Here is a 72,089-nt window from a genome sequence, read left to right as displayed (position 1 = left end):
AAGAGACTCCTTAAGTCATCGGTCGAGGCAGCTGACGCAGAGGGCCGGCACGGGGCCCCGCAGCCACCCGAGCCTGGCTCCAAGGCCTCCCTCGCTCCGCCCCTACGGTGATGCAGGTTACCTGCCGCTCTGGGGGTATTTGTGGATGTACCTCATCGGTCCAGCTCTGTGTGCCAGCTTCTGGGGAGCAGGGTCCTTACCGCACAGGCCTTTGGACTCCACAGATCCGCTGTGCTGTCTCTAGTTCAGTGTCTGGAGCCGCTGAGCAGATGGTTAATGCTCTAGAAGGACGCCAGCCCTTCTCTCCCATGCAACGTGCTCCTCTCTCTCGCAGACAGAATTTCAGTCCCCTCGTCTCTAGTCTCTGCCTCTGTCAGAACACCTCGCACGTGTCATCCTTCTCACACCTGCCCTGGAGCTGTGCCGGACTCCTGCTGCATGCGTACTGACATTGAACCTTGTCCTTTGCTAAGCCCGGGAGTTCGATGGCCCAGATGTGCCACGCCTCTGCTGTGCGCATCACTGCCCGCACCCCCTACTAGTGAAGCGCCCCCATGCTGGTCATTCCCAGCTTAGTGCATTTTGGGTAGATACATGAGTAAGACGGTGAGATCGACAGAACCAAGAAGCAGCTGCCTCTGCGCTCCATGACGGTGCGGGCTGTTTGGAGGAAAGGGGCTCAGGGATACAGGCGTGTTTTCAGCCCCTTGTTCTGTGCTAGCACCGTGAGAGCCGGGTGCACCCATCCCATCCGTTAGTCCTTATCGTAACTCTAGGGGATAGTTATTTTAATCTTCACTTAATAAATGAGGAAATCGATGCTTGAAAGATCCATAGTGCACCCTGGGTCATCCTTAGAGACGGGACCAGGTTTTCAATGCACCTCTGGCTCCGAAATCCACACTTCCCTCCCGCGCAAGGCTTTGTTGATGTACGCACCGTAGAGAAGGGCGACCTCATAAATCTCCTGGAGGTATTGAATTGTGTACTGCACTGCGTCGGTGCTGATGGGGTCGGAGGGCAGTGGGCGAGGCAGGCTTGGGGAGCCCTGTGTTACTCATGGCGAAATGAGCCCTACCTCTCCAGTTGGCCGGAAAAGAAAGGAGCGCTCACCACGATCCAGTGTGAGATCAATGAGGACGAGTCATGTCAAATTAGCCCCATTCATCTTGGGACGATAGCAGGGAGTGTTCCTAGACATATAGGCCAGTCTGGGAAATGACAGAAACACCATATGGCTAACTTTTCAGGGAGCTTAGCAAGTTCCCAGACACATAAAGAAGTAGAGATTGGTGATGACTTCCAGAACTTCCTATAATTGTACCCTAAATGAAATTGATTAATAGGTTGAAAGGGTATTGATGAGCGGGTTGAAGTACTGGGGGCAGCGTCTATTCTTAGCCAGCTGTTGCTCGACACTTTGATAGATAGCTTGGAGGAGATACCAGAGGGTGCATCTGCTGCCTGCTCCGTATAGGAGTTGGCGCCTTTGGTATTCCCTGTTCCTTGGACGTCTCTCCTTTTGGGGGCCCTTGACCAAATTTCCTCGCTTCTTTTTTTTTTCTCTAATTTTTTTAAAAGTTCGTTTATTTATTTTGAGAGAGTGAGCACAAGTGGGGGAGGGGCAGAGAGGAAAGACAGAATCCCAAGCAGGCTCAGGGCCGTCAGCGCAGAGCCTGATGCGGGGCTCGATCCCGCAAACTGTGAGATTACGACGTGAGCCGAGATCAAGAGTCGGATGCCTAACCGACTGAGCCACCCAGACTCCCCCAAATTTCCTCATTTCTTTGGTCACTGGCTTTTTCTTAGTTTCCTTTATGCATTCTTTATTTTTGCCTATTCTTGTTGTAGAAATGTTTTTAATGTTTATTTTTGAGAGAGAGAGAGAGAGCAGGGGAGGGGCTGTCAGCACAGAGCCCGACACGGGGTTGGAACCCACGAGTTGTGAGATGGTGACCTGAGCTGAAGTCGGATGCTTAACCCACTGAGACACCCAGGCGCCCCATCCTTTGCCTATTAGATAACCCAGACTCTCGAGATTCTTTGTGGGACACCCTCACCTGTCACTCATGGAGATGCCACCTCCTTACCTGGACCCACTTTGCATCTTTCAAAATGACAGCTCATGCTTTCAGACCCAACCGTGCTGACTATCTCTGCTTTCCTGTCCCATGCACACTTCACATTCCAGCAAGTTCATTCCTCTGTCTTTCCCCCACAAACGTGGTCCTCTTCTTTCAGTCAGTGGATGGAGCCCCTCTAGGTCATTTGTCCTCCCCCAAAATTCCAGCTGTGACCTCTGGTTTCCCTCTCTGCTCTCACCGTCACTCACAACGCCTGTTGTTTGTAAATTTCCTAAACGTGCCTATCCGTCCCCATCTCCTCCGCTGTCGCTGTAATTCCTGCCAGCGTCACGCCTCCGTGAGACTCTGGCGAGTTTCCCACGTGAGGACCCTGTGACTACCGTTCCTCATCTGGTCTTGCGGAACGTGCTCAGGGGTGCAGCCAGCGTGGTCTTTCCAAAGTACCGATCAGGTCAGGGCACTGGCCCAATGACATCAAGTCGGCCGTTTCTGCACCTCTCATCCCCGGTTTGTGACGGCACCTCCTCTGCCTGTGCGTTTTCCACCTGTTCACCCTTCAGTCTCATCCCTCCGGACTCCAGTGCCCCGGACTCAACCCTCCAGGCACAGTGAATTTCATTTACCACTCGAGTAGGACGTGCTTGCTCATTTTCAGGACACCGTACACGTGGTTCCTTGTGCCTGAAATATTCTTCCCGCCAGGGAGGTAGTTCCTGCTCACTTTTCCTTTCTCATCTTAAGTTTGCTTTCCTTCAAAAACCTTCTCTGATGCTCCATGCCCGAGTTAGCTGTTCTTTTTATGTGCTCACCCAACTATCACTTTTTTTTTTTTATGTTTTTATTTATTTTTGAGACAGAGACAGAGCATGAGCGGGGGAGGGGCAGAGAGAGAGAGGGAGACACAGAATCCGAAGCAGACTCCAGGCTCTGAGCTGTCAGCGCAGAGCCAGACACGGGGCTCGAACTCACCAACTGCGAGATCATGACCTGAGCCGAAGTCGGACGCTCAGCCGACTGAGCCACCCAGACGCCCCTCACCCAGCCATCACTTATACGGAGATAGAGTGACCTAAAAACACTGCTATCTAAAGACGGGTAGAAAAAATGTTACTCTTTGGGCTCAAGTGCTCAAAGGACATACTGAGCTTAGGCAGAGTTGGATGTGTTTTGTTAACAAATAACACACATGACATGAAACTGGTGGGAAATCTACCTGACAGAATCTTCCACGGGTGAAGGTGACGCACTCCCCAGAGACCCTCCTTGTGCTCCTAGGCGACCTTCACGTGGTCTTTTTGACCGATTGCACATCTCTAACACCCGCCTAAGCGTTTGACAGATATCTACTAGAGCAAACGAGCACTCCACCCAGTATTTAACTGTGCTCGTTTGTGACATGCTTACGACTTTGATTCCTACAACTTTCCTCTGAAGAGTTTTTTGCTGTTGTTTAATTACATGAATCGCAAGGGATGTGACCCTGGAATTGGGGAAGAAAATTAAAAATAATTTCTAAAAAGATGGCAAACGAAACTGACAGCTCATTTATCAAACCAACCCTATTGCCTACTCCTGGCCGGTAGGTGAAAAAAATCCATGCATCAAATTTGTAACTGAGAGCTGAATTTGCAGCAGTGAGGTTCCATGTCTTTAATTTGTGAAGGTATTACTAGGCTATTGCTTATTTTCTTCTCGAGATATTCTTTTGAATCTTGCCAGGGTGTTCATTAGTCTGCTTGGATAACATTTAGAAAAACACGTGTATAAAATCAGATGGCAATGAAACACAGACTAGTTGTAAACATCTTGTAATAACAAAAACAACACTGGCACATTGTAGGCTCTCAACGTGTTTTTGAATTAAAGGGAATAAAGTTCATATTTTTATTTATTTTAACTTCAGAGCACTCTCGTTTTGTTGTTTTTGGTTGCACGTATTTCTAATTTGTTTTCATTTGTTTTCTCTTTTAAAAAGTTTATTTGCATTTGAGAGAGATAGAGAGCAAACAGGGAAGAACAGGGAGAGGGAGACAGAATCCCAGGCAGGCTCTGTGCCATCAGAGCCCAATGTGGGGCTCGAACTCATGACATGACCTGAGCTGAGATCAAGAGTCAGATGCTTAACTGACTGAGCCACCCAGGTGCCCCAAATTTGCTTTCATTTCTCATTTCAATGTCATGTCAATGTATCGTAACTGCTTTCCTTTATATTATGACAATGGTCATGATAGATATTGCCTGAAAAATATAAAATCATATATTAGGAAAAAATGATGTTGAAAGTTTAAAGAGAATAGTCGTTTCATCCAATTCAGCCAGGGAACTCCTGAGAGTGAGGTTTGTTGTTGTTGTTGTTTGTTTGTTTATTTGTTTGTTTCTGACGGAGAAGGAGAGCATGAGCAGGAGAGGGGCTTTGATGGGCTGGGCCAGAAAAATACACATCTGAATAATGCCACAAGCAAACAGTATTCACGTGTCTTGTGCTTTTTGCTCATTTATGGAAACACATCCATTTGTTGACAGGGGTTCAAGAAGTAATTTACAGCTTTAACAAGTACAGTTGATGCTTGAGCAACGTGGAGGTTAGAGGCATCTACCCACAGCCAGCTGAAAATCCGCGCGTAACTTTTGACTTCCTGAACTTCATAACCTACTGTTGGCCAGAAGCCTTACCGAAAACATAAACAGTCAATTAACACATACTTTGTGTGCTACGTGTAATGCACACTGTATTCTAATAATGAAGTGAGCTAGTTAAAAGAAAATGCCATCAAGAAAATCATAACAAAGTGAAAATACGTTTACCGTATAGCACTGTGTTTCTTGAAACAAAAAAATTCCACGAGTGGACCCACGCAGTTCAAACCTGTGGTTTTCAAGGGTCAACTATAATTCTGACTTCACAGAAATAAGAAGAAATCAACTTCAGATTTCAGGACAAAGCTAGTTATTTTGCTTGTAAGGCCTGCATGTCTGAAATGTTTTGGGGTTGATGACAAGCGTTAATATCTTGATATTTGCATTACTGCAAGCGCTTTATTAGGTAGACATGGGCCTTTTAATGAAACACTTACCAAATTTGGGATCTTTTTTGGTCCTTATTATTTTTTTCCATTGTTTGTTTCTGCTCCATCTCTCTTCTCTACTTCTGTGATTCCGAGTGTATGCATACTATGTATGCCCAACAGATCTCTGAGGCTCTGTTCATGCTTCTTCAATCATTTTCTCCATTTCTTCCAAGTAATTCCTACTTCTCTACCATCCAGTTCACTGAATCTTCTGCCGTTTCTCATGTTATTAAGCCACACCCATAAAAATGTCAACTTAGCTGTATGGTCAGCTCTAGAATTTGCGTTTTTAATGCAAATTCATTTGTTTTTGAAGCAGTTTTAGGGACAGAGTAGAACTGAGGGGGGAGATGGAATGATTCTCATATGCGTCTTGCTCTCAAGCATACATTGCCTGCCCCTTATCAACTTCTCCCACCAGTGGTTCATTTGTTACAAATGACACGTCATAACCACCCAAAGTCCACAGTTTACATATGGTTCACTCTTGGTGTTGTGCGTTCTATGGATTTGGACAAATGTATAACAGCCTGTGTTCATATGGTATGGTATGATTCTGGTATCATAGGGAACATTTTAGCTGCCTTAAAAATCCTCTGTACCCACGTGTCCATATCTCCCCTCATCCCACTGGCAACCAATGTCTTCTCACCGTCATCGTTTTGTCTTTTCCAGAGTGTCATAGAGTTGGAATCATACAATATAAAGTCTTTCCAGACTGGCTTCTTTCACTGAGAAATATGCATTGAAGCTTCTTCCATGTTTTTTCATGGCTTGATTGCTCATTTCTTTTAAGTGCTGAATAATACTCCATTGTCTGCGTGGACCAACGTTTAGTTATCCACTCACCTACTAAAGGACACCTTGCTTGCTTCCAAGTTTTGCCAATGATGACAAAAGCTGTGCTAAGCACGTGTGTGCAGGTTTTTCTGTGGAGATCATATTTCTTCATAGTTCCATTTCTCTAATGAGAATACTTCAAATCCCTGAGTACTTTTGTGATAGTTGCTTTCAAATTTTGTCTGCTGATTGCAGCGTCTAGGTCATCTGGGGGTGATTTTTTTTTACTGCTTTTTTGCTTCAATTTTGGTCAGTTTGCCCATTTCCTCATGTATCTGGTGATTTTTATTGAATTCCAGACATAATAATATGTCATAAAGAGCATGGATTCTGTTTTATTCCTCTGAAGAGTATTGATTCTCTTTCTTGTAGCGGCTAACTTGCCTGGATTCAAACGTCCGACTCTGTCTCCCCACAGTGGGCAGGAGCTGAACTCTTTGCTGTATTCTGTAAGCTCCCTGCTGCTGTTTTCTCCTGCGGACACTGGGGTCTCTGTGCACACGTGGTTTTGGAGTCAGGGTTTACCCCTCTGCATCCCTTTCCCTCCCAGGATTTCCTCCCAACTTTTCAGCTGCTCTGATTCCACTTTTCTGGTCATTATGAATGCCTTAGCCTTTTAAAAACTACTTTGCCTACATCTTCTGTCTTCGGCAAAAGGGTAGTCTGACCATGCAAATCATCCATGACTTCCTTTTTGTTAAATTTTGATGATTCTGAATGATTCTGTAATTTACATAGGGCATGTTGGTGATTGGTCAATGTTCATGATGAGGCATATTTTATATGCAGAACTAACAGAGGTCAAGGGTGTTAGAGTGGAGAGGAACTGGGGTGCAAAATGACTGATCTGGTATTTTTAAAAATAGGGTCTTAAACTGGTAAATCCCAAGCTATTTAAAGTGTTTATTCATGAAGTGATCTTTAAAAAATTTATTGAACATATAATTTATAAAAACTTATGTAAAATTTGCTTGGATAAACATTTGGATTGCTTGGATAAACAGATATGGAAGACTGTTCTCAAGGAATTGAAAACCCGGAAAAAACAGGAGGATTTGTCCTAGGTTGTGGAAGTAAACAAAGCTGGAAAACAGAAAGGACAGGGTCCTAATTCTTTGCTTGAGAGCAACATTTAACCCTGGACTGGCATGTGTCCCGTGGTCCGGTCTAAATGAAAGTTGCCAATAGTTAAGCAGCAAAATCCCAGACAGCTAAATTCTTGGGGGGAGAAACAGAAAGGGGCATAGATAAATGGTTGAAACAGGAAATCCTGTAGGAATTATAATTTCTGTATAACATGGAACTCTTTATAAGGAATACTCAATTAGAAAGTTCTACTCTGCTTTATAAAGCACCAGAAATTTCCACGCTGGTAGATGGGAACAGGATAAATATTTGGAATTGAAGATAAGCCCCATAGTCTCCAGAAGGCAAACATCCCAGAAAAGCAAAGTTCTTAAGATGTGCACATAAGGTGTGATCTCTGAGCAGTTATGTGGCCAGAAAGGCTGATAATTCTCTCTCTACAAAAAAAGAAACCATGCATGCTGATGAGGTGGCCTGGGACACGGCAGGGTGAGGCAGAGCTAGTCATGAAGGAAGTGTGAAATTAGGCCAACCTGGGTCAGAAATTTCCCCTAGGACATAGACTGAAGGTTTCATCAAGTCTCTGGGAGTGGAGATTTGGCATTTATACAAGAACCATGATGGATAGATAGAGAGATAGAGAGAGAGATAGAATTGGATAGTGGTAAAGGTAGAGATACATAGATAAATAGATGTAGGTAGACCGGTAGAGATAGACATGTTGACATCCGGACACACAAGTAGGAAATGGGGCTTTCAGTTCACTGCTCAGAATAGCACATTTAGTTCTCTTTTTCACTTGGGTGGTCCATGTTTCTCACTTCTTTCGCTGCCTTTTACAGAAGAACCTTTCTAGAGTTGACTTCGGAAGTAGATAGAACTCAAAGAAAAATCGTTCCACGATTTGGACCCCAGAATGGACAAGCCAACCTGGCAGTCCTGTACAGAGGACCGGTTAAATAAGCAGGTCATCATTGAAACGAATTATTAGAAAATGAAGAACGGAGGGATTTTTGTTTACAAATTTTTATAAATTCAGTTTCAGTCACAAGAGACTACGTTCAGTTTTGATGGTAGCTTTGTCTTTATGCTGTGCAATACTACATCTTGTTCAGAAGGCAGTGGATCTCCAACAAAAAACTTAAAATGAGAATAAGCCCTGAGACCTTTGTGTGAGAGCGAACAACTTGAAGAAGGAAGAAATTCTATGTGGTTACACAATGCAAATACACAAACAGATTCTAAGCTCTGTGAACTTGTGCATTTAGTATGTGCACGTGCATGGTGAGTTGCATGTAGGAGTGGAAAGAATTTTTCCTGAAATGAATGCTTTCTTGGAAGCCATGCTAATAAACGTCTTTCCATCTGGTTACCAGCCAAGCATTAAAGTTCTCTGGGTTGAGGTGTCCGTAATTACCTTCACGGTTTCTGTTGGAATGTTCCTCCATCCCTAACACTAGCCTCTCCTTTGGTTCTGGCACACCAGCTTCTGCTAGACCATGGGTTGGTTTACAGAACTCCCATTTTAGAATTATTTAGTATTGAGTAAAGTAAAAACAATCAGAGGAAGTTAAAAGTTGCAGTTGAAGTTAAAAGTCCCATTTTCAATCGAATAATCTAGTGTAACAAACTTTTATTGATGTATGACATACAGAAAAGTGCACAGATCACACCCATATAGCTCAACGGATTTTCGCACAGTGATTACATCTGTGTATGACAACCTAAGTCAAGAAACAAAATATGGTCAGCACCACAGATAACCCCCCTGTGCTTTTCTCTATCGTTATCACCACTCCAAAGGTGATTGTTGTTCTGAATTCTAAAACCGTAGATGAGTTTTGCTGCTTTTGAACTTTACATAAAGGGAACGATACAAGATGACCATTTCTTTATTCACGTTCCTTTACTCCGTGTTAGGAGATTCATCCATGCTATGGCAAATAGCTACAGTCCATTTTCTTTGCTACACAGTATTTCCTTTCAGGGACATGGCAAATTGGTTTACTCATTCCCTTGTTGATGGATTCTGATGTTTGGTTATCATAAACAATACCGCCACGGACATTCTTGTGCGGGTCTTCGAGTGCACAAAAGCTTGCAGTTCTGTGTGTACCCAGCAATATAATTTCTGTGTCCTAGGGTATTAATATGTTCAATCTTGATAGATACTGCTGGATGGTTTCCCAAAGTGAAGGGTAAACAAGCACTCGCACCAACAATGTGTGTGTTCCAGCTACTCCGCATCCTGCCAACTCTTGCTATTGGGGATCTTTTTAATTTTAGGGCCTTTGGTGGTTATACAGTAGCAATTTGTTATATATTTTTTCAGTTTATTTATTTATTTTAATAGAGGGGGCGGTGGCAGAGAAAGCGAGAGTGAGAGCGAGAGCGAGAGCGAGAGAGAGAATGCCAAGCAGGCTCTGTGCGGTCGGCGTTGAGCCTGACGCGGGGCTCGATCCCATGAACCATGAGATCATGACCTGAACCAAATCAGGAGTCAGGCGTTCAACCGACTGAGCCACCGAAGCACCCCTGTTATTCTTTTAATCTGCATTTCTTTGGCAACCAAGTGGCTAAGGACATTTTGTATATTTATGGCCAGATTAGATATCTGATTTTGAGAAGTGTTTTTGTCTGTTTTTCTGTTCGGTTGTCTGTTTTCTGACCGGTTTTTAAAAGTTTTTTAATGCAATGTTTACGGGTGTCCACGAGGCCAGGGATTCAGTGTAGCTGCACATCAGAACTCGCCCAAGCCCTCCATCGTTCCTGAAGGCTCACTGGAAGTTCTACAGAATGGCCAGTTAAACCTATTTCTACCAGTTTGGGTGTGTTTCGTGGTGGGACCAGGCCCAAGGGGAGGTGAGAATGCTCACTTCTTGCCTTCGCTTCTTGCTTTAAACAAAGGGCAACATGTTCGTGTTCACCTGGGTACTCAGTTAAGACTGTCTGTCCCAATGATCACATCAGGACCAAATAACCCTTTGAAAGTAGTCACCAGTTGGCAATATTCACCTAATGTTCTGCAGGAGTGCTCAAGCAGCAAGGAAATAAAGAGTCTTTCGTGTTCCACAGAGAGCTGGGGAGTCCCAGAAGGTAAAGGACACCTGGATGCCAACTTTCTCCTGACCGATGGTGGCCTCAGCTTTGCCCAGACACTTCCAGAGGCAGAATGTTCCAACCTGTATTTTTCAAGGCAAACGGACCCATTATCGATCAGCTCTAATTATGAGAAAATTCTGAGCTACATATGTAGGAAATGTGGCTCCCTGGTGCTGCCACCCACAGACCTTCGCTCTGCCCCCTGGAAGTACAAGGTTTAGGACACCCTTTCCCCCTTCCCGTGAGTACCTGAGACAGCCATCTTGTCACTATGTCCTCCCAATTTTTCCTTTAGACTCAAAATAAAAACTAACCTTTTTGGAATAAACATCTTTAAGCAGATAGAAAAAAAAAAGCACCATGGTCAAAGAATACACCAAGATTGAAGATGAGGAATTTATTGAGGACATTTTCTTGTTCACTAACATCCATCATTTTCCCCTTTGTTTATTTTTCCTCTTACTAAACAGTGATTACCAAGTGGCTCCCGGTAGGCTCATTAAAATCCTTAACTTCCTTTATTACAGGTAAGGCCCCTTATTTGTAGACCAGTTTCCTTCCTGCCTGCCTATGCCCGTTGTTACCCTTTTTGGATTATTGTTAACGGAATAATTTTGCGGTGGGGATCTTTTCAGTGGGCGACCCTGGTGAATAGCAAAGCGCTGCTCGAGTTTTCCTTCTGTGTGTGTTGTTCATATTTCAAGGTAATTTGCCGAACTGCCATAACGTGTCTTTGCTCATTTACACGAGGAGCCGTCGCTCGTAATTCTGTTTCCTGAAATTCAAGAACTTTCGTAGAGCTTTTCCAGACACATACCACTGACCTTCGAGGGAAGACGCGGGGGAAATCCTAAACAGAGAGATTTGTTGATTCCTGATAACACAGAACGCTCTGGCGCTTTGGAGCTGTTCTTTTTTTAGTCTCGACAGGGACGATTTGTAAGCGTTTATTCGTTCTACGGCCGATAAATACAGATGAAGTTCCTGCTTCAGTCGGGCCCGGGCTTTCAAGTGTTGAGGACACCACGGTGAGAACTGCCCTTGCCACGTGGACCTGCTGGCTGGGGAGCCTGGTACGAAATACGGGTTTGGAGCTCATACACTGTGCCCAGTAGAAGGCGCTCAGGCCACGGTCGCCGTCTCCCAGTGCTGCCCACTACTGTCACTTCCGCTTCCGCTGCTCTCCCGGTAGGCTACTACCACCCCTACGGCTGCCGTAACTTCCGGTGCTGCTGGTACTACGATTACGACTGTAACTACTTCTGCTCCTACCGCTGTTACTACCACTACTGCTACAACAATCGCCCCTACTATTCGTGTGGTCGCCCCGCAAGGCAACTACGCTCACCAGTCCGCCCCTGTTTCGGTGCTGCCATCGGATGACCGCGTGGCCTCGGACGCATCACGTCATCCCCTGGGACGTTTCTCTCACCTGTAACAGGAGAAGGGGACACGCGTTTCCGCCCGCAAGGTGACAACGGTCACGTCACCAAAACATGAAGTGGAGGAAATTAGTACGCAGATATTTGGGAGAATGATAGTTTTAAAAAGTTGGCTTATGGAAAAATTTCCCTGTATGTGTTCATGTGGACTAACGGGTTAATAAAAGTATGAACCAAATTTATCTGGCTGCAAACAGTGTTTTGTTGTTGTTGTTGTTGTCGTTTCTCTGTGTTAACAGAACCAATTTCTCAGAAAAAAAAATTCTCTTTCCGGGTAACAGATTTTTTTCCCTTTGGTATTGAACTCTGATTTCCAAAGAACTTACCAGCCTTAATGTTCTAGGACTCTATTGTGCCTTTTTTTTTTTTTTTTTTTTTTTTTTTACTTTAGAGAGCGAGAGTGAAAGCGAGCAAAGGAGAGGGGCAGACGAAGAGAGAGAGAGAATCTTACACAGGTTCCACAGTCAGCATGGAGCCTGATGAGGGGCTCGATCCCACAACCCTGAGATCACGACCTGAGCCAAAATCAAGAGCCAAACGCTCATATGACTGAGCCACTCAGGTAGATGCCCCAATTCTATTGTGTCTTAAAATCTCCTGGGGTGGAGGTGCCTTGGTGGCTTAGTCGGTTAAGGGAACGACTTTGGCTCAGGTCATGATCTCGTGGTTTGTGGGTTCGAGCCTCGAGTTGGGCTCTGTGCTGACAGCTTGGAGCTTGGAGCCTACTTCAGATGCTGTGTCTCCCTCTCTCTGCCCCTTCCCTGCTCACACTCTCTCTCTCTCTCTCTCAAAAAATAAACAAACGTAAAAAAAAAAAAAAACCTCCTGTGGTGATCATGCATCCCACTGTGTTCAAATAAGCTAATTATTAATCATGCTCTCTTTAAACGTCTTCCCACCCTGAATGACAAAGGACAGGGTCACCTCACGGAACACGGTGGTCCTAACTCATTCTTGTGGGGATGGCTTTTGCATATTGCCTCACTTGCTCACAGAGTTCCTTAACACAAAATACTCATTGGGTATTGAGTAATAGAACATTCTCCTTCCCCTGACACCATCTCCTCTCCACTGATTAAGCCCAGTTTCCTTTGTGTGATTCTGTTTAGATAGGGAACGATGCACGGGGCTACCTTTCATTAGCTTGAGGCAGAGCGGTCGGTATTTAGTGACCCCTTGGCCCCGTGATAGTTGCTATGACACATAAAATAAATATGAGGCATGATCTTTGCCTTAAAGGAGCTCAAAACCTAACACTGTTTGGGGAAGCATGCATTTGGCAAAGCATTTTAAAATGTCATAAATTTATTAAATAGCAAACATTCCCATAATGATTAAAAAGACAAGCCAATTATATTTACCTTCTCTGCTTTCATTTTCTCAAACACACGCAGCAATAATCCGAACAGGGACATATGATCTGGATCGTGTTACTTGCTCCTACGCTTCCATATTTCATTTGCAACGTTGATTTGATATTATTAGTTTTCCATTCTTTTCGGCTCCCATATTGCCCCTGGTTTCGCGTGGCAATGGTGGAGACTGGCCTCAGAGGGAATTTCAGCCTAGAACAATAAGGGACGTTTAGTTTTGGGGTGTATTTCTTGGACAAGTAGAGGAAGCAATAGCCGGGAAACCAGACTGGCTTTGATTTCTAAGAACTAGGCTTTCCCGAGAAAATAGTAAAGATCTGGGGGGACTAAAGACTAAGATTTGAATATCAAAAGCCAAGCTTAGAACACTCTGCGTAGAATATAGAAGAAATGCTTTAAAGGAAAAGGGACAATGATTACATTATAATCATTTTCCTCCCCTCCGGGAGACAGATTCAAAAGTAGGTTTATGTGTGAGGGTTGGAGGGAAGGTGGCGGAAACAGGGGGAGCCCAAGAAAGTCTTCACTACTCCCTCGTTATCCACTAACCCCGGGGAGAACAGAGCCGGGCACATTCTTTGTGGGGACAGAAGAGGCTGAACGTCACAACACACTTCCCAGGCCAGAGCTGAGGAAGACTGACGTTCTTTTAGAGAAACCACATGTTCAGAATAACCTGGAACTTGGGGTGTCTGATCCAGACGGCAAATGAGCAAGTCTCGAGGGAGCTTTCTAACTGGCCGGCTGGTGGCGGGGATGCCATTCTGCTGTCCCCAGCGTGGGGCAAGGAATGCACCTGGCAGTTCTGAACGTCCCTTTCCTCCAAAGGAGGGTGAAAACCATGCTTGGGAAACCCAGCAGACGGGGGTGGCCTGGGGTCAGGACAAGGACAAAGAACACGTGCCATTGCTGAACACCCAGGGGCCGGGAGGGCCAAACTGAACCTCCCTAGGCTCAAGGTTAGCAGGGGGAGGTGGAGGGGAGCTGGGAAGGAGGGACACAGATCCGGGGAAGCCCGCCCCATGCAGGGGCCACATCCCTCCCTCCAAGAAGCGGGGTGGGAGGTGGAGGGAAGGACGAGAAGAGGGAGGGGGTTTTGAGTGGACTCTACATGCACAAAAGACTTGGGCTAAACTGCCAAGCGGTTGAATTTTGAATTGACAGTTTTAAATGAAAATGTCCACCATCCTCCTCAAAGAAGAGCTGGGTAAATGAAGCATCGCTGAGTAGTGACTGTAGATGCAGAAACTGTTCACTGACAGCTGAGGAGTTTGGGAACGACAGTCGACGTTTAGAGGAGAGGAACTTTGCCTCCATGAATGAGAATAAACGCTTCTTTCACCTTAAAGCAGGTTTCATATGTATTATAAACAATGGTCTGACCTGCTCTGGCCTCTTGCTAAGAAGGAAGATTTTGTTTTAAGTTTATTTATTTATTTTGAGAGAGATAGAGTGAGTGCAACCTGGAGGGGCAGAGAGAGAGAGGGAGAGAGAAAAAATCCCAGCGGGCTCTGCACTGTCAGCAGGAAGCCCGACGTGGAGCTCGAACTCACAAACTGTGAGATCATGACCTGAGCGGAAACCAAGAGTTGGAGGCTTAACCGATGAGACACCCCAGCGCCCCACAAGATGTTTTGTTTCTTCTTTTTTAATGTTTAGATTTTTCTCGTGTTTTAGCTTGGTAAAGTCTTTCCTTATAAACTGATTAGGAGTTGACTTATTTGGTGGGTTTTTAAATTTTTTTAAAATTTATTTTATATAGAAAGAGGGGTCGAGTTGGGGGGAGAGGGACAGAGGGAGAGAGAGGGGATCTCCAGCAGGCCCCATGCTCAGCATAGAGCCCGATACAGGGCTCGATCCCATGACCCTGGGATCCTGACCTGAGCTGAAACCAAGCGTCAAATGCTCAACCGACTGAGCCACCCAGGTGCCCCGGGAGGTGACTTATTTTGAACCCTGTGGGTGAAATGAAAGCTTCTGGTATTTCCTGTGCTCTCCATTTCTGATTTCTACCTCTCAGTTTGAGCACACACCTTCTCTGTTACCTGAGGCCAACCCTCATTCCCCACACGGGCCCACCTTTCTGCCTCCCCACACATCACCTGGACTTTGGAACCTGTCAAAACCACCATCCTTCAGCGTGTCATCCAGGCATTGGAGGGTAATTAGGGCTACGAGTTATAAATTTCAATTAACTGATACACCCGAAGTCATAACTGGCTTTAAGAACTAGGTGTTCCCTTGGAAAGCAAGTATAAATTGGATTTTTTATAAATTAAATCACTTAAATTATACTAAAGTGGTCTGAAGAAAGCATCTAATTGTGACTTATTTTGAAAAAGTGACAAATTGCCTTATGGATTGGTTAATTACCATTTATTCATTCGAGTAATTTGCGTATGCATATGTTTGGGCACTGTGCTAGGTACTTAATTTATCTTGGCTGAAAATACATTTTGTTAAACATGGAATTTGCTTACTCTGGTTGCTGTCTTCTGTGTAGTGACAGTAGGGTCCTTTCTAAAGGTTGTCCAGAAAGAAAATGTACAAACATATATTCTAAGGAAGATGGTAATTTTCCCTCTGAGTATCATAAGAGCCTCCCTTCATTATTTTCAGATGTATTTCACCTCCATTTCAGAGACCCTTGCATTGTTGCAGGCGGTGCGAACACGGTCAAGTTACTTGTGGGACCAGACGCTGATCACACTTCACGGAGCCAGCTTCCACAGGCCAGAAGGTGCTCTGAGGGGAACATTCCTTCAGTAGCAAGAATCTGAAAGCTGGAAACGAACAACGGCATTCTGGCCTCTCGTAAATTTCAGCCACGTAAACTATTGATGATGAAGCCACGGCAATTTTGTTTTCTCATTTAGGTTATCAGTTAGGCACCTACTGTCTGCTAAATGCTCTCAGGTGCTGTAGATGTACAGATTTATCCGCGAAGAAGCCAGGTGTGACAAACACATCATTCACTGAAATACCCCATTTGTGTTTTCATTCGACAACTCTTTATTCGTGCTTCGTATGTGTTTGGAGACGAGCATGTCCCTAGCAGCTACCTGCCCAGAGCTGGGTGAGGGGGACTGGGGAGCAGCTCACTCCCGAGGCAGAGCGGGTCCTGTGAAGAGCTGGTAGACAGAGTGTTTCTAGAAGAATCTATTTGAGTTGAGCCTTGATATTGGGGGAAGGAGTACTACAAGTTTCAGAATGGAGGCATGGAGGGTGAACGTTGAGGATGAGGGCAAATTATGTGCACTGAAGCCGGGGCTCAAATAGAGTTCCTGTCCAGGAATTTTAGACATAGGCAAATAGACAGGGGATTTGTGTTTTGTTTTGTTTTCCTGTACAGGTTGTCTTAAAAGAAATCTTGAATGTACCTCTAGCAGATTAAGCTTTTTTTTTTTTAATGTTTATTTATTTTTGAGACAGATAGAGACAGGGCGCCAGCAGGGAAGGGGCAGAGAGAGAGGGAGACACAGAATCCGAAGCAGGACCCAGGCTCTGAGCCGTCAGCGCAGAGCCCGATGCGGGGCTCAAACTCACAGCTGGCGAGATCATGACCTGAGCCGAAGTTGGATGCTGAATCGACTGAGCCACCCAGGCGTCCCTAGCATAGTAAGCTTTTATTTGTTATTCATTATTTGATATGCCCCACTTCTATTTATTTAAGAGAGGTATCCATTTGTTTACATGGACAATTTTGGCAGATGCTGCTAACTGTCTAACCCTGGGCACTGGGAACTTAGAATAAAGACTACATTTCCCAGACTCCTTTGCACTACGGGTGGCCATGTGACTAAGCTTTGGCCAATCGGTCTGGGTCTTCCAGAATGAGGCATAATGGGAGCTCATCAGGGAAGTGTTCCCCCTGGGTGCTTCTTCGTCCTCTTTCACGTTTGGAATATGGATGTGATGGCTGGACCCAGGGCGGACGTCCACTAGCCCAGTAGGTAGAGTTCTTATTGTCCCCAATACTTTAGGGATCCACGAAAAATAAGTCCTTTTATTTTACTTTTTTTTTTTAAAGTTTCTTTATTTATTTTGAGAAAGACAGAGGGAGTGGGGACAGAGAGAGAGAGGGAGAGAAGAGAACCCCAAGCAGGCTCCACAATTAACGTGGAGCTGGTTTGGGGCTCAAACCCATGAGCCATGAGGTCATGACCTGAGCTGAAACCAGGAGTCAGATGCTCAACTGACTGAACCCCCAGGCCCCCCTTAAGTCCTTTTAAAATCAGAATAAAGAGTGCCTGGGTGGCTCAATCACTTAAGCATCCGACTTCGGCTCAGGTCATGATCTCACAGTCCATGGGTTCGAGCCCCGCATCGGGCTCCGTGCTGACAGCTCAGAGCCTGGAGCCTGCTTCCGATTCTGTGGCTCTGTCTCTCTGACCCTCCCCTGCTCATGCTCTCTCTCTCTCTCTCTGTCAAAAATAAATAAACATTAAAAAAATTTTTTTTTAAATCACAAGAAAGAAAAGTAAACTTTTAAGTTGAAGAAAATGTTTTAATATGATGTTCATATAGCTGCCTTCATACCAACTGTGGTCATCAAGTAGAATTTTTAATAATTTTTGAAGGATCCACGAAAGCCAAAGTGCCCAGGGCCAGCAGAAGGCATGACAGAGCTCGGGTTGGAGCCGCAGCTCCAGAAGGACTGAGCAAGAGACAGCGGCCCCCAAGGCACCGGGGCTGCCCCCCAGCGTGGCTGCCCACCCCGGGCGTGCAGACAGTTCTCACCACCAGCCGCTGCGTGACTGCTAGGTGCTAACTGCAGACAAGCAAAGTGGAAGCTTCCAGAGTGTATACACTGATGCCTCTCACAGGATCTGCTAAAGAGCTTTGTTTCGGAAGACTGGGTCAGCTGGATGTTGGACTCAAAAAACAAAAACTCTCAAACGGCTCCCAGCATTAAATAAACAAACCAACCCGAAACTCTTTGTCTCTCTGGTGTAAGGTTAGTGGGCTCAGTGACATTGCTTCTGAAGACAGATCGATTCCGACCAGCTTTCTGGAGGTTTCGGACTGTCATGTCACTTCAAAAATCACCAGACACAGGAAACTGCCTCTGTCTTTATTCACAGGTTTCTCAGGGAATAGGAAGTGGTTTTCTCTTGAACAAGCCCTGGGGTCCGCTCCTGATCTGCCAAGGCTGAGGTCCTGTGCCGCCCCGGGGCCCCCACCTCTGGCCCAAGTGGACAAACCCCTGGTGTAACACTTAACAAGTAACAAAACTCATTCAAACTGACTTCTTCCAAAGCAGACGACTTCCAGCTCCTTTTGAGCTCATTCAAATGCACGATGTGGTTTTGCATTAATGCATATGCTGACTCCCTGAGTTCAAGACTCCCTGGTTCCTTGGTTTGGACCCGAATGAGGTGATGAGTCAAAGACCTGGGGCCAAACCCCTTGAAATGTTTACATTTTTAGTGGAAGGGAAGCATGACTCGGAGGTGTTACTTCTCCGAGGTGCTCTGTGCTCCTTGGCGCCCTGTGATTTATCTAAATAATCTTAAAAAGGGCTGAGAAAAGGCTCAGTAGGTAATAACAAATCAGTGAACACATCAGGAATAACAGAACATTTCTCTCTCTGTCTCTCTCTCTCTTCTTCTCCGTGTACCATCAACCGGACTGGGCCGGGTTGAACCTGTCTCGCATTCATTTATAAGAGCTGTTTTTTATGCCGCATTGATTTTCAGCAGCTCGGTAAAAGCTGGCTAAAATATTAGCTTGTACATTAGATGCAACATCTTGGCTTCCAGCCTTGATCACAAGTCCGAGAGAGAAGAAAGTCAGGTTGCTTAGATGAAAGAGGTGAGTCTGAGCGAGGGAGTCCGGTTACTGTGGAGAAAAATGAAAGAAAAGGAAAAAAGTAGGTCTCAAATGGAGATGGGGCAAAGCGGAAAAATGATCCCTCATTTGGGAAAGAAAACAAAGGGACAGAATTAGAGTCATCTAGAGGTGTAAATTGTGAGGCCAAATGGGCCAGAGGACCAGAGGTTCTCTGGCGTGCACCCCAAGGTGGGACAGAGTGCAGGGAACCGACTGGGGCGGGGGGTGGGGGGGGCCTGCCCGGGACCCCCAACATCTGGTCAGAATTTAGCGCCAGCCTGGCTCTGGTGAGCTGTTGCCGGTTTCGTGCCTCCGTAGAACAAACAGAGCTTCCGTTCTTTTCGTCGTCCTTCTCCTCCTCCTCCACCCCTCTTAATGCTCACCGGCGACATGATGGTGAAAAAGACCTTGAAACCTACCTGTTCTGGTGTGGCTCTTTCAGCTTTATTGATATATGTTGAAATGTTACTTTTATTATATCCTAAGGTAGTAGGAGATCCTAAATTATATCTGTTATGTCTATGCAGCTGTTACATAATTGTTACATGCCCCATCACGCTTTATTATCAGACAGTTGACAGCTTTGGGAGCCGTTCCTGGAACGTATTCAGAAAAAAAAAAAAAAAGAAAGAGAGACAGAGAGAGAGAGAGAGAGAGAAGAAATAATGTCATTAATAGTTTGATGGTAAGAGGCTCAACATGACTTCAAAACAAACTTTGCACCACTATTTTATTTTTTAAACCGGAGCTTAAACATCCCCGAGTCTGGGGCAGCTGGATAATTTTGTGCATTTACAGCGAAGGTTCTCCGAATGCTGCGTTACGGTTCTTCTTTCCCACTGGTGAATTATGTACACTTATGTGCCAGTTAAAACTCTCAGATGGCTCCATGGAGGCACGGATTGCACGAAGTTAGGCTGCCTTCAGTGCCTTTCAGGTGGCCTCAGCTAATCTATTGCATGAGCTATGTTTGGTTCCCTTTCCGAAGCAAAAAGAAAAGTAAAAACCGAATGCCAAAAACAACAGCAAAGAAGCCATATCCTTCCCAGGGGTGTGCTGAAATGTTTCTGATTGTAATAACCAGATTTTTTAAAATATATTAATTCATCCTTTCTTTGTGCTTTCACATTACTTCATGCGGATCTCTATCATTGAACTTAATCACTTCATTTACTTGAAAAAGTTTTCTGTCCTCCTTTCCCTATGTGTTTTGTGAGTTCTTGGGGGTGAAGAGTGATGTCCCAGAGCCGTCATGGTGAAGGGCACCCACAGCACAGGCTCTGGGAGACCCACAGCCAAACAGCAGCTGATCCATATAATGACTGTGTGCCTTTGGGCAAGTTATTAACCTCTCTGAGCAATCTGTCCTTTTAAGTGCAAAATCAGACAAGTGCTTACCACCTTCGTCTATGGAAGATTTGATAATGGATGTAAAATTCATATCCCAGAGCCTGAGACAAAGCAGGGCCTTAAGAGTCGTTGGCTGAGTTGAATTCAACTAAAGGCACAGTTTGCTTTATTTGGACACAAGCTATTGCCAATTAAGTGATTCTGGCGACACCAGGATGAAATACGGAAAATTAAGACCTTTTCCCTGGAAGTAATGTTTCATGCTGCATGTTAGAAACCTTCCCTATTTCATTCTTTTAAGACATTCTCTTGGAAGCCTAGCTCATCTGCGGTGTCAAGGACCTAGCTTAATTTTGGGAGCCACAGTTTCCTTGCACCATAATTATATGTCTTTTAAGGAACATTTCATGAGGTGTCCTTGTAGCCCAAATATTCAGCTTTTATTAACTCGGGGAAGTGGAAGAAGAGGCTATTTTACTTTGGGAAATGGGATTGGACACAGCGAGCCACGAAGATTGGACATGATGAAGTTATCTCTTAGAAGAAAACGGCCTCTTTGCCTCCAGGCCAAAAGGGGACTCACAAGGCAGACACACTTCGCTTCAGCAAGATTGTGAGGGGGGTGCGTTTGGTGGGGGGGGCCGGGGGGGTGGTTGCCAAGGACATGCCGTTAGCACAGGGGGTGCTCTCTTGAAATGCCTTTGGAAATAAGCAGGGGCACTTTGGACCTGCGGTTGCCTTTGTCCAAGCTCAGCAGGTCGCTGTGACCTGGTAGGAAACAGCCTGAGAGCTTGCCTACTTGTCAGCTTTCGAGACTACTGAGCCACGTGGTGCCAGGGGCAGCCAACTTCGAGGGGAAGGAAGAGCTTTCCCATAACACACTGAATGTGGCGCAGGAGACGGAGGCCAGATCTGCCTCTGCAGGGTCGCAGAACCTGTTTTTGTGGCCCCCAGTTTTAGAAAGCCTTGGTAAGTTCTAGAAGGTAACCGCTGACCCTTCATGTCCTTCGTGTGAGGACTACTCACCTGTTCACATACCAGGATTCACTTAGTGCGTCTTCGACAGTGGCCCTTAACATTGGGAAGGTGGTCTTCTGTGGTCTTTTCCTTTCTGTTGTGGTTCCTTTAGCAGGGAGTGGCTTCTCTGCGTTTGGAGTTGGGGACCTGTCAGGATCGGTTATGTACCAGCATCAGTTATCTCCATCAGGATCAGTGTTCTCCATTGTTCTCCCCTCTGGCACCTCTTCTCCAGCCAATTCTCTCCTAAAAACTACCCGAAAAGGGACGTTCTTCCATGATGGGATTTAAGATCCTGTCAGCCTTCCCTCTCGTCTTCAAAGCAGAATTACCCAGAAGGCTCATTTACGAGAAATAGGTAATGCGTGTGGCCCAAATCTGGGTATGCTTCCCGCTCCTGAAAGATCCCAAATCCACAGTTTTCATGTACTCACTTGCTATGAGTATATAATTAAATACAAAATTCTTGGTGGTGGTCACATCTGGTCTCTCAGCAGCCCCAGAAATGCTTCAAAACCAGACACTAACAAAGCCATGCAAGAGAAAAGAAAATTTTATAATAAGCCAGAAAAAAAACGCACACACAAAAGAAAAAATATAAAAGAAAAAAAAATGGGTAAACAACATGTTGAAAAGACAGGACGTCTTTCCAGAAAAGCCAATCAATGAAGAAAAAGAATTCATTAGGGAAAGGTTGACTTACACCAAGAAAAAAATCATGGCTAAAGAATTAAGCTGACAAAAAGCCAATTAAAAAAGAAACCCTAAAACAATGAAAGCGTGAAGTTGCTTTATATTACACGGAATGCAGAGTTGAAATTTCTTCCGTTGGGAGAAAGGCCTCCTTTGCACCAAAGACCGACCGAATGTCAACCCCAGGGCTGTCTGTGCTCCCGGCTTGCCCAGTGCCCCTGTGGAAATGTGCGCCCTGACGGGGAGGGACTGTGGTGTTTATATGATGTACTCAAAATAGAAGTCCATAGCTGAGAGAATGGGAGAGAAAAGTTGCTTTTTTTTTTTTTAATGTTTATTTATTTGTGAGAAAGAGCGATCATGAGTGGGGGAGGGGCAGAGGGAGAAGGAGAGAGAGAATCGTAAGCAGACTCCATGTTCAGCGCAGACCCCGATGCGGGGCTTGATCCCAGGACCCTAGGACCATGACCTGAGTCGAAATCAAGATCTGGATGCTCAACCGACTCAGCCACCCGGATACCCCAGAAAGGTTGCTTTTTGAAGACAGTTCTTATTCTTGCATCTCTAGCTTCACTTGCTGCCCCGAAGCCTGGATCTCTTGGGCACCCGGTCCAGAATCAAGAAGTCTATGGAGAGTCCAGGTTTCTGGATTTCTCCCAGAGCTGCATGGAGCCGCACGTTTAAGCGCTCTGGCTCCCTGCAAACAAGCTGCCCCCAGGGCCATTAGCTACCATCACCGTCAGCTATGGTTTCCTGAGCCAGGCCAGGGGTTGCTGGCTGGTAGGTGACAATGGGGGTGGCGGTCCTACAGCAACCTGGTCCCTTCCTCTCTTTCTGGTTGCCATCGGTAAGGCAATGGACACTATCAAGTCACTTTCAGGCCCTTTGGCACTGCTCTAGTTTATAAAAAATTGATGGCAGTGGCAGAAGAAAGATGTTAGAGGGAAACTGAGGAGGAAAGAAGGCAACGAAGGGAGGCTTATCCCTTCACTTCTTCCTTCTCTGGCTGTTACCCCTTCCGGAACTCGGGGCTCACTGCTGTTGGCAGAGGAGGTTGTGTTGGGGAACGTGTGGAGGGATTCCCTATGCTTGGGGGGGTTTAGCAAGAGTCTCGGTTTAGGATCAGAATTTGAGGAATGAGTCGATGCACAGACTCAGTGAGCTGATTATGGTTGAGTAATATGTGATTTTCAAGGTTCCTCATTCAGTTGGCAAGACCTACACTGCTCTTGCCTTAGGTATTGAGTGAGAGCAGAGAATGAGACAGACGAGGGCTGGGTGGGGAAAGAGTAAAGCAATCGGTAAGGAAATAAATCAACGTAATGCCAATATTAGGTCATCAGAGGACCTGTAAGAGAACACAAGGTGTCTGCGACGCGGGAGAAGGTGCATTGGTGACCACTTCCGTTTGTGTGACGTGGGAAGCCTCACAGAGGGGACGTGTGAGACGTGATAGTGTGAAAGCAAATAATAAGAAGGATCCAGCAGTGAGAGGAGGAGGGAGCTGTAGCTAAGACTTTGGCAGGAACTAGTTTGTTGTGCTCAACCTAAGGAAGGCAGGCCAGCCCAGCTGGAGCGCTTGGGCCAAGGCAGAGGGAGGTATGGAATGAGATCAAAAGATGGGCAGAATCTGTTCATGTGGGGCTCTGTCATGAACATAGATTTGCAGGGACGCCTGGGCGGGGGGCCTCCGTCGGTTGAGCGTCCGACTTGGGCTCAGGTCATGATCTCACAGTCCGTGAGTTTGAGCCCCACATCAGGCTCTGTGCTGACAGCTCGGAGTCTGGAGCTGCTTTGGATTCTGTGTCTCCCTCTCTCTCTGCCCCTCCCCTGCTCACGCTCTGTCTCTCTGTCTCTGTCTCTCTCTCTCAATTACTTATTTTTGAGAAAAAAATAGATTTGCAGATGATCAATAATTAAAGCTATGACCAAAGATTTATAAAGTGCTAGCAATATTGAGCAATGACTGTCCTGTGCAATACTGGCACATTATTTCCATTGTCTAGGATGGCCTTTTAGACATTGTAATTCTTGCAGAGCGGAGGGAAAACTAGATTCCGAGAGGCTCAGCAGCCTGTGGCTGGCCAGCCAGCTATTAAGTGGCAAGTCTGGATTCAGCTGTAGGCCCATCTGACATAGAGGCTTAGCTCGGACCTCCACAGAGGGGACCCTTCATTCACCTGCAGAGCCACTTTAATGCCCTCCTCCTCACAGGGATTCTAGTTCAGTGGGTGCGAGGTGCGGCCCAGAGATGCCTGCACTTTCTGGAATTTTCTCAGGGCATCCCAAAGCCAGCTGAGATCATCACAGAACTGTGGTTGTGTTCTTGCTGTTTTCCAGAAAACTTTAAATAATGGATCAATCAGTTAAGCAAACACAGGGATGAACTCACCCCCTCCTGTCTGAGAGGAGCCTGCGTGGCCTCTTCCACTGCAGAGGCCGATGTGTCCTCCCTCGCCATGGAACCCCCACAGCCACAAGGGGCTGGATTCAGGGACCCTTGTCTCTTGCCTATTCTGACCTTTTTTTGCCTTTCCTGAGACTGTCAGTCAACACAAAGACTCACAGAAGCTCAGAAAGGGAATGCCAGACTTTTCAGTAATGAAATATTTTTCTACAGAAGCATGGATGCGGTACAGCTCAAGCGACATGATGGATGGAAGGTTCTCTGCAAAGGATGCCCAATATTTCCCTGGACCCATCACATATGCTGCTAGAAAGGCAAAGCTTAGATCTCAGCAGTAATTTTTCTTTTTCCAGTTCCTTCTCTTATCTTTAATTGCTCGGTCAATGTGTGGTCTCTGTTATACGAATGAAGAGCAGCCATACGTTTCTAACAATGGGTATTTAGCACTAAGTTTGGAAACGGATGGCTGACCTATAGCTATCTATAATCAGAGATTCTTCTATGAGATCATGGAAAATGCTAAGCAGGTGTAGAAGAGCTCTCTCTGGAAGGAACCTTTAAGAGCCTGTCTGATAAAGAGGCTTCGCTCAGAAGCCCCTGAGGATGGCTTTTCTCACTGGTTTGAAGGGCTTTATTGGTATTTGTGATATAAATAGAACAGGAAGTTCCATATACATTTTCATTTTTATTCGGAAATATTTTTGAGCTTCCACTGTGTGTCACATAGTCTCCTACATGTTGCGGTGGGGACAGAGGTGATTCAGATGTGAATCCTCTTGTTAGCAAGGGTGATGGTGCGGGAGGGGGAAGAGAGATAGATTCACTGACTATAAAGCAAGGTAGAAAGCGGTGCCAGGGAATGTAGAGACAGGGACCATGGTGACAAGCAGAATTTGTGACAGCCACACAAAGGAGATCATGTCTAAGCTGTGTCTTGAACAATGTGTATCCATAGACGTCAAGACTTTGCTTGTTCAGAATCAGACTCCTAACCCTGCCTTTCTTCCTGCCCCCAAGAGCTCCCCATGTCACTCAGCGGTGCCTCGGTCCTTCCCAGAGCTCTGGCCATTATCCTTGGCGTTATTTTCAACCCCTCTTTTCCCTTATATGCCATGTCTGATCCATCAACAAATTGTACCTGTCGTATCTTCAAATATGTCCTGATGAGGCTTAGAGAAATTTCTTGTCCAAATGATGTGTCAGCGATGAAGCCAGAATTTGAATCCCCAGTCTCATGCTCCAAGTCCATTCTCTGTTTTCTCTGCCATGGAAAGGATGGATGTGGGAAGTTTATTTCGTGTGCACAGGCTGATACCTTGAGCAGGTGTCCTTGAGACGTTAGACTCAGAGTCAGGTTGGAATCTGATAATGGAGGGCTTGACGTTCTAGGTTGAACAATTTGATTTTAGCCCACAAACATGGAGATGTTCCCTATTTTGAGGGTGGAAGAAGGGTGGAAATTAGCCCCTACTTCAGGAAGACTTGTCTGGCCAGAGGGTGAGACGTCTGGAAGACCAGAATGCCTTATGGCGGTGTCTGTGACATGGCCTGGACAGAAGCACAGGGACTCAGAGCCATTGCATTGCAGCTGGAGAGGAAGCAAGGAAATCAGGCATTGCAGGGGTCCGTTGACTATAATTTGACAGTTTATTAGCTTTGGAGTCAAGGAAGGAAGGCACGAAGAATGATCTTTTTTCCACTTTCTTGAAGTATAATTTACACACCATAACACGCACTGAGATTGACATGTTGAATCTATGCGTGTAAAAAGATGGTGATGTCATTAACAGGACTTTATGTTGGAAGGAGAGGAGAAGTTTTGTTGATTTTGAGCTGGTTGTGGGTCACATTGCCAAGGTTAGATGATATGGGAATGAAGAGGCTGTGGCTCCAGTGACAGATTTGGTGGTCACCTCATGGACTTCCCTTTCATATCAGCGCTATTTTGGACTCAGTAGTCTAAAATTCCTCCTTCAAAAACCACCTAGACGATCTTGGTTATATATAAAATATAAAAACTATCGTAATTACAGAGTTGGGCTCACAGTGAAATCCTATGAATGAAGCAGGACCACGCACGTAAGACCGGGTATAAGTATCGCTCAAGCGGTTATGCCGAGAGTAGAAGGTTCCAGTTTTCAAAGCGTTCCTACCAGGGAAGGAACCACTGGGGAGCTTATGTTTCTTGTTGTTAGTCCTGAATAGAAAAAAAAAAATTCCTGTAAGGTTTTTTTATCACAGTAGTGGCCTCATACTACTTTTGAGGTTGAAATGTATACTCTATATATAGTGAAGGGGCCCACAAGCCAAACAATGATTTAAAAAAGTAATCCTAGGCTTACAATACTTCCAGGGCAACTGGTGAAATTAAACACAAGAGAGCTGTAGTTATATACCTCCATCCAAGGTCACACAAGAGTCCCTCAGATAAGAGTCCTGCTGAATACGTGCTCATAAAGGAAAGAAACCAATGTGAACAGCACTCAGAGAGATGGTGTGGTGTTGAGGGAAGGGATAGAATAGCAGAGTCGAGTAGACTGAAGGGCCCAGAAGCAGACACACAGACACACACACAAGCAAGAACTAAGAAACAGCGTTATAAATCAGTGGGCAAAGGATGTAACTCACCAGTCAAGAACAATTGGTTGTCACTGTTGTTGTTACCGTGAAATTTCAAACATCGGGATTATGTTTGTACCTTCCCCCGTGCACCAACAATCACCTGAAGGTAGTGAATTAAAGACCTACAATGGAGCAGCGAAACTTCTAGCAGATCACATGAGAATGTATTCCTGATCTTATGTTAGAAAACAATTTCCTAAATAAGATCCACAAAGCACAAACTTATGGGGAAAGACTGATAAATGGACAATATTAAAATTAAGACCTCTCTACAAGAAGACATGGGTTCCAACAATTGGAAAGACCGGAAGAAGATATATTTTTTAAAGTATATGTATTTATTTTGAGGGAAAGAGAGAGAAAGAATCCGCACTGCCAGTGCAGAGCTCTGGGCTCGAACCCCCAAACCGTGAGATCTCACGCCTGAGCCAAAACCAAGAGTTGGAAGCTTAAGAGACTGAGCCACCCAGGTATCCCTGGAAGAAGATATATTTGCAAATGCATATATCCTAAAGAGCATTATTATCCAGAATATATTAAGAAATTCAACAAGTCAACAAAAAAGACAAAAGAAGTAGTTAAAAGTTAAGCAAACTACATAAACAGGAAATTTTAAAAGAGAAACCCTAAATGGTCAATAACGTACGGAAGAATGTTCAACCATTTGATTTAGTACAGATTAAAATAACAATGAGATGTGATTAGAGACCCGGCTCTGACCATGGCTAGTATGGGGTACAAATGCAGAGACAAGGCACCCTCACATACTGCTGATGAGAATGTCAGTGGTTGGGTCACATTTGGAAGGCAATTCAACAAAAGTAGTAATACCGAACACACGCACACCCTGCGATCCACAACGTCCCTTCTGGGGATACAGACCCTAGCATCTAGGACCTAGAAAGACTTGTACGTGCACTTGATGAGTCATGGAAGCAACTGATGCCGAGAGACAGGAAAAAAGCATTAAAGATGGGTCCTTGCAGAACCTCCAGGCAGCAAGGAGCAGGAAGGAGCCGGAGGAAAACCATCTGGAGAGACTGGAGAAGAGCTAAGAAGAAGGGGTCAGTGCTGTCAAACACAACGTATCTCAAGAAAGAGGGTTGGTTGGTTGTACTACCCAATGCTACTAGGCTTGAGGAGGATGACGTCTTCAAGAGGGCTGTTCATTTCGTTCCTTGGGAGATCATCAAGGAAAATCCTGAAAGGGCTTTAAATGGCGTGATGAGGAGTGTACTACAAGGGGTTAACCCAGTGCGTTGAGATGGGCCTGAAGCCTGGAGGGGTAGTCTGAAAAAGGCGACAGGCTGACGAAGGCTGGATAGGCTATTCCATAAGCCTGGGTGTGAGAGGAAAGAGGAAAATAAGTTATTCCCGGCTGGATGTGGCAGGATCAAGGAAAGACTGTTTTCTTCTGGAGACGTGAGACTTGAGCTGTTTGCAGAGAGGTGAGGAGAATCAAGATGCCATTGGCAAAGAAAACGATGGAGTGGGTTCCTTACCTGTACGATTTCACTTCTACTGAGAAAAGGACAAAACAAGGGCCTTGTGTGTCCTTGTAACTGGAATTTACTTGTGTGCACCAGAAAGTAAGGAACCTTGGCAGAAAGGAACACCACAGGGTGTGCAAGTGCTTAATAATTATGATTTGAGGACCAGTCACATTTGAAAAATGCCTTGTTTGAGGTGCCTGGGTGGCTCAGTAGGTTAAGCGTCCGACTTTGGCTCAGGTCACGATCACATGGTTCCTGGGTTAAAGCCGCATGTCGAGCTCGGTGCTGACAGCTGAGAGCCTGGACCCGGCTTCAGATTCTGTGTCTCTGAATCTCTGTCCCTCCCCCGCACTCTGTCTCTCTCTGTCTCTCAAAAATAAATAAATGTAAAAAAAAAAAGGTTTTTTTTTTGAAAAATGTTTGTTTCAAGACTTTTCTTTTGGTTTTCTGTTTCTTTTTGGCCAGGCAAGGAAAGAGTTTTGCCAGAAGCTGGGTGGGCTCTTTCCTGTCTTTTCTTCATGAATGTCTGGCAAGAGTTCAGGTTCACTGTGTGTAAGGTATTATAGGAAGCTACGATATACCTTTTTTTCATAGCAAGCGTTTCGTTTATTTGTTTGTTTTAAAATCTCTTTTTCTCTTGCGCGGTCGGGAGAAAGTCTGGGGGAAAATTCCGATTGTATTTTCTTTCCCCGACATTTCAAAAGACTATAAATACACTCTGGTGGTCTTTCTTTTGGGGTGCACAGACCTGGTGCACTCAGCCCCCCCTTGGCTTCCTGTGTCGTGACTACTTCCTTCCTCTGGGCCAAACTGTGCCCCCCAGATACTGTGTGGGTCACCTGGCCCAGCCTTGGCTGGCCACATGGGGGATCTGCGGACACTGAACCCAGCACTCGTGACATAAAGCAGCCAAGGGGAACCCCGAGGGCTCAACTCAAGGCTTCAGTCTGAAATTGTATTGCCGCAACAGCTTCCGGCTGATACGCAGAAGTCTGGAAGAAAGCCTGTTCCTGGAATCCCAAGGGGGAAAGTCGGGGCACAGGGGTGGTAACATGATACCATGTACTCTTACGGTCTCCCTTCTGTCTGTGTGTGCCTCTCCTCATATCCTAGACTGTAAAAGTATCAGCCTTTTCTTTTTCTTGCCTTATATAATTTTCTCCCAGTTGTAGAAGGACAAGTCTCGTGTTCCTAACAGAAGGGGTCACCCCGTCTATTCTAGGACAGAATGACTTGATGCAAGCCCCCCAGGGCCTGGTTCTTGCCATGCTCAAGCAGGAGATAAAGGATCATATTTTCTCTCTCTCAATAATATTTGGTTCTTGAATTTGTTATCTTGTGGCTAAATTTTATTTTGCTGCCAGTCATTGAAAAGCTAGAAAGAAAAAAAAAATTGTACAGATGACTAGCTCTACCCTTCGAATCCAGTCTTCTTCTCTTGCATGAGTAATAGAATTTGTAGCCAGGCACATTGCTGCCGGCCTAGACCACATTTCCAAGATTCCTTCGCGGCTAATTTTGGCCATAAGGTTACGTCCTGGCTAACGGAGTATGCAGAGTGATGTGTAAAACTTCCAGATTGTACTCTTGAAAGAGTGGATGGGACTTGCCTTTCGTTGCCTCTTTTTCCATTCTGCACCCTGAAACACAAATGTGGTGCAGGCCCACTTGAGATGTAGCTAAGCGTAACACCTTTAGAAGGACAGAGAATCCAGACAGAAGGGTGAGCTGCCCTTACAGCCTGGGCGTTTTCATCAGACGATTATTTGAGAGAGAAATACATTTCCATCTTATTTAGGCGCTGTCTTTTTTGGTTTCTAGAATATCAGCTAAACCCATATCTTAACAAGCACGTACACGGATAACTTTGAAAACATTACCTCAATTAAATTAAAATGGTGGAACACTGTTTGAAATTTACAAATGATCTCAGCATATGGGTCACGCAGCCCAGCCAAAGAAACGAGTTGTGGGGTCAATGAAGTAAGCGAACAGAGTTGCAAACATCTTTGAGGCTTTAAGGTATTTAAAAATTAAAGTAATAGTACATGCTCATTTAACTTGACAACCTGGAAGTCAGGCTTATCAGAAATCCTTTTGTGTCCCATTGTCATTAATAAGCATGAGTTTTAATGACCACGCTTACATTGCTAATTCTGGTTGATTAAATGATGAAGAGCCTATCCTGGGGACCATCAAACCAAAAGGGGATGTCAGAAATAGAGGAAGCTTTTGCTGACATGACTAATGGGTAAGGTGGCCTTTGATCATTAAGAGTCATTATTAGAATAGTAGCTGTGCTTTGGAAGTTTATACAAACAAAATAACCTCAAATTACTTCAGTGAAAAGGTCAAAATAAAATCTTGCCATCTTTTATTTATGTTTATGGGTGGTGAATGCAGAAGTCAGGCAGAAAGGAAATCTTTTTTTATCTGTAAAATTATATCTTTTATTGAGCTCATGTACACACACACACACACACACACACACACACACACACGGGAAGAAAATGGTGGCTGCATTCCAAAGAGTTCCAGGCTCCTCTCCTGAGAGTTAACTGGATACAGTGTATTGTCAGAAAGCCCTGGGGGCTGCTTGTTCAAGAAGTTTTGCTGCCACACCAATTAGAAGCTGTTTACAGAATTTTAAGAAGCTCTCCCTTGAAAGGCCAACTTCCCCAAGGTTCTACAGGACAAGATTCTCTCGGGGCTAAGGTCATCCTGTCCCACCACATGCCTGAAGCTGTTGGAGCTGAATGTTTCCAAAGACAGACGATCTTGTCATCTTTGGCTATTTATGTCTAGTCATGTGGTGACATGTGGAATACTAGTTCCCTCGCCCTTCTCCCCTGGCACTGAGTGATCATCGTAGACAGTGAGTTTAACCTGTCCTGTTACGGGGATGCCTATTCGGTCCACGGGAAGGTGAAATGTTTTCTTATTTCAACCACTTGCATCACAGCCATCTATCCTTAATATTAACCACACTTATTCTAAAGGTTTTGACATGGTGACAACAAAGAAAGAGATATTGTGTGACGTGCTCAGTGTCCATGGGAAGAAGCTTTAAAAACACCATCCGAGATTTGTGTCTAATGGCGTCCCTTTGTTCTGGAAAAGACCCGGTATTCTTGCTGTGGACGTCATGGCCGGAAGCACCTACGTCGCTTCCTGTCTTGTACCCTTGCTTCTCTGCCTCATGGCCCTTCAGCCTTACCGGCCATCTTCTGTCCCACAGTCCCAGCTTCCCATGCCTACGCGGGCTGCCCGGCGTTCCCATCCACCTCATCTGCCTTTAGGACATTCCAGGTCCTTCTCAGCCCTCCCAAGGCAGTTTTTATGCTCTACCTCCCACGTGGGCACGGCTGTTATTCATTTTCACAGCACCCTGTGCTTTTTTCTTGTGTTTTAATTGTAATTAATCACTTTAGCAATCACTGGCTCAACTGCTTTGCCTCCGCTAGATGCGAGGTCCAGTAATACAGAGACCGCCATGTACGTATTTCGTTACTCTGTCTCTGTTGCTTAGTAGTGATGTAGTGGGTATTTTTGAATGAGGAGATGGCGGTCTTTTAGAGTCTACCGAGCCTAGGATTTCCATGGGTTTCTTGTGGATCTATGATGTGGTAGGCATCACTGGAAATTCCAAGTTGAATTAGACAGTCCTATGCTCAAGGACCATATCGTCTTGTGGTTTTTAAGTCCGTTTCTTACTTTGAATCCAACTCAATTTCTGGGTGTAGCATTCACCTCTTCATTTTAGTAATCCAGGTATGAGGTGACGGGGGTCTGATGTGCAGAAGGAACATTCGGCATGTAATGGAAGGGAAATTGTAGACCCTTAAGAGAAGATAAGCCTTGTTAACTGATCTGTAATTGGAGTTGAATTTGAATGAAGGGAGGTGAGGGCAGAGGAAAAACAAGGAAGAAAGAAGATAAAGGCTCCAGATCTAGGGGACAAAAAACAGGATGAGGTCAAAGGGGTAGGAGAAACAACAGGAAACATCAGCAGCATGGAAACAGGAAAGCAGAGCATCTTGGGGGTAGAAAGAGGGGAGCAGCAGAATAAAGAAGCGAAAGCAGCTCTGTCCGCCTGGGGAACCTTCAGGAAAGGGGGTTTGCCACACTCAGTGAAGAAGCAGCTAGATCTCAGAGGCTGGAGCAGGAAAGGAGGGGGTCTTCCGTGGACCCGCAGGCACCCGCTGGCACCCGCTGGGCTGGAGATTTCCTCTCGGAGCAAAGGAGAGGCATGGCCGTGTGCCTTCCAGGGCAGAGACACTGCGACGGCCATCACCAGGTAGCTCTGACCTTTCTGACCTTTCTGTGGGGCGATTTTATGGCGTGTGGCAGGAGGAGGTAGGCAAAGGATGCATCCAAGCCCGGTGGAAACACTTCAAGATCTTTGGAGACCTACTCATATTTCAAAGCAGAGGCAACAGAGCCAGGAGCCACAGAGAAGGGAGAAATGGTGCCTCAAGGGAGAGGGAAGAAGGACCCAGCACACCAGGGCCTTCTACGCTGGAGACACTTTCTTTGTCCTTGGTGTTGGAATGGGGGAAAGCAGGGCCCTGTGTAAAAACACTGACTTAACATACCTGTGCTTTAACAAATACCCCTCTAATTCTTTGCTAATCTGCCTCTCTGCACTGGAACGGGATCTCCACGAAGGTGCCGGCCATGCCTATTTAATTCAGCAATCCTCATCCATAGAAACACAGTCAGGTGGAGAATGACGTCAGCCAAACAGGTGGGTGACGTCGCCTTCTGTGTTCTTGACTGGGGCCATGAAAAATACTTGGGTTTGCAGAATAATGGACATAGCTATTCTTTTCCCAGGGATGTGGGCGGAGCAGAGCTCTTACTAATTATTGACAGAGAAGTCCCTGGGCCTCAGGGCCATCCTGAATGCTTCAGTCTGGGAAGGTACGTAGAGAAAGAAAAGAGGAGAAGGGAAAACAAAAAAGAGGAGGGGGGAGGAGGAAAAAAAAAAAAGAAGAAAAGAAGAGAAGAGAAAACCAAAAAGAACAGACTAATTCATGTGGCCCTGGAAAGTAGAAGGAAGGACCCAGTCAGGATGTTCAGTCTCCTTAACATTTTGCGAACTAATGTTTTCAGAGAATCCCATGAGATTCTGCGGGAGAGAGCAGCTGTGAGAATGTAGAACCCCTACAGACTGCCGATGTCCTAACATCTTGGCGATAGAGAGAGATTGCATCCATGCGGAGGGCGAGTGGGGGAAATGATGGATTGAAAGATGGGTTCCGGCCTTATGGACACATCGCATTTCTGATTCACTAAGGCCCGAAATGGCCCTCAATCTTTAATAACTCCTTCCACGACAAATATCTCTAGCTACCTTTCAAAACTGTAAGATCGCAAGGGGTGATACGGAAATGGGTGAAACTGGTTTGTTTTGGTTTGGTTTGGTTTGGTTTTTTGCAAGTTGGAATCTAAACGATGAAAATTGGCATTTCATCTTTGCTAAAGTAAATGAAGTGCGGATCTCCCAAATAAATACTTACAAACAAAATGCAAACCTCTTTGAGTCTGAAAGCTTGCCTGTGAATAACATTGGGGCTGTGCCAGGGGTAGACTTTGAAGCATGCTGTAAAGCTTTTAAAGAAAAGAGTGTCTTTGAAAGCCAAGGAACTCGTAGCACTAAATATTTTAGTGGTGATTTATGAACAATGTTAAGAAATATGCCTTTCCTTTAATAAAAAAAAAAAAAGTCCTGACACTTAGTAAAACGTCGAGGATTTATGTGTTAAAATGTTTTTGCACGGCAGCTTCTGAGTAATAGATTCATAAATATTTCCCTTTTTTAATTTAAAGTTCACATGAATTAGAAAAAGGTGCCAAATTAAAGATATCCAGTCAAAGAGAGAAGATGAACTTGGGGTTTGGTCCCACGGTCTCTGAGCATCTGCCTCAACAAAGCCGGGCAGAGATGACCTTCTAAAAGTTCCTCCCTCTCTCAGACCCTCAAACAGATCATACCGACATCCTTAAAAAGTTACCGAGTTAAGCTGGTTTGAAACCACGCTTCTCTAACCTTTTTCCGTCTGGGCCATCACCGGGATCACTTTCCCATCGCAGCCAACGTGCCCACCCCGCCGCACGCCCGCGAGAGCTTAATTCTAAACGGATGCGTCCTGTGTGTGTTACGCCTGAAACCAGTTAAATGATCACAACCTGCTTGAGGAAGTGACTCAAAGTGAGATCAGAAGGAACATGAGGGCTGTGGTCGCTTGCGCAGAACGCTGGCTCCCAGTTGCCCAGACGTTTTTGTGCTTCGTGATTTAATTCAGCCCAGATGCTATGAGTTCTCCCTTTCTTTTCTTCCTCTGTGGCAGTGGGTGTTGTTGCCGGGGACCGACGGGGGCCAGGGAGAGTGAATGAAACAGAAGAAAAGTTGGCCACACAAACACAATGGCAGGACAGTGGCCCCGGTCCATCGGGCGGGGGGAGGGGGATGTGGCTCCATCCACACAAAGGAGCTCCTGTTCCCATAGAAACCGGTGTTTGGCTGAATGAGGAGCTTGACTGCACGGAGCCCCTTCCTCTTTCTTTTTAAATCTCTGTTGGAGATGCATTGTCTTCTGGGTATTTTGGTTTTAATGAAAACAGAGACCCTGGAGAAGAAAATGCTCCCCACTCCGGGCGGGTTGCTTTACAGCTGATGACACATATTCCGGGCGGGTTGGGAATCTGGCTGGATCGCCCCGGATCTGAGATCTGGTACCTTTTCTTCAAGCCATGTACTGACAGGCCACCGAGAGCTGTGCCAGGCTGAGATTGGCAGCCTAATTTGAATACCAATGCTGCTCTGGGCTGGCGTCCAGTGGCCTGGCGGGAGGTGGGCAGGGCCGTCCCGGACCGGGATTCTGTAGTGGCTTCCGAGGGGAGGGAGGGCGGGAGACTCCCACACTTAGGGGCTTCCTTCCTTCTCTGACTCCCATGCCCCTTCTCTGTTGGGTTATTGGCAAGTCTGTTTTCTATTCTTGAAGGATTAATGCCTCAGTGCAAGGGGAAAATGGCAATTAAAAACACACACACACACACACACACACACACACACAAACCCTCAAAGCCTGGGATTTCTATCGCGTTAAGCATTTTCCAGTGCGATTTCATTAGAACCCCGCCAAAGAGAGAGGTTTAGGGCTTTGTTGTCGTGTTGTTAAAGAGTTTAAAACTATTAACAGGATGTTTTTACCTTTCCTCGGGAAAAAAAAAAAAAAGACAGGCAACCTTTTGTGCTAATGGGGCTTAGCTAACATCCATAAACAGGGGGCTTTCTGAAGGGAGAGTAAATGACTGTAATCGTCTCCAACAAAATAATCTGCTTATAAAAATAAGAGTTTAGCTTCCTGGGAGAATTGCTGATACACTCTGGTCATATCTGAACTATTTAAGAATCAGAGATTATGGGCACTTGCCCAAATTCCCCAATAAAATGTTTCAACTAGAAAAGATGGTGCGTTTCCATATTTGCGTTGTGAAATATCTGAAGTCATTTCGCTGCCTCTGAGATTCTAATTAGACGCCCTAGCAGATCGAAGGGCAGATTTGCCTGGGGTAAAAAAAAAAGGGGGGAGTCTTCCTTCATGGAGTTTGTCGCTCGCCAGCCCTTGGGCTCTGGTGGTTTTAGAAAGGGTGGGGTCCAGCACTGTGGCCTCACACACTCATCTTGTGGCTCCTCAGACGCACCTGCTGTTTGCATTTGTGATGTGGGTGGCAGGGCGACAACGCCATCCGACACGCAGGGATACCGACCAGTCTCCAGGGCAGACATAACTTGTCACCGTCAGTGAATATTTATTAGGTGTTGGTGGGAATTGGGCGCCCAGCCAGGAGCCATCAGGGAGCGAGCGAGAAACACAGATGAAACAGATCCAGTCTTGAGGGACAAGACATGTTATGCTACTCGGCAGGAGCACGTCCAACGCGTTTCTTGCTAAGTGTGGAAAACGTGGCCGCAATTTCCTTCCCAGTAGCCCGACAGGTTGGCAAAAGTCCTACGACGCTGTTACAGAGCGAGAACTCTTTTCTTTATATCGCCTCTTTGAGGTTCAGGTATCGAAAGAGGTTTTGGTCCGTGCACACTCAATGCCGTGTATTATTCCCGCAAAACAAAAGAAAACAAAACAAAAAAACAAACCAAAAATGAACAACTCAGGGAAGGTTTCTCGCCCAGAGCGAAACAAAACGAAACAAGACAAAATCATCAGAACTCATTCACTCGCGCAGGTGAGGTTTTACTTCTGCACCGGTCTCAAAAAAAAAAAAGGGACTTGGGCACATGTTGAAAACATTTCCGGAGCGAAGAGGAGAGTTCAGAGAAGACACTAGTCATTTGAGGAAATGGATTCAACGTGGCCTGTGATGGCACATTTGTGTTAGCTTCTCCCAGACAGGCCTGTGGGCGTTCTCGCTGCCCAGCCTAGGCGATCGCTGGTTTAAGAGCCGGAGAAGTTCAACCTCCAAATTGACGTGTTTGGTCTAATTAATAGACACCCTTGGGGCGCCGGCTCAACTCCCACCTACACTGAAGCAGCATCGTCCTTCCAGAGGGCTCATTGGAACACAGATGAGGCCCTTCGGGGCCTGCAAGGAGCCGCCAGCCTGCGACGCACAGGGTGACCTCAAAGCGGCTGAGCAAGTTAGGTGCGTTTTCCAGCCCCACTTATGCCGCGGACCAGAAGGCTGGGTCCATAGCGAGGAAGCAGTGAAGCGAGGCGGGGCCGTGCTGGGGAGCACCCAGGACGAAGAAGGGCTCACGGAGGGTCAGGGTCACTGTCCGCCTCCAGCCTGGGAACGGGAGTCGGTGACTGATGGTCTCTCTGCTGCGGCTCACCTGCCATCCGCCTCCACCAGCAAAGCCCCGCTTCCCGTGCAAGCTTCTGTGGGTGGAGCCCGTATTTATTTCCAGTTCCTTCCACCCACGTGATGGCAATGCCTGACCCGCAGGGTTCCACGCTGTTTGCTACAGAAAAGGAAGTTTCCGCTTTCGGGTTTCCGGTAGAACCGCAAGATGAGGCTCTTCATTTACTTGCTTTTTCTTATCTTGTCTTCTAAGCCTTGACGGGGGAGACCCGTCCTCTGTGTGGGAGGCTGGGTCACATCGACTGTGGCGAGGGCCACCGAGAAGGCAGGCAGGCTACGAGGGGAAGGGGCTCGGCCCAAGCAGCCCCGCTGCTTAGTTTCTCAGCTCTTCGAGGCCTCGGGATGGCGCAGACCTTCGGATCGATTTTACTCTCGTTCCACAGCATTACTTCCAGCTGCCGCTTGGCCAAGCCGGCTTTCCCAGGGGCTTTGTTAATGAATATAATTTTACGGCCACGCAAGATGCTGTGAGAACCGAAAGTTCTAGAGGGAACACAGCACTTTCTTTTTCTGCAAGTCAAGTTTGTAAAGTCGCGACTGTTTTCTCCAGCAGACAAGGGCACACGGGCCCCGCTTTAGTGACGCCGGCTTCTTTCCCTGGGAGCCGACCCACCTAGCAAGACAGTTGCTAAGTTCAAGAGCTCAACATCCCCATTGAGGAGTCTTTTCAGCCACAACATTACACACACTTTCTTTGTGCCCTATCCAATTCAAGAGTGTATGTGGTGCTTTGAGACCGCGTCAAGCCACGGTAATGAGAACCGAGGAAATACGACTCGGGCCTTGAAGACGAGGCTTGCATGAATGACAGAAGTGTTGGGAATGTGGGTCTGTCCTCCCAGGTCAGTTTCCTAACTTTTGCTCTTGTTCCCTTCCTTTAATTTTAAACATCCCTTCCTCTGATCCAGGGATGGCTTCCCATGAACACTAATATGATATAACTGGAGTATAACTCCAGGGTCTTTCTTTCTTTCTTTCTTTCTTTCTTTCTTTCTTTCTTTCTTTCTTTCTTTCTTTTTTTTTCCTCTCCTTCTTCTCCTGGGAATTCTGTTGCCTCGGCCAACCAGACCTCGGTGAGTGCGAATAACGGGTTGGTTCGTTGTGTCCGTGAATACATATTCATTTGTGTGCAGCCGGCTACTCAGAATCTGTCAGTGGAAGTTTCCACTGGCAACGGGCCATGTAGGATGAGCAGAACTCACACACCAAAAATGTTCACAATTCCAGTTCCCACGTCTCTAGCAGCAAGCAGGTCTCGGAAATCGCGCCCTCCTCCACCGGTGGGGGACACCATCGATGGCTTTGCCACCCACCCCTGCCTTTCTGCTGCGGCCATCCCTCCTCCCTTGAGACCCTCCCTGTTCACGACCAGATTCAGCTGGTGGGTTGTACGTGTCCTTTCCAGGGACTGAGAAGCACCAGTGGGCACAGCCTCAGGCTTTGGTTATTGATTGATTCATGTGCTGAGTCGTTAGCATATGAAACAACGACGAATCCCCCGAAAAGCAAAGTAAGATAGGTTTAGGCGTGCAAAATGCTCACGGTCCACTGGGGCTCAGAAAATGATAACTGATGTTAGTATCATAATTTCAGTAATGGATATATATGTTCAAAGCACTACGGGAATACAGAAAAGTTTGTTGTTGAGAAAAACCTTAAAAATGGTACGGTGAGTTTTACTGTAAAAGTAAAAAACTTTAAAAGTAAAAAGTAAAAAAAAAAAAGTAAAAAAAAATTACTGTGAAAGTGACAGGGTTGGGCAGTTTAGTGGCAGGAGAAGACAGGGCCATGTTATGAGTTTTGTGGGCTCAGGGACTATTGTCTGGGCATTTCTTCTTCTAGAAACACAATATATTAACAGTTACGTTTTATGACTCTGTCGATATAAAGGGTGAAGATGTTAAAATTTTTATTGACACATTTTAGTTCATCTAAAAATTCATGTTTTCTTTTGAAATTTCATGTTTTCATGAAATGAAAACATTTCATGGGCTCCTCAAAGTACGGAGTTCTTGTCACCACACCCACGACCTCCTGGGAGAAGAGAGAGGGAGGGAGGGAGAGGAGAAAGAGGAACACAGCTGCGGGGGGCCGGGGACGATATGGAAGAGATTCTAGAAAAAGGACAGTAACCATGGGGGGAGTAGAGAGCCCGTGGGGGGAAATGACGAGCTAAGTTCGCATACACACACATACACACACACACACACACACACACACACACACAGAATAAAAACATGAAAATGGCAGAAACAACAAGAAAACAAGAAAGTGAGCTATGACAGAATGGTCATGGAGAATAGTGAACCAAATGACAGTTCCAGAAGCTCTTTCTTTTTCTTTTAAAAATTTTTAAGTTTATTTACTTATTTTGGGGGGGGAGGGGCAGGCAGAGAGGGAGAGAATCCCAAGCAGGCTCTGCACCATCAGCACAGAGCCCAATGTAGGGCTTGAACTCACAAACTAGGAGTTCATGACCTGAGCCGAAACCAAGAGTTGGACACTTGAACTGCCTGAGCCACCCAGACGTCCGCAGAAGCTCTTTCTTTGAGTGCTGCCCTTGGTGGGGATGAGGAGTGTCTTTTCTGCTGTCCTTGGTCACAGCAGCTCCATGTGGCTCTCAATGGCAGACGAACAGATGTGGGGCGAGGTCACTGCAGGACAGGTGGGTCCCAAGTGGTCGGAGATCCGACGGGAACTTGTCACATGGGGACGGGTATCCAGTAACCAAGCCTGACTTAAGAGACTCATTTTATGTATAAATGATAAGACTTTCATTTTCTTTCTGGAAGCGAAGTTTTAGTTCAAGAATTAGAAATGACAGTACCATAATTAAAAAGTATGCCACTCAAGATGGATCGTCAACACCTTTACATTTATCAGCATCTCATTAGTTTTTCGCATTTTGGACTTTGTTACATCAACTTGGTTGTTTTCCCTATTGCCTCTCTATAAAGAAGCTTTTCCTGGTTACAGTGGGTTTTCAAGCACTTCATTTTTTTATGTGTTTATTTATTTTTGAGAGACAGAGAGACAGAGCGTGAGTGTGGGAGGGGCAGAGAGAGAGGGAGACGCAGAATCCGAAGCAGGCTCCAGGCTCCCAGCTGTCTGCACAGAGCCGGACGTGGGGCTCGAACTCATGAACCACGAGATCATGACCTGAGCTGAAGTCAGACGCTTAACTGACTGAGGCCCCAGGCGCTCCTCAAGTACTTATTTAATGTAATACTCACAATAGTCCTGGGAGGAAGACGTAACCATTCTCATTTTGTACTCAGAAGCCAGTCTCAGGGCTCGTGACTTGGCCAAGGTCACATAGTTACAACATTTCTGAGACGACTTCATGCCAAGGGTGTGCGTGTGTGTGCGTGTGTGTGTGTGTTGATGCAGGTGTGTTTACTCGGCACTGGCTTTCTATGAACATTAAACTCAAAAGAGCAATGATTTCACGTTGATTAAGGTACCCCCATACACTTTTCCCCAGTTTGCTCTGGTACGGTTCTTCATGCATTCCACAATCTGCCTACCGTTTTCATCCTTCTTTTTAACGAAAGCACCATAGCCATCATTGGTTTGACCCAGTCGACACTGTAAATACAGAACCACGAGCAAGCTACTATTCCTTTGATACTTAGGCATCAAATTTGGCATACCGAATGTTTATGTTTATCAAGTTTTCTTAACACAGCTTGGAATCTTCATGTATCTCTTGATGATGTGCAAATTGTTTCCCTCAGCCTGCAGAAAATCCAAATGTAATTTAGGAAACATTTCTTAGAAACATCCAAATGTACTGAAGGTTGTCACATTCAATGCATAACTTGGCAAGTTTTATTTTTTCCCCTGTAAACTATAATTTTCAAGGCATCTAGTGCTCAGGAAAGATCCTTATGCATTGGAGCTAACAAGAGTTTTACGAGAGATGTTCGATATCGATACACTTAATGATACATCGGTTGGCTTCACCCTACATTATGCCGAAAGATGGTACCCTGGCCATTTGTCATGTGTTCCCTTCAAATCAGTGAGAGGTATATAGTTACTGTTGACTCATTACCCTACAGGAATGAGGCAGATTCTAGCCGTCCCCTACTGTTGGTACCTGGTAACAGGAAGAGTGCTCGTTCAACCTGATCTTTCTTCCTTTAGTCTAGCTCCAGTGAGCTACAAAACGGTTCAATGGACAAAGAATAACTTGGAGGTTCAGTAAATCTTGGCTTCTAGAGTGGCTCTGTTGTTAATTCAGCAAGGAAAGGCTTGTAAATTAGTCTGGCTTTTGTGTGCTAATATTTTCTCATGTAAAAAATGAGCCCAATAAGAATGTCTATGCGATGAATCTTGCAAATAAAAGTTTTTCTAGTGCACGTTTTGTTGATGTATCACCTTGCTTACAGAAAGGAAGTTGAGAGTTCAGGAACTTTGGAAAAAATATATAAAGTCCCTGGGTCTATCTGGGTCTATAAATCTATATGTCTTTGTGTCTACCTATCATTTCGTAGAATGGCTGCTAACTCACTGGGTGAGTCTACGCATTGGGTCTGTTTTTTTGAGTCTGCAAAATGGAAAATCACTAACCCTAAGTAACCAAACTTGTAATCATATAAAACTCTACTCAACTAACAACCACTAACTATGTGTTGTGGGTGGGCTTCCGGAATACAAAGAGAAAAAACTTGCCCTTATCCTCCAGGGATCTCAGTCTAACGAGATAGACACATAACAACAATAATACAAATATAATATATTCTAAACTTTAATACCGTGTGATGCCTTCTCAACTCTGATAATCTTTCTATACAAGTGAGATGCTCTGGAAGCAAGGAAGAGTGAGAATTAATTCTACCCGAGGCACCAAACTGAGGAGGTGCCATTTGGAAGTAGCCAATGGAAGATGATTAGTTAGCTGAGTAGAGACGGGAGATGATACGGAGGAAGCCGGGGACGAGGGTGGGGGGCATGGCACCAACCACGGAATGACAGATTGTTGCCAACTGGTCAGATACCTTAATATTTATGTCTCCAGAGCAAACACTGGAACCATCTTCTGTGTTGACATAAGAAAGTAACATGATCCGAGCGGCTATGTCAGAAAGATATCTGTGCTGGCAGAATGGAAGGGGGTGGGAGGGCCACAGTGTTAAGTCTGGGTGGCTAGTTTGGATGCTACTGTACTTTGACACCCCATCGCCATGGCAACACCAGAAAATGTTGTACTTAGTACCAAACTGACTTTAGGAACCAGATCTTGGCAGTGTAGCCACATACTCCACCAAATCGGCCACATGCCCTCCCCGGTGCACCATATATTCCCTTCCCCTGGCTTATAGAACAAAAGCCTTGGTCCTCCACCATATCTGTAATTTCCCAAGGTGCTGGGTTGGCAGTCACATCCGGATGTTACTCTGAGGTCTTACGTGTTTACATTAACCCTGCAATTCATGCCATGCTTCTGCTTTCGCTGATTCGCCCGGTGTCCCCGGGGACACATACGCACCCACTCTGATCAAAGTTCCAGCCTGGGTGAAGTGAACCCATCCGAAATTTTACCCTGGTTTCGCAGTGGTCACTCTGATCCTCACCTGCCCCTCAACTTCCAACGCGCCCTCTTGGCACACACGAAGCCGATGTTATTAGCAGTTACCTGTTTCCGGTTTCTGTGAGTTTTTGAGATACCGTGCTTGGCTTGCAGTGTTAAACAACCAAAAAGCACCATCCACTGTTAGTTGATAGCGTGCATTTTTTTTTTCCTTTCAGAACTGCGTGTAACAAGCTGTATTTACATAAAACCGTCCCGTTCGCCTTTCAGAAATGTTTCACAAAGAAGAAGCTACAACTGTGGAGTTCGTCTTCTGTTTCGACACTGGTGGTCAGTGATCCTCCCTTTGTTGGGATTTGTCCATTTGCTGATGGGTCTTTAAAGGTGTGCAATTTACATTACGCGCTTCAAAAAGGGGAAGAGAGAAAAGGAGTGCGGGTTAAGCCCCTTGTGTTGGATTTAGTTTTTACTGTGTAAATACTGAGAGGAGCCGTGTCCGTCCTTGTGGATGATGCCACTGGTGGTCGCTCCAAAGTTGGACAACACAATGCGTGCTTGTCTCTTGGCATTTCTTTTTCACTTATTTTCTCCTTACTATTTTTGCAGGCCGTTGGAAACTCCTTTGGCTAAGCTGCTACAGCGGGACTCCCTTGGACCACCTTTCATTTGTATTTTTACTGTTGTTTCAAAGTTTAGTTAAAATAAATAACGAACAAAGAGATGATGTTTCCCAAATACACTCATCTAATTATCTCGTTGTAATGTTCCTCTTTAAACGGGAACATTGTCTAGTTTTTTTAGGCCCTGATCTGCTTCTGTGTTTCCTTAGAAAATGTTCTTGATATTTAATTACCTTCACTAATTCCTTGGTGCTTAGATTTTTACATGCTTTATTTTTGTATTCTGATAGAGTTCATCTTGCCCTTTTTTTATGAGTGATTTTCCATTTTCTTGGAGTTACGCAGTACAGCACTTTGATTATGCAAAATCCTTTGCGCTCTATCACATTTATATTTTATTCCGGACGACATTGTTAAAATTCACAAAATCGGTCTAGATCCGTCCCTTATAGTAAAACTGGAAAAAGAACATATCACTTTGGCACATTCAGAATATCTGCAACTCTAAGTATTTTTTCCAAGCACAAAAAGTATTTAAGAGCACTAGAGAGCTTCAGAGGCACAAAGACGAAAATACCTGATTCTTTCCATTCACACTACTGTTTGAAGTCATGAAATAAACCCAGAAATACCATAAAGAGCAAAATAATGGGTTGGGAATTTGAAACGTTTTCAACTTTACTCATCCAAGATGCTCGGCATTTGCAGGTGGCTTATTATGAATTTCTGTGTCATTGGTGGGTCTTGATTAAAACTAAAACACAAAGGGGCACCTGGGTGGCTCCATCGGTTGAGCGTCCAACTTCGGCTCAGGTCATGATCTCACATTCTGTGAGTTCAAGCCCCGCGTCGGGCTCTGTACTGACAGCTCGGATCCCGGAGCCTGCTTCGGATTCTGTGTCTCCCTCTCTCTCTGCTCCTCCCCTGCTCACACTCTGTCTCTCTCTCAAAAATAAATAAGGATTAAAAAAAATTTTTTTAAACCCAAAAAACCAAAAAGGTATAGTATCAAGGTTCTTCCTGGCCCAAACCAATTGTTGGCTATTGTACCGAGAGCGATTACAAGCATCTCTCCCAACGCTGCGTCTTTCCTTAGCTCCATAGTCGCTGTTCAGCAAGCTGCAGATTTAATCACATATGATCCATAAGAAATGTAAATGCTTTGAAGTTCATATGTCCACATAAGAGCTTTATGGCTTTTGGGCATGAGAAGAAATTGCATTTGTACTTGGCAGTAAGATGCGAGACGATGGAACCCTTATGGAAACATATGGAGCTAACTGAGACCCACTCCGTGTTCTTGGTAAGTGGGCCAGGGATGTGGCAGACATTTCTGTGCTTCCTGCCGGGTTCTCTGTGTTTCCTGCACGAATCACCCCTCGGCACCGCGGCTTCCAGTCGTAGAGTCCGTAGAGATTCTGAACGAGAGGTAATAACGCTGTATGAACAAATTGAGGGGGAAAAGGTGAAGCTAAAAATGGGATAACTCGGCTAGTAAGGCAGAAGAGGCAGCAAAAAAAAACTGACTTGAAAATTTACCGAGTACACATTGTCCAAAGTATGTCAAAATAATGTGCAGAGATCAACGTACAGATGCTTTTTCATATTCCATTACTGGAAGAGAGTTGTAGTTTGCTTCACAAAAGTTACTCTTAAGATAGTTAAAACTACTTTTTTTTTTAAGTGTATTTATTTGTTTCCAGAGAGAGGGGTGAGGGAAAGAGAGAATCCCAAGCAGGCTCCGTGCTGTTAGGACTGAGCCGGACGCGGGGCTCGATCTCATGAGCTGTGAGATCATGACCTGAGCCAAGATCAGGAGTCAGGTGCTTCACCCACTGGCCACCCAGGCTTCCCCAAACTACTTTTTAAAATACAAAATAATTTTGCTTTTAAGATTTAACAAACATCCAAATACTCTTTAGATATCTGTTTTGTTTTGTTTTTTAATGTTTATTCTTGAAAGAGAGAGAGACAGACAGAGACAGAGCATGAATGGCGGAGGGGCAGAGCGACAGAGGGGGAGACACAGAATCGGAAGCGGGCTCCAGGCTCTGAGCTGTCAGCACGGACGCGGGGCTCCAACCCATGAACCGTGAGATCATGACCTGAGCCGAAGTCGGACGCTCAACCGACCGAGCCACCCGGGCGCCCCTAGATATCCGTGTTAATCAAATTCTAATTTCTAATAAAGGGAAGTAATTCCAGCATGGGGCCCCATAGTCCTAAACCAGATTATTTTTGTGTTTTAACCACGTTCCTTGGACTTGGAGTCTGGAGCCTGCTTGGAAACCCACGTCCCCACTCTGGGCTCAGTGCTGGGTGCAGACCCCACTCTCGTGGGCCAGGTCTTCATATTTGTTCCCCACCCTTCATCCAGTGACCTCGCTTTGATGGCTTGACCTTGGCCGGGGTCATAGTATTTATATCGCAGATATTGGCGAATGAATGATACAAGTCAGGGCTGTATTCCCTGAGTCAGGGTTGGTTTTTACGTTACTTGCCAGCCCACCTCTGGTTCTCGCTCTCAGGCAGGGCACTTGCTGCTTGAAATCTCTGTGGTGATCTGATCCCACGGAATAGTTTGCTTTCAGCTCTGAGTTGCCATCATCTCTGTGGCACCAACTCCAGAGAATCCCGTGGGGTCTCCAAGCCCCCCCCCCCCCACCCCGTGCCGGGTTTGACTGGCCGAGGGGCTGGAGAAGGGCAGACATGGGCTTTGGATGAGCTCTCTGGCCCTGTCTCCTCCCTGTCATTAGGGCCATGTTATTTCCAGCCAGATCCTCACCAGTGGCTGCTAGAAATAGCCACCCTGTGACCTGCAGAGCTCCAGTTGGGTGAGAAATGCCCAGAGGAATTGTCTCCTCTGCCGTCACACTTCCCAGTCAAAAGACCGGACTGAGAGCCACCTCCGTGAAGATTCTCCTTGCAGGAAAATTCCTGGTGCTCTTGACTTACACGACATTATAGCTTCCCCACATCTGCCCGCCTGCCGACCCAGCACAGAGTTTACGGAGGGCACCTTCCACCCCATTCCGGCAGCCATGGTCCTGGGGCAACACACAAAGTAAACGAGGGGACAGAGTATGTGGGAATAACATCTTTACGTAACGCTGACTTTTTTTAACGATGAGATCAAACCGTGGCTTCAGAACAGTCACCTCCTCGGACTCATCTACACGTGATTATGGGGAAATTAGAGGGCGGACCACCCGAGTTGTTTATGGGCTATTTATAAAGTGTCGCTTTCACTTCGAACCAAATGCTTTTATCCCTTCACAACCCCACGTGTACGTACTTTTAAAACACTTAACTCTGTTCCGCTTTGTTTTGGGTTGGTTCAGTTCTGGTTTTGTCTTGGGGGAGGCGTGTGTTGATCGGGGAATGGGAGAAGGGGTTTAAGAAAGAGAAAATCATCCGGATTATGGATGTGAACTGCGCCAAAGTACGATTCTGCCAAAGCGACGTGCTTTCTTCAGTTGAAGGAGACGGTTTTGGAAGAGATGTGTCTGTTCCTCATCTGGGTGGAAGTCACTTATTTCCACTAATTTTCAACATTACTTTCACATTTTTGTTTTTCAGCGCTATTTTTGACAGAAGATTGCCATACTTGAGTTGTCAACCACGTACGGAAGCTTTTAAGTCCTTTTAAATTTTCCAACGTAAGCCTTACAATTTGATAACTATTTTATTAAAATATGCCTTGATTTCTATCCCCCTGCCCCTTTGGGATCTCTTAGCTATATTTGTAAATGCACACATGATAAAACCTAATAATAAAATTCTGAGCACAGATTTCTCTCATGCAACATTCTTGAACCATGATTCCATTTTTTTAGAATGCTGTGTTCTAATGGGCCAGATGACATTCCTGGCTTGTTGTTTGTTGAGCCATCTTAACCTTGACCGGTCTTCAAGCCCTTCACAGTCAGGGCTAGTGAACACAGCCCCCTGCTGGAGGTTCCGGGTATCAGATCTCCAATGGAAACCGGAGGGTTCCTCCTGAGAGCTGGGATACCAGGAGGCCGGAATATAACCAATGCAGTGGGAAAGTGCATGCTTTTGACCAACAGCACGAGTCAATATAGTCTCAAGGGATTTCTTCCGTAGTGCTTCATTTCCTTTTGAAAGTTGGGGCAATAAAGGCAGAGACCTTGATCTGATCTATTTAAATCACCGGCTGTTTATCGAAGTGGTATTTTATGAGAAATTAATCTCCGGGTTGTCGGTAGGTGTGCAGGAAGAAAAGTTGTCCTCCGGAAAGTCTCGCAAATTGTGGGTTAAATATGACTCTTTGTTGCAGAACTTCTCAGAGCCTTTAGTAGGAAAAGAGCACTTCAAACAACATAGATCGCTTTCCCTAAACTTATTTGGCTGTGGGTATTTATTCTGTGACACATGTATTAATATTTTTGACGTATTTCATGGAGTGTCAGTGTAGGAAGTGCGTTGATATTCCTTTCTCATTTTTTTCTAAGGGTTTTGTTTGGAAGACCGTTTCACTGCAACTGTATTCTAATTTTACTATAGTGCATAAAACTGAAGGCGATTACTTATCAATATTTTTGCGGTTTTTAAACGCTGGGGGGACACAGTACTTTGCACTCAAATAGTCAGTGATTTTTAAAATTCATCTCGAGCCTATGTACTTTGTTCAGTGTTTGTGCTAGCCTTATCGATATCTCTGTTCAGACCTAGGTTCATTCATATTTTATAAAGATTATTTTTCCTTAGTTTATATGGACATGCTTTGTTTTCACCATGTGCATTGCTTGAAAATAAGGCTGAAGAATTGTTCTGATCTAGATTTAGAGGCAAGTAAGATACTGATTCTGTGGGGAAAACAGTGAACAGACCTCATCCGGGTATTATGGGACCAAACCCTCTTCATAAAACCAAAGTACGTTTGAAAAGAAAGGTATCTTATTTTTACGGCAATTGCTTTCTCTTAAAATTTCCCACTTTGAAACTATTCTTCTGGGATCACATCCAGAGGATACCGTTTGGTAACTGTGACGGAGCAAGGGGAATGTGTGCTTGAAAACACATAAAACCGTACGAGCAAATTTACGGGTTGCAGGATTTGAAAGAGTTGCAAGGTTCCAATTGTTTAGATTACATTTTAATAAAGACGTGTTCCGGTCTAACCCGGATCCGAGTTCTCTGTAGCTGGCTACTCGTTATCATTTTACCTAAGGAACTCTGGACTCACCAAACAGTCCTCCGGCCAGCATCCAAGCGCTGTGCTATTCTCATTCGGTTCTAGAAGAGAACGCCCGGGTTTCTCCCCCAGGGAACGAGCGAGCTTCTACTGGCAAAGCTTCAGCTATGTTCTCAGGAGGACCATGTCACATGGATTCTCTTCGGTTTAATTTAGGCCACTGCAAAATGTGGCACAAAACGATCAGGATTATTAGGGTCATGCAGTGCTTACTGGATTGTTTCCATTTGGTACATTCATTCTGTAAAGGTTCTTGGCTTTAGGAAAAGAGCTGCTTTACTCGGGAGGGAAAGAAAATTAATTCTCCAATCCTAAATCTTCTATCTTGGGGCTGTGTCTTGAGGCTGTTTGTAAATTCAACTTCAGCCCTGCTGATTCTGGGTCAGAAGACACCGGCCCCTGCCTCCTCCTCAGAATCTGGGGGCAGGGGAGGAACACGCAGGCTGTCCTTCTGCACCCCGGAGGATTCCACGGGGAGCTTCCAGACGGTGGCTGTCGGGATGGCTCAGTCCCTCCATGTAACCTCTTCCAGGGCCTCGGAGCCTTGATCTTTAAAAGCTCTCCTTCTGTGTGTTTCTCCTTGAAGAAAATGTAATATACAAAATGTGATTGAAGTCAAATCCACAAACGTTTATTAGATAATTCCTTCTTATTGCTCTGAAAATGCATTTGACTCCTTTGAATAGTAATCTCCGGGCAGCCTAAACGTGATGGCTATTCAAGAGAATGGAAAGTTCTTCCGAGGCACTTGGGCCGCGTGCTCTGCTCTCTTGGGAAGGAAAGGCAGCTAATGTCACCAGTCTTAGGACGCCTGGCTCGTCTCCACTCCTTCCAAGTAGGGTCCAGACACAGTAGGGAAGGCGCTGGCGACTCTTAGACATACTTCTACTCCACTCTTATCCTCTATCTTTGTGAAGGTTGAGTTTATCTAAGTGTTGCCTGCACTGGATTTTTGATTTTTGATTATTTTATTGTAGTTTATATTATTTTATTATTTATTTGTAAATGTTTATTTTTGAGAGAAAGAGAGTGGGGGAGGGGCAGAGAGAGAGAGAGAGAGAGAGAGAGAGAATCCCAAGCAGGCTCCGATCTGTCAGCACAGAGCCCGAGGTGGGGCTCGAACGCACGAACCATGAGATCATGACCTGAGCTGAAATCAAGAATCAGACGCCCAACCGACTGAGCCACCAAGGCGTCCCTTCTTTTTTCTTTTTTTTTTTTTTAAACAACGTTTGTTCTGAGGGGAGAAAGAATAACACAAATGAAAATTCCCTTTGCAGTAATCAAGCTTAACTCTTTTTACTTCTTTTTGTTTTTTTTTTTTTTAAGTTTTTTCATGGTTATTTTGAGAGACAGAGAGAGAATACAAGCAGGGGAGGGACAGAGAGAGAGAGGGAAGAGAGAGCCCTAAGCAGGCTCCGCACCATCAGCACAGAGCCCGACAAGGGGCTCGATCCCACCAACTGTGAGATCATGACCTGAGCCGAAATCAAGAGTTGGAGGCTCCACTGACTGAGCCCCCCACGTGCCCCAACTCTTTTTAGTTTAACAGGAGGCGGACTCACACACCCGCACAGATACCTGAACTTTCTTTGGAGAGCCACAGGAAGGAGTCAACGCCCCTCCACGTTTCCCCTTAAAACCAGGGTCTCAGCTGCAGGGCAAGTCCACAAGCGGCCACACCTGACTCCCCCACCCCCATTCCGTGGGACACCTCATTCTGGAAGACAAGGTCTCCCTACTCCGCGAGCCCCCCTTCTGTCCCAGCCCTACCCCAGACCCGCTTAGCACCAGCCCCTCAGCCGCTCTCCTGTTCCCTCCGAGTGAATCTGGGCTGGCTCGCCCTCAGTGCCGTGACGCACCCCTCCGACGTATCTTATCTCCCCAGCGCTCGGAGTCCTGGAGGTGCGGCGTTCTCAGTTTTCCGGCATCCTCTCCCAGTGGTGTGCTATTCTTAGCAAATGTTTAATAAATGCTTCCTGAATGAATAAAAATGTCATTCCAACAGAATTTCTAGCCATGCACTCGGGAGATTTAGCCCTACGATCTGACTAACATGTTCAAAAACCCGTTTTTCTGTAAAAGAACAGATCTTACCAATGGCTCTTGTAATAATCCTTATGGGGGGAGGGGTGGTTATCAGCTTCTTTTAATACCAGAAAGATAATCCCTACAGCCTTAGCTTCATCGGGGCAATTATGCTGGTCCTTGGTTGTTCTGTTTTAGAGCTCTGTTTGCTAAATCCTCTGTGAATGCCAGGGACTGAACTGGAGCAAGGCCGGGTGCAAACCCTGGCTCGCGCTCCCCCCCCCCCCCTTGGCTAGTATTGCCCTCAGCGTCCCTGGCGGCCAGGCCCGTACCCCTATTTCCTCGGGGTGCAGCGTGTGACAGGCGAGTAAAGGGGCAGAGCGTGAACTCTCCTCATCCCACCTAGGAGCTCAGCGTCCAGCACACGAGCAACCACCTGCCTGCGACGCTGGTCTTCCTTGACTTTCCAGAGACCTAGACGGGACCCACTTCTGCCCCTCCGGTGTCCGTCATTAATTAGCCAGGGAACTTTCTATGGATCATGGCCCTGGTCTCCCCTTTCCCTCTCCCTGCAGGCCAGGCTTTGTCGGAGGCCACAGCCCCCTTGGATTTCCCGGACCTGCCCGAGATCAGGAAGCTGGTGATAAACGGCGAGTCGTTGAGGGCGAGGAGAGCTCGTGTCCTGGGTACTGAATTTACCAAGCCACCGGAAAATGACATCAGACTCTCATGTAGGTGAGTTTCCGTTCTGGAGGCGCGCCCAACTTGCCCAAATGTCCTCCTTGGACGCCGGGCCGCTTGTCGTCCCTGGAGATGACGGAAGGCGAGAAAGGACGTACTTTCGTGGCCCTTGAGAAAACGTTAAAACGTTAGAGTCGGTGTTTCTCGTAAGTGCCAAGCGGTTGTTTTTAAAACTTAGGGAAAGGGTTAGGCACACTTGCTTTGTAAAATTGTAACAGGTGCAGTGCGCGTGGCCTGTACGAGCAGACGCTGGAGGTCAGCACGCCAGGCATCACCTTCCTTAATCCTCAGAGAACTCTCTGCGGGAAGCACTTCCATTGCCCCATGTCAGCAATGAAGATATGGAGGTTTGGAGAACATGCCAGTTACGGATTTCTGTACAACAACCATCCCCAAAACTTCGTGGCTTCCAGCAGCCACCACGGATGGAGCCCGGGGTTCTCCGGTCCACTAGGCAGGATCACCTCCCGCGCTCGTCTAGGGCACGGGTGGGTGACGAGGGTGACCGAGCCTTGTCCACAGTTTCCAGCATGGTGGCAGGGGGGTGCTCAGGGCAGCAAGAGAGGGCATGTCTCAAGAAGCAAGAGCTTCTCAAGTCTCAGCTGTGTCACTCTTGTGATTGTCCCATCGGCCAAAGCCATCCCCTGGCCAAGCCCAGAATCAGTGGGAGAGGACACTAGCCAGGGAGGTGGAAAAATGGAGGCATGAGCCAACGGGGGCTGGAGGGGGGGGGACTGTGACCGCCATAACCTAGCACAGAGAGGTTAAGTAACTGGACCGAAGTAACACAGCTCATGGGAGAAGGACCTCGGATTTGAACCCAGTCACCCCGTCATGACTGAGGCCTCGGGCCCAAGGAGACAGAGCTCAGACAGAGCAGTTTCACTCTGACAATTTAGGTCAGACCTCTGGTTACTTTACTCACTTCCTCTTGTCCTCGCTCTTAGAAATGGAAGTTAAAAGCTTCCTGGTGTGAAAAGCAAATCCACGGTCGGGATGTGCTAAAACGGTTCCGATCCTGGCTTTGTCACAGCTCACCCTGGCCAGATCAGCCTCCAGAGCCGCGCGTCACCTGTTGCTTTGACTATTTAAGCGAGACTGACCCCCCGCGCCCCCCACAGCTCAAATTTTAAAATGAAGTTTCCTTTCCGCATAAGCGCCCTGCGGCTCTCCCTCCTGGAGCCAGGATCCTGCGGCCTAAATGCAAAACCTAAGTTTCTAAGCGTCCTTCTTCTCTGCCCTTAGGTTACCGGCACGTGTCCAGAGGCGCCGTCTCCGCTAACAACCTCGCCGGATTGATTCTGGGGTGGAAAATGGGCTCCTGTCAAGAGGGACGGGTCGGGAGGAGCCCTGGAGCTCATGCAAGGACCCCTCCAGTCACCTCTGCCCCCGAAGGGCAGTGTATGGAACCTGGGTCAGGTGCATTTCGGGCTCCTTCCTAAGGCGTGCATCAGGCATCTGCAAATGACACCCCGTGGCCAGCTAGAGGCCGGAAATTAATGTAAAGTCACCGCAGGTCCATTTGCTTCCCGAAGCCGCTTGCATGGGGCTGCAGACAGTCCTCGAGGGCTTGAGGCTAACATTTCCATGCATTCGTCGCCTCTTCAGGCGTGGAGCAGGCGGGCTCCGCTGGGAGATTCAGGGAGGAGCAGGTCTGGGCAGCCTTGGGGTCCGTGTCTATTTGGAGGGGTCCCCCCCTTTCAAACACCCCCCCCCCCTTGTGCTATAACCCGTTCCCTGGAAGGACGTGCCGGGAGCCTGCTCTGCATTGTCAGTCTGCGTGGACTCGTGTGGCCGCTCCCCCGGGGGGATTATTTCCGCGAGGATAAGCTCCGTGGGAGGCGTTTCATCACCCGCCCTCCAGCAGCCACTGCACCTGCAGCCCCGCGCCGGGCCCTCAGGAGATGGGCCCCCAGACCCGCGGCCTGAGCGTGTGTCCCAGGGAAGCGGTGAACGGGGACGGGCCTGGTGGCCCCCCTCGGTTTCTCCCCAAATTTGGGGACAGGCCTCGCCTCGCACCGTAAGGAATTCGGAGACTCAGCCTCGAAACATATTACAAACCCTTCCCTAAAATGTCACCATGGGAAGAATCTTGGCCTCTGAGTCAGGCTGGTGTGAGTTTACAGAAACGGATGTGAGGGGAAGGGTTAATTCGGTCGAAACCAACCTCAGATGGCAGGCGCATGAAGTGGCATCCAGTGGGTCCAGGGCGAGTGGGGGGCGGGCGCACCACGGATCCCTTTGTGGGAGGGAGAACCACGTTGGGTCATAAACGCAAGATTTTGCTGTGAGCAGAGCAACAGGGCTTCATCAAGTCCTGGGCACCTACAGGAGGCTTCTGTCAGGCCAGGATGCCCAGCGGGATCTGGTGTCCGTGGGCCCTTCCTCCCCCCTCCCCCCACCCGCCGTCGCTGACATCGCAGCCTCTGAGCCGCAGGCCAGGGCTCCACGTGGTGACAAGGTCACTGAAGCTCCCGTGCCAGCTGGGCCAGAAAACCAAGAGCGGGGCTGATGGAAACATTGCTTAAGGTTTTCCAGAGCCATCAGCACATCAGGTGGAGCACAGGTGACCGAGCGGCCCAGGTTGGGGGGTCAAGGGGTCTGAGCAAGACCAGGAGCTGAGCTTGGGTGCCCTGGGGTCAGGATCGTGCAGCTTCCGGAAGCCACCAACTCCCCTGAAGGGTTTGCCACTGGAGCCCCAGTTTCTCCCCACCTGCAAGGCTACCTTCATGCAGGGCTGAGGGTCAGGGACTCTCTCCTAGAAAGGGTGGCAGCCTCCTGAAGCCCCACAAAGACTTGCAGCACCCAGACCAGAGATTTGTGGTTTCTGTTGGACGCCCACCCTCGGAGACCTGGAAACAACTCTGTGGTTGGGGGGGGGGGTGGTGGGAGACGTGTCCACAGACCCTTCGCCAGAACCCTCGTTATCCCGCAGAGCATCGGGCCCGCTCACTGGCATTGCTTTTCCCTGATTTCATCTTTGCAGGGAAACCAGGGGGTGAGAGAGGCCAGGGGGGCGGGTAATCAGCCGTCTCCCGACTTTGCTTCAAATTTGGAGGCAACGTCACAGCTGATCACGTAGAAGATGAGCGTTCTCAAAACTCACTGCACAACAGTCCTACCTGAGTTATAGCGGACCATGCAAACTAATACTAAGAGTGTCAGGCGAAGAAAATACCCAGGCTGCTTCTTGCCTGGGTCGGACACACCAGGGGCAGGGGTGGTGTCACGATGGCCAGCTATTTGTTCCAGGTGAGAGCTTCAGAACCGGAAAGAAAACAGCTTGGGTGGTTTCCAGGCTCCGGGTTGAGCCCTCCAGGCTGGCAGGCAACGATTGCTCTGTCAACGAAGCAAGTTTGATTCCAAAGTTGCCGAGAGAGAGAAAATTCCAGGTCCTTTTATGCCACTTTTAATATAAGGGTACTTTAATAACTGTGACATCTCTTTATATCATTCGGAAATTTTAAGACTTCACTCCAAGCAAGGGCCACGAAAGCACATTAGGATGTTTCAAAAAAAAAAAAAAACAACAAAAAACCCTCTTTAAAATTAACATGAGGGGCGCCTGGGTGGCTTAGTCGGTTAAGCGTCCAACTTCGGCTCAGGTCATGATCTCACGGTTCCTGAGTTCAAGCCCTGCATCGGGCTCTGTGCTGACCACGCAGATCCTGCTTGGATCCTCTGTCCCCCACGCTCTCCGCCCCTCCCCTGCTCGCATGCTCTCTCTCAAAAATAAATATCTTTTTAAAAGGATAAAATTAACATGAAATTCATGTGCACACGTGTGTGTATGGGTGTGCGTGTATATTGCATGTGTGTGCACATGTTCACGTATATTCCTGTGCATGTGTGAGCTCCTGAGTGCATGTGTATTCCTGTGTGTGCACACGTGTGTGAGTGCACAGTGCATGTGTGTATATGTGTACACGTGAATGCACACACATATTCATGTGTATATACGCACACACGTGTACATTCGTGCGTGTGCACACGTGCGCGCGTGTGTGTTCACTACTAGGTATTGTAGGACTTTCGAACTAGCCGTTACCGGAAGGGAAAGGTTTGTGTTTTGTAAACACCACGGCAGCCATGGGTGGTTAATGTTTTTCGAACTGACACTTCCCTTCAGAAATCTCAGTATGAACCCAGATCATTTTTTACGACTCACCTAAAAGCATCCAAATTATTTTCACTGGAAAGGGCAAGCAAGATTTTACAATACCCCCTCACCCTTGAAGGGTCCACCACAGGTCTGCAGAGTGGGGATGCTGAGTAGGGCTGGAGGGTCTCTTAAAGGGTGGACGAAGTGACATCTTTTTTTTTTTTTAACGTTTACTTATTTTTTGAGAGAGAGCATGAGCAGGGGAGCAGCAGAGAGAGAGAGGGAGACACAGAATCCGAAGCAGGCTCCGGGCTCTGAGCTGTCAGCACAGAGCCCCCTGTGGATCTCGAACCCACGAACTGGGAGATCACGACCTGAGCCGAAGCCGGACGCTCAACCGACTGAGCCACCCAGGCGTCATCTTTTGAATCATGGATGCCCGGGGGGTTGGGGGGTGGGGGACGAGGTGACATCTCTGGGTGGCTTTACCAGGACATGCAACTGATTAGATACTAAGGTCAGGCGCTAAGAAATCAAGGTCATGCCATGGTGCATTTTTCTCAAACAGCTGGGCCCAGATAAGTGAAGCAGGGGGTGAGATCACCAAACAGATAAGGTGGCAATTCTTAACAGTCTCAAATCTTGTTACAGCAAGGGAGGGCGTGCTGAGATCCAGGCATTTGGAATAATTTCACCGGCGCTGAGATGTCTTCGGTCCGCCCTGCCCCGTACCCTCCCCCCTCCCTCCGTTCCCCTTCGCACGCGTCCAAACACACAGCTCCTCGGAAGTCTTCCCGAATATGCCATTCTCCAGATCGGCTTTTGAATATGAATGCAGGGAGCACTCGTGATGTTTTTCCACCCTTAGAGCCGGTTGATTTATGGCCCGGATTACTGGAAACAGTAATTCTCTGCTCTTTATGATGTTTTGGTGGAAGGTGCCGTAGCCTGCAGTCAGAACAGCATGATTTCAACTAGGTTTTTACAAAAAGGTCTCTGCAGTGAGGGTGGCTGTGAATTGTACAGCTTCTATAACAGAGCAGTTAATAAGACACCAGCACATTAATCATGTGACAGCTATTGGGTTTAGCAGGGAAAGGCAGTGGCTTTTGAAAACAGCAATTTAGGTTACTACTGTGTTGAAAGAGGTTGGCTGAACACCCTGTTTTTAACCCGTGGTTAACAGTTAAATGGTGCTGGTCGTTTTTCCGGACATCTGTTCGCGTATCTGGAATTTTCAGTCAGCGTAATGAACTAATCGACCTCTTCCGTTATCTCCCATCCTGGAGACCCAGAAATGTGTTGAGGAACAAGCCAGAAACCAGCTCTGGCAATTCCATGACCAGTCTCACAGCAAGGTAAGCAAGGTAACCAAAGCCTTGTCTGCGACTGAAACTGGTAACAGATCATAACTGAGCTGAGGAAGTCTGGCCTGTCGAGAGGTTGGCACCGAAAAATGGATCAGAATTTCTGTGCTTTGAACCCGTCAAGATGCATGGTGTAGAGCTCCAGAAATAAAATGAGAGGGACTTCATGAATCTGTTGCTAGAAAACAACAGTTACCCGTGCGAATATCCTAAGAAACGAAAACATTACTTTTTGAAATGAAACAGCGATTAACGTACTTGCTTTTGTTTTTTTTTTACTCGTTTATATTGCCTTTCTCTAATGAAATAAATGAAGTTGCGTCTATTGGGCTATTATAATCTACGAGAGGCCTCGAAACTACAGTGGGAATAAACCGTGCCTTTTGTTCTGAAGGAGAGTTACGTGTGATAATGAACCACTTAAAAGAAATCAGTCTGTTGGGGGTGTTAAGATCATGGCTGCTGACGCCAGACCTGCCCGGCTCCAAGTTGGGGTTCCAAGTCTCACTTTTAGCATTAGGCAAACTGGTATACAATCCCTTTGTGCCCTGGTTTCTTGGCTGTTAAAATGTGCACGATAGCAGACACATGCATGCTGTTGCCGTGAGGATTAAGGAAAATTACGACGCGAGGAATTCACTTAAAACAAAAAGTGTAGATACCTTTCATCTAGTGGACTCTCAGGAGGTAAAGTTTGGCGTATCTATATTACAGATTATCATCTGCTAATTAAAGATGCTGGCGTATTGTGGACTTAGGGGCAAAGGAAAACGTTGATGACATACTGTCAAGGGTGAAAAGGCTACAAAACAGCTTTTACGAACACATCTTGCGTGTGCAAATCGTCAGCAGAGTGTAATTTTTTAAAAGCACACAACAGTAAGTGTTTTTGTTGTCTATCAAGACGGCGAGAATTCACACATAAAATCAGCATCTGACGTTGGCCATGGCGTTAGAATTAGACACAGGCACATACCCTGCACATTTGGCGAAAGAATAAATTAGGGCATCTTTCCTGGAGAGCAACTGGAAATAGCTGTCCAAAGCCTTAACACCTGACCTTTGGCCTATCAGGCGTACTTCCCCAATTTTTTGCTAAGAAAATAATCACTGATACGTGGAAAGGTGCATTTATGCAATGGGATACTCCACCCCAATATAAATGATACACACGGTGACATAGATGAATCTCAAAGTCCTAAAACTTGGCAAGAGGAACCAGGCGAAAGAATACGCAATCTATAGAACTATAAAATATATTATAATGAAATACAATTATGTAAATGTAATAATTAACGTCATTAAAATGTATTATGATGAAGATAAAAATATTTTATGTCATTATATAATATTACACTATTACAATTTAAAAACCACTCTTTGTTTCGTAAAGATCGAAAGCAGTCAAAACTAACCCAAAGTGCCAGAAGTCAGCACGGCAGTTCTCTTTGGAGAAGAAGTGATAGTGGAAAGAGGTCAAGAGGAAGCTGTGAAATGTTCTTTCTCTTGATCTAAGTTGTGGACACAAAAGTAACATTGTTTATACAAAACAAGGAAAATCTTAACTATTTGTTAACTGTGGTCCCCTTAAGTCAATTAAAAAAATTTTTTTTCATGTTTATTTATTTTTGAGAGAGAGAGACAGAGTGTGAGCAGGGGAGGGGCAGAGAGTGAGAGGGAGACACAGAATCTGAAGCAGACTCCAGGCTCCGAGCTGTCAGCACAGAGCCCGACGCGGGGCTCGAACTCACAGACCGTGAGATCATGACCTGAGCCGAAGTCGGACGCTTACCCGACTGGGCCCCCCAGGTGCCCCCACTGCACCCACACCAGCACCTGCCCCCACACTACATGGCTTGGCTGCCCTTCCCTCTTCCATGCACCTGTCTCTCAGGTGTCCTGATCTTCCGCTCCTCACTTACAGGGTCCTCCTAGTGCCTTGAAACACGCTGTCCCTGCCTGACTGTCCCTTCCTTGTCCCTGAAGTTACTTCGTGGAGGTTTCTGGTCAAGAACCATTATTCTGGCTTATTGCCTGCTGTGCTTTTCCTCTGAGATACTTAGTGGCACTGATAATTTTATCTTTAGTTTGGCATTACCTTTTTTAAGTATTTATTTATTTATTTGGAGACAAAGACAGCACGAGTGGGGGAGGAGCAGAGAGAGAGGGAGAGGGAGAGAGAGAGAGAGAGAGAGAGAATCCTAAGCGGGCTCTGCACTATCAGCTCAGAGCCTAATGCGGGGCTCGAGCCCATGAAGCTGGAAGATGATGATCTGAGGTGAGATCAAGAGTGGTATTCTTAACCGACTGAGCCGCCCCGGCGTTAACGTTGTAAATCCTTGCCTTCAGACTGGGTTTCGTAAGGCGGCCTTGCCTACAGCCAGACTCACGCCAGTTCCCTGGTAAGTACATCGAACGCACAGAACCAAAACACGTATTTGAAAAAATAAGCAGCGGCTTGTTGAAATTGAAAACTAAACTTCGTAATGAAAAAGGATGAAATAAAACCACATCGCCTTTGAATAACAACAAAATAAATTATTGTTCAAATGATACTCTACACGAATTTTTTATGACATGGAAATTGGTTTGTGATATATTACTAAGTGAACAAGAGACTTACAGAGGGATGTGACAACGCGAGTCTGTTTTTGTGAAAAATCGATGACGATATCTAGGGAGAGAGCCGTTCGGAAATAAGTATACGCAAACACGCAAGGAGATAATGGATGCTTTTTAATTTTTTAAAGAAATTTCGCTTATCTTTATTTCCGCAAACACGCATGGCTCTCGTAATGAAAGCACAATGAGTGCTATTTTTAATTAAAAATACTAAGGCTCACTAGTTTGTTATGTGTTTAAACAGCGTGAAGCTCTCATCCATTCAGCAGGCTTGTGTTTTCACCATTCTGGGGCGACTAAGGTATGGCGGGTAATTTGGAACTCAGGACCCCGGTGGGTGGTGCCGAAGCTGCTCCCCTAAACCTCAGATCAGCCCCACGGCACCTTGCGGTCACCCTTCCTCTGGCTTCCACCAGCCTGAGACGTCCTCCTGTGCGTCAGCGATGTTCCCATCACTGGATGTCGCTGAAATTTGAAAAATTGTGACCGTGGGTCGCAGCCCACGAGTCTGCAACAGACCTGGAGACAGGGTCCCCTCTCTAATCTAAGGAATGAAAACAAAGCCAAACAAAGCAGAAAACCTCAAGGCAACTTGGCCACACCATAGGTGACAACATCCCTCATGACCTTGTAACGTGAGACCACGTAATCAGACTGCATGTTTGCACGTGACCCTACACGGGAGACAAAGAAGTAGAAAATATATGAAAGAAAACTACGTCACGTGGCGTTCAGGGCTCAGGTCTTCGGGTCCGAACCCAACGGAGCCCCGCGGACACGAATAAAGTGGCTTCCTGGAAGGAAACGCCTGGGTGTCGCGACTCTCCGGGCGAGAATGCTGCCACTAGAGGTGAAAGCTCACGCCACTGCGTCCTGGTGCCCGGATGAGCCCGGCAGGTCCCAGGGCCCTGGGGCACGAGGCGCGACGTGCCGGTGACCCTGTGCAGTCTGGGTCTTCTGCCCCTTTCCAAAGGAGCGCGTCCCACAGCCTCACGCACGTCTAGTTCACTTACTCCTCGACGGAGAAGAGAGTTACCAGGGAGGACGCCGGGCAGATGGCAGTGAGGCACGCGAGGGGTGCTGGGGGGTGCTTTGACGACACCCGTTCGGGGTCCCTACAGCGACTTATTTCTGCTCACCGTGGCAGTCTCCACCTGCAAGGGAGTTTTACGACGTCTGAACACCCAGCTGACAAATTGACGTTGAGAAATACGGAGCATTTTTGTCACTTGGAACCAATTTTGTGCAGCTAAGTCATTATAAGTAATTTTCTTAGGGTTGGCAAAGAGGAAATCGCATCCATTTCGCGGGCCTTCCTTGACGCCGCTCTCTGGCTCTTTTTCGGAGGCACTGCCATGATTCCGTCTTCTAATGATCTCAGAAGCCATCTCCTTGTGGGGCCTCCCCAAGCACAGTTCTTGGCTGCACGTTGCCATAGCTCACACATTCCAGGAGTCCTCATTAGCTGGGAAAGATGGGACGGTGTTTGTCTTCCACATTCCGGGCTCAGGGAGAAGGCTCTCTTTTCAGAAGCAAGAGAGCCTGGCATGTTTGCATTGCTGAAGCATCACCTCGGGCCATTCAATAAAATAAACAAGCGGCCCTGTAGCAAAGGTCAAGGCCGATCAGAAGGGGCCTCCGGGGCTGCGAGGGGGAGCTTGGCCGGTCTCCCCGTGCTTTGGTGTGGCCAGCCTGCGCCAGCCTCCTGGCTCCGAAAGGTGGTTAGGAATTCTTGTTGACTGCCGACCCGCTTCTTACCCACTGGGAAGCAGATCCGAGGATGTGCTCAGGAAACGTCTGTTGGGTTCCCGGGAGTGCCTGCTCCTGGACACGAAGCGCTCCGGAGAGCCGTGCGAACCCAACACCGGCCCTCTTCCTTGTCTTCTGATCTCTAAAATGGGAAAATGTACTCCGCTGATCCGATATACCCATTTTCAGTACCCTCCCTGGAGTTTCTTCAGAAAGCACATTCGACGCGTACAGATCGGTGGTCAGTATTTGGACTTTTCTTCTGGATCCAGGTCCGCTCTGTGATCCTTGGAGTATAGTTCAGGGACCCGTTTTGAAGCCACTTCCTGATGCGTTTGTAATCATGATGTCATCTGGCACAGAAAGGCCTTGTCTGTGTGTATCAATGGGGGGACTGTGATGTCTGCAGAAATTAGGGGTATGCGAGAGCGTTGGCATGAGGGCCACGGGAAGAGGGCACCTACCCTCTCCACCAGCGACCGCACAGGCTGTCAGAGGGAAAGCATGATGGGACCACAGAGCTACAGGCCCACTCGGGAGCTCACAGATCCGCTTTATGTAAGAATTGCTTACTGAAGCAGTAAAAGCTGGTAAGTGCACCACCAAAACCCAAATCACATAGATGCACACTATAGACGCAAAAATTCTGAATTCGAAATTGGCGATCAAAATCCAATAGTGTGCCCCAGATGACGTTTACTTAAATAGATGTTTTGGTTTTTGTTTTGTTTTGTTTTTGTTTTTAGAAAGGTAGGAATGATTCACTGTCAGGATATCTCTTGACACAGTTCACTATATTACCCTCTTTAAGGAGAGAAATTATGACCCCCATCAATGCATTCTAAAAAGACATTTGATAAAATGTAGCAGATATCCTGAATAAAATACACAAGCAAATCAATTAGGAGGAAATAATTTATGTTTGAAAGAGGCAATTTGTAAAAAGCTAACAGCAGATATTCTAAATGGGGAAATGCTAAATGGGTTTACACTAAGACTGTGAACAAGACAGGGATATTTACTATCATTATTATTATTTTGTATTTCCGATGTTTCTAGGAAATCTAATAAGAAAGGGACATTGTCTTTAAAATACTTGGGGGAAAAAAGAGATAACAGTATTCTTGCTGATGATATGGGTTCATATCTACAAAATCCAAGATACTCCAGCATGGAAAACTGGAACAATAGTGAAACTTTTAAAATGGATCGCAGTACATTATGGGAACTTGACAAAGGAATAAATTCAGTAAGAAAGAGAGAGAGAGAGAGAGAGGTATGGCCACAGAGGTACAGCTCTCTCTCTCTGTCTAAAATAAAATCATCTTGGGGGTGCCTGGATGGCTCAGTTGGTTAAGCGTCTGGCTATTGATTTTGGCTCAGGTCATGATCTCATGGTTCGTGGGATCGACCCCCAAGTCAGGCTCTGCACTGACGGTGTGGAGCCTGCTTGGGATTTTCTCTCTCTTTCTCTCTCTCTGCCACTTCCCTACTCTCTCTCTCAAAATAAATAAATAAACTTAAAAACATAAAAATAAAATAAAGTCACCTTTGATGTTGTCTCGCGTGATACGTAAGATGCTACATGGATTATTGATGACTTAGAGGTAAAAATTTACAGGTGAAAATCACAAAACGAAACTAGGCTGGTGCTATGTTAGACTTAATGGTGACAAGGTCTTCGTAAGCACTGTAGTAAATCAAATAAACATATTTGACGACTTAAAAACAAAATCATTTTCGTAAGGCAAGGATACCAAACACGGTCAACTGACGAATAAAAAAGGGAGGAAAAACATGGCGCTCCAAAAAAACCCCAAAACAAAAAAATAACACCCCCCAAACCCACATTGTGCTCCAGGGGAATTAAAAGGTTAAGTTCAAAGGCAGATGAAGCATTAAAATTTACAAATGTGTAAAGAACACTTGCAAGTTGATAACAATGATGCAAATAATCCAAGAGACAATACACAAAAAATACCAACAGACTGCAGATCGGCAAATCTTGTAGCCTGTGGACCCATGACAGGATCTCACCGTCTCTTGGAGTCAGAGAAATTCAAATCCAAGTACTTGCTCTCACATTATACCAACCAGATTGGGGTGGGGGGTGGGGGGGCGGGGACAAACTGGCTGGGACGTGGGAAAACTGTACTCTCACAAACTTTTGGTGGAAACGTGAATTGTTTCATCCTACTTGGAAAGCAATCTGGAAACTTCTATTAACATTTAAACTACTCATATGTTTTTTTGACAGAGCAGGGCCATGCGTAGGAATCTACGCCACAGAAATAAAATATCAGACTCTAAGACTATCTTCATGAGAATGTTCCCTGCGTCGCTTAATGCTCATACTTAATTAAATCAAACCCAAAGCAAGTGCCAATTAATATGAAAATGGTTCAATAAAATATGGCACCTCTATGCAATGAACTGTTAGGTAGTTACTGAAAATAATGAGATTGATTTGTATCCAACAAGTTGAAGGAAATCTCACTGTGTACCATTAGGTGATAAAACCAAGACTGAGAAGAGTTTAACAACACAAACTAATACAATTTTTTGAGGGAAATGAAAGTGAGTTGAATTACCTATGCCCCCCACAACTTATCTCTAAGTCCCAACCTCCCATTCATTGGAATGTGGCCTTAGTTGGAAATAGCGTCTTTGCAGATGTGATAGGGTTAATGTTCTGGAGATAAGATTATCTTGAATTTAGAATGGGCCACAGATCCATTTTCTGGATGTCTTTATAAAAGACAAGGACAAAGATACACAGAGGGAGAGTGCTCTTGCAAAGAAAAGATGGAGGTAGACACTGGAGTATTACACCTGCAAACAAGGAACAGCCACCAGAAGCTAGGAGACAGGCATGGAAGGAATTCCCCCCAGAGCCTCCAGAAGGAACCAACCCTATCAAATTCTCGATTTCAGACTTCTGCCCTCCTGAACTATGCGGAGAATACGTTTCTGTTTTAACCTACCCATTTTGTGGGGATTTCTTACTGCAGCCCTAGAACACTAATGCCGAAACAAGGATGAACACCTTACTATTATCTATGCATATATATATATATATATATATATATATATATGCCGTAAAGATGGAAAAGGTATGGAAGGACACCCGCCAGGTTATTAGCATCAGATACCCACGTCTGGGGGTAGGACAGAGGAAGCCGGGCTGGGGAGAGGCAGGGGCCAAGGGAAGAGGAACATGGCACAAGGGCATTCCTACTACAGAAACTGAGAACGGATCAGTAAAGACCCTGAGGCCCCAGGTGCAGACAGGATCCAGATCTGGGCAAACCGTGCTTCCGAAAGTTTGGTCCAATCTACCCGCTCGCCTACCGTTTGTGGGAGGGCATGCTGGTAATGTTGCATATCCAGGTATCTTGGAGCAAGTTAAAAAGTAAAAGTGAAGTAGTGGTGGGCGCCTGGGTGGCTCAGTAAGTTAAGCATCTGACTCTTGATTTTGGCTCAGATTGTGGTCTCACAGTTCGTGGGATCGAGCCCTGCGTCAGGCTCTGCACTGACAGCTTGGAGCCTGCTTGAGATTCTCTCTCTCCCCTCCCTTGCTCACTCTAGCTCAAAAATAAATAAATGTTTTAAAAAATCAATTCCGGGGTGCCTGGGTGGTTCAGCCAGTTAAGCGTCGGACTTCCGCTCAGGTCATGACCTCGTGGTTCGTGAATTTGAGCCCCACATCGGGCTCGGTGCCGACAGCTCAGAGCCAGGAGCCTGCTTCTGATTCCGTGTCTCCCTCTCTTTCCGCCCCTCCCCATTTTGCGCTCTGTCTCTCTCTTTCCCTCAGAAATAAATAAACATTAGAAAAAAATCTTAAAAAAATCAATGCCTCATGTGGGTGACAATGAGATATCCGAGGATAGGACCTGTTCCAAAGTACATACAGACATATGTATGTTTCGTAGTTTTTCTGAAATGACTACTGTTTAAAAATCTCTTATAAGCGAACTCATTCCACGGTATCATTTGCACAAAGTGTGATCTCTTCCAAGGTTCCTCACATCTCAGCTAATCCTTTTAATCCTAACATTTCCTGACTTTTTCAGCATGAGGGAGACGCTTGGAAACAACACTTACTTTAAATTTTTGTCTTACAAACCTGAAAATCCTTTGTCAGCTCCAAAAAGGTTTTTAGATGCCCAAATGATGGTCGCATTCTTCAAGTACCATTCGAGTAAAAAACAAAAACAAACACAAAAACAAAAACAGAAACGAAAAAAAAAACATATCAAAAATTTACTGAAAATTCAACAATACTTTTAAACACATATGTATTGGGGTCATCTCAACATTAGACTTTTTGCGAGTATACATCAGACTCTAGTTTCCAAGTGATAGGGACCGAATTTTCTATGTCATTAGAAACAACCAATAAAACCAGACAAAACATAGGTAACACGAGTTTTGAAAACACCGGCCATTAGGCAACAAGGGACAGCAATCCTTGAGACACAGACACGAACGAGGTGAGCCCCAGGCTTGACCTTCAGCGACAGTGTAAATCGCCAAGCTGCAGCCTGAGGGAAATTGTTCACAAGGCTTATATCTGTTAAAAGATTTATACCTATAATTTATTAAAAACTCAAAGATAAGAGAAGCAGCCTAATTCTAAAAATGGGCAAAGATTCGAATGGAACTTCATCAAAGAAAATATAGAGAATAAACAACATGAAAAGATGGTCAACATCATCAGTTCCTTGGGAACAATTAAAACCACGAGATACGACGACAAGTCTAGTGAAAATGGCTAAAGTTGAAAAGACCAACTTTAGGGGCCCCTGGATGGCTCAGTCGGTTGAGTGTCCGACTTCAGCTCAGGTCACGATCTTGAGGTTTGTGAGCTCGAGCCCCGCATCAGACTCTCTGCTGTCAACCCGGAGCCCGCTTCGCATCCTCTGTCCCCCTTTCTCAGCCCCTCCCCTGCTTGTGCTCTCCCGCAAATAAATAATTTCTTTTTAAAAGACTCACTTTATCAGGTGTTGCTGAAAATGTCGAGGAGCTGGACCTCTCCGGTCAACTGGTAGGAAGACAAAATGATACAAGTACTTTGGAAACCACTCGGCAGTTTCTTAAAAAGTTAAACACGCGTTTACCGTATCATCCAGCCATCTCAGTCCTGGGGATTTATCTGAGAGAAATAAAAACTTCTCTGCATGCGAAGACTTGCACACAAACATTCACAGCAGATTTATTTGCAACTGCCCCAAACCGGAAACCGAGTTCCAGTAGAGCCACACAATGGAATACTACTCAGCAGTAAAAAGGAATGAACTGTTAATACATGCCGGCCCGTGCGGACGAAGCGGCCCAGAATAATTGTGCCGAGCACAAGACGTCAACCAAAGGGATGTGATTCTATTTATATGCAAACTCATGTCTTGGGGGAGAAAAGAGACTAGATTCCTGGAGACAGACTGAGGAGACAGGAGGGGCAAGAGGAAGAAATCTCGAAGGGTACAAGACACCCACTGATGAATGGATGAGCAAAACGCGTTGTGTCCAATACAACAGCTTTTGTTGAGTTTTAAAAAGGAAGGAAATTGGGGCGCCTGGGTGGCTCCGTCGGTTGAGCGTCCGACTTCAGCTCAGCTCAGGTCGTGATCTCGCGGTTCGTGAGTTCGAGCCCCGCGTCGGGCTCTGTGCTGACAGCTCGGAGCCTGGAGCCCGCTTCGGATTCTGTGTCTCCCTCTCTCTCTGACCCGGTCTGTCTGTCTGTCTTAAAAATAAATAAACATTAAAAAAAATAAAAAAAATAAAACAATAAAAAAGGAAGGAAATTCTGACACAGGCTACCACGTGGAGAAACTTCGGGGTCATTATCCTAACCGGAATAAGCTGGTCACTGAAGGACAAATATTGTAGGATTCCACGTCTTTTCTTTTTTTTTTTTTTTAAAGTTTCTTTGTCCAGTTTGAGACTGAATGAGAGAGTGTGAGCGGAGGAGGGGCAGAGAGAGAGAGAGGGAGAGTTAGAGAATCCCAAGCAGGCTCTGCACCATCAGCACGGAGTTGCATGTGGGGCTCAAACTCAGGAACCTCAGCTGAAACCAAGAGCCGGGGGCTTCACTGACTGAGCCACCCGGGCGTCCCTGTATGATTCCACCTCTATGAGGTCCCTAGAGCAGTCAAATTCACAAAGACAGAAAGGAGAAGGGTGGGTGCCAGCAGCTGGGGGAGGGGGCCGAGGAGTGAGGGTTTAATGGGGTCAGATTTTCAGTTTGAGAAGCGGAAAACGTTCCACGGATGGATGTTGGTGATGGCTGCACAACAAACACTTCACTTAATATCACTCGACTGTGCACTTAAAAAATGGTTGACATGGGGCACCTGGGGGGCTCAGTCGGTTAAGCATCCGACTTCGGTTCAGGTCGTGATCTCACAGTTCGTGGGCTCGAGCCCCACGTTGGGCTCTGGGCTGTCAGCACAGAGCTCACTTTGAATCTTCTGTCTTCCTCTGTCTCTGCCCCTCCCCTGTTCTCTCTCTCTCAAAAATAAATAAACATTAAAAAAAAATGGTTAATACAGCAAATTGTATGCTATGTGTGTTTTTACCGCAATTTAAAAAATTGCATGAGGGAGCACCGAGGGGTGACCGCAGGACCAACTACGTACTCTGTGGGGCTCGAGGCAAAATGAAAATGTGGCATCTCTTGCCTCAAGATGCCAACTGCAGAGAGCCACGCCGAGCTGTGGCCCTTCTGAGTGTGGGACCCTGTGCCAATGAGCAGGTCGCACACCCACGGGGCCTGCGGGTTGACGGCTAAGTTCACCACCTTGACTGCGGGTATATACGTAAATTAAAACTTACCAAAACGGAAACTTGAAGTATGTACAGTTTGCTGCTTATCGATTGCACCCCAATATAGTCGTTTAAATGGAAGTGACAAAAAGAATGTTTTTGAAAAGGAGCAGCACCAGTATAAGTAAGACAGCCTTTATTCACGCTGGAGACATTGCTGTTTGCAGATGTGCATGGAATCAACCATTTTTTGCTCCGTAGCCTGTCATCAACGCGTTGGAACACTTTGCTTTAATCTAAAAGGTACTTTGGTGGGGCCTCTGGGTGGCTCAGTCGGTTGAGCGTCCGACTTTGGCTCAGGTCGTGATCTCATGGTCCGTGAGTTCGAGTCCCGCGTCGGGCTCTGTGCTGACAGCTCGGAGCCTGGAGCCCGCTTCGGATTCTGTGTCTCCCTCTCTCTCTGCCCCTCCCCGGTTCACGCTGTCTCTCTCTGTCTCTCTCTGCCAAAAATAAATAAACATTAAAAAATCTGTTTTCAAGAAAGTAGTTTGGGAAGGGATTCTAGTTAACAATATGGGTTGGCTGGACTTGTGTTTGAATCATGTTCCCCTAAACGTCTAACTCTGTGACCTTGAACCGGCCCAGATCCTCATGTCCTAAGATGGCTCCACTGGGGTCCTTGGACGTTTAAATGAGATAGTAATACAAAGGGTTCTCAGCACAGCACCTGGCCATTTGTGCTTAAAGCGTCATTTGTAGAAGAAATGTGTGAGCGCACCTTTCTCTCCCGGGTGCGAGACAGACGGTGTTTTCGACACACCCCCTAAATCTCAATGGTAGGTCCTGCTCTTCCGCGTGATGGAGTGTTGGAGTGTTTGCATCAGACCCTGTGTGTGCCACAGACCAGCCGTGCCTTCTCAGAAATCTTACTTAGGTCCAGAGCCTCGGTTTCCTCACCTTTGCAACCGTAATAATAGAACAGAGCAGGTGCTGTTTGCATAGTAGTGATTATTCTTTCCCTTTTACCCAGTTGTCTGGGCTCAACCCTGCCCAACATAGCACATAATTTCATATTTAGCGTAATTTCCCAAGTAAGCTACTAGTGGTTCAGAGAATTAGATCTCCATTTTCCTGACCGGTCTCACGTTTTTTTTGCTAAATAATTGAGTCTATAGAGGAGATCAGACCAAGGTAGCTAAATAATACAATACCCTATGTATTTGAATTTCAAAGGAAACAATACAGGACCTTGAAAATGAATGGGTGACTATTGCATGATTGATGGTTAATCTATGGCCAAGTGTTTGTAGAGAAAGGACTGATCCTAAAATCTCTTGAAAATGCAACTAATTATTCTGAAGGATTTGCAGAAGTGAAAACAGCCAGATACTCTATGGTTTTTTGGTTTTTGGTTTGTTTTCTTTTTTTTTTTTTTGTAATTTTCAGATGCTTTGTTTGGTACAGGTTCTCTAACTTTGACAAAAATTACTTTAAAAACTCACTCAAATGTTCTCTTTAACAGAGTAGGAGTTGCAAACGCTCTGATCATATTTTTTTTTACCACTTTCATATTTAAAAATAATATGCCCTCTAAACATTTACATTCAAGATTTGTTTTTCTTCAGATGTGTAAGTAACACAGAGTAATTTGCATCTCATGCATAAATCTTACTCTGCTGAATACAAATATTCAGGAAAGTTCCTTGTCTCTCCTCTCTGTTTCCGCCCCCCACCCCAAGTCATTGGTAGTTTGGTTGACTAATATTTCCAAAAGGATAAGGAAGGGGCATTGGCAGTTAGCAAACAAATCTCTTGTTACTGCTTTCTTTCAGGCGCAGGGAACTCAGAGCTGAATACGTAGCTCAGTGTTTTACAATACTCATAAAAATGTTTCAATCTTTAATATTTTCCCAGATGAGTGCATCGATGTGTCCTTTGCTAGTGCCATGTGGAGATGATGTGTATGTGGGGATTTCTCCAGGACGAATTTGACCCTTAGGGTCTTTGCGGAACCACGCCCGCATGACTTCAATCAATTTCAATTCCAAGCGCCCCGGAAAGAAGGTGTTCATCCAGGGTGCGGCCCTGGTAGACTGAGGCCGCCCCCTGGCCTCTCCCATTACCATCCCTTCGTCCCCAGGACATTGCATTTCAAGAAGCTTGTCTTGGCCTTGCGTCGATCATGTCTGGTTAAACTCTGAGGCTTGTTTTATATTCTGAATTTCCTGCACCACTGGTTTCTTGTCTACTGATCGTTTGCCAGGTCTCAGCTCGGCAAAAGATGTCTCAGGAGAGCCTCACCCCCATTGCAAAAGGTGACTAAAATATTTCATTGCGTCATCTGCCCTTGGTACAATGAACTCTTTTCAGCAAACGTCTGGTAACGCTTTGAATACAAGAGCCTTCGTGAAAATAAATTGCCACGTTCTCTGCTTCTGTTGCTGCTGACGTGTACTCTTCCTTCTACCATTAGAAATTCCTCTTATTTAACCTTCAGGGTCTTCTTCACGTGATATGTGCAAAATCCGGTTTTCTAAAATTATTTATTCGCTGTTTTTTTTCACTCGTTGTTCAAACCATTTACTAGGGAGCCACTGAGCCCCTGTGCCAACCAGCCCTGCATGAGGAGGCGAGAAACACAGTGCAAGGTTCTGCTCTCAGGAGAACAGGCTCTTGAGAAGACAGGACTCACAGGCAGGAGACAGCCGGGGAACAAAGCCGGGCAGCGTAGAAAGAGATCAGAGACAGTGAGAGCTTTCAGACTCCGGAAAATGGAGCACAGCGTGGGAAATACAGTCACGGGGGGGGGGGGGGGGCTAATAATTATTGTTACCCGACGATATCAATAATAGAATCACATTAGTGGCAGTTATCACCGGCCAGTTACCCCGTGCCCTGGTTCTGCACGTGGTTTATACATCCCCTTGATGGATGCCCTTGGCCACTTCGTGAACTAGGCCTCGTCCTACCACGCGGACAAGAGTGTCTTCACGGGGAGGGCTGGGATCGAGCAGAATTTGGAAGAAGGAGAATGTGAAGGGCTGCTGAGGAGCAAGAAGGCATTTCCTGGGGAAAGCAGTGAATGCGTCAGGAGTCCCCGGCCCTGAGGTTCAGGGAGATGCGGCAGAGGAAGATGAGGCCAGCCTGCCACACGGAAGCACGGAATTTGGAGGTGACGGGAGAGGAGGTTCCTTAGGGAGGAGTGGAGTCGGGTCAAGTGAGGCCTCCCAGGGCGGACTTAGGAAGGTGGACTTAGTCCTGCAAACACAGAGCTTCTGGGGAGGTATTTGGGTGGTAACGGCTGCATCTCAGGGTACACGCAGCCATCAAATGGTGTAATCACTGAACTGAAACATTATCCTCATCGTTGATTCGGTTTTTCTTAGGTTCCTGTCAGGGTCCGGGTATTTTGTGGAAGTAATAAGTACAACTAAAATTTACCCTGGCCCGGCTTCCTGCCTGAGATCATTTTCATCAAAGCGCTGACCCTGGCAGCTTGTCCACCCTTCTGCAGGCACACACACGGGCACACCCGTGTGCACACGTGTACATGTACACTAACACACACACGCCGTACTCAGAAAAAAGTAGCCACTGGCCCCCATGTTTGTCATCCCGAACCCCAGCCCCTTGCTGGGGGATCGAATCTGTGCCAGTGGGATTATCTCTCCTGGGGAATTCGGAATCTAGGAATCGGGTTGTGCTTCTTCCCTGTGGTACGTTTTCTCTTACGATGAGAAATTATATCCCCAAGAGAGGCTGTGGGGGAGGGGAGCAGGGAGAGAAGAAAAGCTATGTATACCACACCTTATGGAATTACCATCGTTAAAAGTAAAATGATTGGGCAGAAAACATGAATAGACACTTCTCTAAAGAAGACATCCGGATGGCCAACAGGCCCATGAAAAGATGCCCAACGTCGCTCCTCATCAGGGAAATACAAATCAAAACCACACTCAGATAACACCTCACGCCAGTCAGAGTGGCCCAGATGAACAAATCAGGAGACTATAGACGCTGGAGAGGATGTGGAGAAACGGGAACCC

The sequence above is a fragment of the Panthera pardus genome, unplaced genomic scaffold (assembly GCF_024362965.1).
Source record: "Panthera pardus isolate Hobbes unplaced genomic scaffold, ASM2436296v1 HiC_scaffold_17, whole genome shotgun sequence".
Taxonomy (NCBI): Eukaryota; Metazoa; Chordata; class Mammalia; order Carnivora; family Felidae; genus Panthera; species Panthera pardus.
This window is presented reverse-complemented; position numbering follows the sequence as displayed.